At 47.2% G+C, this 60948-nt stretch overlaps 2 protein-coding genes across 5 annotated transcripts; one reads left to right on the forward strand and one right to left on the reverse strand.

The window, feature by feature from the left end:
• The first annotated feature begins 25515 nt into the window (after positions 1-25515).
• On the forward strand, positions 25516-42437 carry DELE1 (DAP3 binding cell death enhancer 1). 4 transcript variants are annotated; one of them, XM_066272806.1, is made up of 13 exons: positions 25517-25678; positions 26641-26755; positions 26836-26959; positions 29781-29928; positions 30749-30910; positions 31160-31248; positions 31351-31447; positions 34335-34477; positions 35258-35416; positions 35509-35601; positions 38390-38549; positions 38999-39235; positions 39890-42437. In XM_066272806.1, exons 1-12 carry the CDS (start codon positions 25648-25650, stop codon positions 39232-39234), a joined length of 1557 nt encoding a protein of 518 aa, XP_066128903.1. In that variant the 5' UTR covers positions 25517-25647; the 3' UTR covers position 39235; positions 39890-42437. The 4 variants fall into 4 exon arrangements, with proteins under 4 accessions (XP_066128905.1, XP_066128903.1, XP_066128904.1 ...); XM_066272805.1 differs by having other exon boundaries at positions 25518-25678; positions 40310-42437; XM_066272808.1 differs by lacking the exons at positions 35258-35416; positions 35509-35601 and having other exon boundaries at positions 25516-25678; positions 40310-42437.
• Positions 29954-58720, reverse strand: PCDH12 (protocadherin 12). The gene is made up of 5 exons (XM_066272804.1): positions 55556-58720; positions 52268-52365; positions 50178-50329; positions 44056-46249; positions 29954-30042 (listed from the first exon to the last, which is right to left on the reverse strand). Exons 1-4 carry the CDS (start codon positions 58433-58435, stop codon positions 45765-45767), a joined length of 3615 nt encoding a protein of 1204 aa, XP_066128901.1. The 5' UTR covers positions 58436-58720; the 3' UTR covers positions 29954-30042; positions 44056-45764.
• Between the last annotated feature and the right edge of the window lie 2228 nt (positions 58721-60948).

Here is a 60948-nt window from a genome sequence, read left to right on the forward strand (position 1 = left end):
TTTCATATTAGCAACAGACTGAAAATGTACTGACGGCTACAAGGCAAACAGAAATAATATGCCTATATTCATCTCCATTCCATAAAGCATGTGGAACCTGTGCCCATTGCAGTGAATGAGCCTCAATAATTCATCCCAGCTGCTGATGTGGCATTGACATAAAGCTAATTTACCACCGGGAGAGCCAAGGGATGTAAAGAGCAATTATGCTTCACCTGCAGCACGGTCACTCTGCTAGCACTCTGGTGCTATACTGAAAAGCTAAATCCCGGAGTGAGAAAAGGGCTAGGGAGTTCACTTGTCCTCTTCCCTCCTTACACTTGAATGTCTGAGGCTGTTAGAATACTGCTCCGTTTTGTTCTTGATGATATTCTTGAATAGAGACTTCCCACCCCCATCTCAGGATTTGAACTTCTCAGCAGTGAAGTCTTAGGTTGGACTAGGTTCTCTTTTGTATCTCTTTCCAAGGACTCAAAAGCACTGCCACTTTCTGTGGGAATTGACAGTTGAATGAATGAGGCTGAGGTTTTTTTCTGGAGAGAGAGGGGACCCATGGTGAATGTTTTAAATGACATCTGTTAATGCACTTGATTTTCTTCTGTGTCAAAAATGAAAATAACTCATTCAACATCCAAAAAATATTTATTGAGTTCCTATCTTCATTTATTCATAAGTGTTTAGTAAGCACATGCTGGTACAAGGTGCATCAAACAGACTGGATCCTTACCTACATGGGTTGGCTGTATAGTGAGCATGAGAGAGAGAGATTCCACAAACAAAGACAAAAATAACTATATAATTGCAAATTGTTACCAATGCTACTTATTTCTATTCATGTATTTGTGCAAACATCAATTCAATGAGAGGGAATAATAGTAAGGAACAGCTTTGGAATTGAAAGGCCTCTCTGAGCCCTGAAGGATGAGTAGCCTGAGAAAGAGAGTAAGAAAACCAGACGAGAGGGAGGCAAAGGCAGACACAAGTTTAATGTTTTGCTTCTTGCTTTGAGCAGATGGTTAAACTTGACTAGAGCCTGATGGGAGTAAAGGAATTGGGGGGTGGGGAGATCTGAGTTCAAATTCTGTTTTTGCCATTTTATGGTTGAGTGGCCTTGAGCAAGTCCCTTCTCTCTTGGGCAAGTTACTTGAAAGTCTCTGTTACTTTATGTCTAAAATGGAGAGATAACATTTCCAACTTTACAGAATTGTCATGAAAAGTTAAGTAAAGGCCCAGGCCAGGTGGCTCGGAAGATAAAGCGTCGGCCTGGCACTCCAGAGGTCACAGGTTAGGCCCTCCATCAGGGCCTCTACCAGAAGCAACCAATGAGTGCACGACTAAAATGGAACAACTAAATAAAACAACGAGTTGATGCTTCTGTCACTCTCCCCCCCCTTCTCTCAAATCAATGGAAAATTTCTTTAAAAAATTAAGTAAAATAATATTCTAAAGTGCTTATCAGTGCTTGGCATATGGTAAGTGTCAATAAATTACTATTATGACCATTTCGATTATCCTCAAGTGCTCCAATTTCTGTATTACTCCCAGGCTTTGGCACAATTCACTCCCTTTGCCTGGATCACACTCTGTTCCCTTTATTCACTTATGCTCATCTTTCAAGTAACAGCTCAAATGTATTTCCCAAGAACTCTCCTGATCTAGATCAGTGGCTCTCAAACTTTAATGCATGTAAGAGTCTGTGTGTATATGTGTGTGTGTGTGTGTGTATTTATTACAAAGCAGATTTCCAGTTTTACAAAGTATACCATGGTAATGTTAGATGATAACATGGGAAAACCAAAAATGAAAGAGATATACAGGAACTTTCTGAACTATCTTTATAACTTTTCTGCAAATCTAAGATTATTCCAAAATAAAAGTTTATTTAAAAAAAACCCAGATTCCTATGCAAATTAAAATCTCAATGTCGCCTGACCAGGCGGTGGCGCAGTGGATAGAGCGTCGGACTGGGATGTGGAGGACCCAGGTTCGAGACCCCGAGGTCGCCAGCTTGAGCACGGGTTCATCTGGTTTGAGCAAGATTCACCAGCTTGAGCCCAAGGTCACTGGCTTGAGCAGGGGTCACTCAGTCTGATGGAGCCCCACAGTCAAGGCATATATGAGGAAGCAATCAATGAACAACTAAGGTACCACAACGAAAAACTAATGATTGATGCTTCTCATCTCTCTCCGTTCCTGTCTGTCTGTCCATGTCTATCCCTCTCTCTGACTCTCTCTCTGTCTCTGAAAAAAAAACCTCAATGTGACATCAGCTCAAACTATTAAAAAAACAAACAAAATAACAAGTGTTGGCAAGAATGTAAAGGGTGCCTTGTGTACAGTTGGTGGGAATGTAAAATGCCACTTTGATAAATAGTATGGCAGTTTCTCAAAAAGTTAAAAATAGAATTATCATATGATTCAACAATTCTACTTCTGAGTATATACACAAAAGAATTGAAAAGAGGCTCTCAAAGAAATACTGTATGCCCATGTTCACAGAAGTACTATTCACAATAGCCAAAAGGTGGAAGCAAGTCAACTTTTTATTGATGGATGAGTGACTAAACAAAATATGATATATACATACAATAGAATACTATTCAGCCATAAAAAGAAAGAAAATTCTGACACATACTATAACATGGATGAGCCTTGAAGACATTATGCTAAGTGAAATAAGCAAGTCACAAAACAACCAATACCTGTATGATTCCACTTATATGATGTGTGTATGTGTGTGTGTGCGCGCGCGCTATTGAGTCAGCTCTAGCCCCTGGTGATCCTATGAATAAGTGATGTCCACAATGCCTGGTCCTCAACAGCCCTGCTCAGCTCTTGTAGACTCATGCCAATAGAGCCAATCCATCTCATATTTGGTCTTCCTCGTTTCCTGCTGCCTTCTATTTTCTCCAGTATTACTGTCTTATCTAAAGAACCTTGCCTTCTCAGGATGTGTCTGAAGTAGGACAGCTTCAGTTTTTGTCATTTTTGCCTCTGGCAATGTTTCAGGCTTAATTTGCTCTAGGACCCACTTGTTCATCCTCCTGTCAGTCCAGGCTATTTGTAGAGCTCTCCTCCAACACCATATTTCAAATGAAGTATATAGAGTAGTCAAATTTATACAGACTGAAAGTAGAATGGTGGCTGCCAGGGGTTATGGGAGGCGAGCTAGTGAGTTATTTTTTAATGGATATAGAGTTTCAGTATTCCAAGATGAAAAATTCTGGATATTAGTTGCACAACAATGTGAATATACTTAAAATTATTGAACTGTACACTTAAAATGGATAGAATAATAACTTTTATGTTATCTGTGTTTTACCACAATTAAAAAATTTTAAAACAGAAGATTTCTGGGCCATACCTTCAGATGGAATTACAGTTGAAATGAAAAAGCTGATCCTACAGTTTATATGGAATTACAAAGGACTTAGAAGACCCAAAACAATCTTGAAGAAGAATAACAAAGTTGATGGCTCACATTTCTTGATTTCAAAACTAACTATAAATCTACTGTAATCAAAACTGTGATATTGGCATAAGAATAAATGTATAGATCAATGGAATAGAATGAGAGTCCAGAAATAAACTCATATATTTATGGTCAGTTATTTTCAACTAGAGTGCCAAAACCATTCATAGCTCTAAGACAACTGGTAAATGAAGAAGAAAAAAGAGGAGGAAGAGGAGGAGGAGGAGGAAGAGGAGGAGGAAAAGGAAGAAGAGGAGGAGGAAAAGGAGGAGGAGGAGGAGGAGGAAAAGGAAGAAGAGGAGGAGGAAAAGGAGGAGGAGGAGGAGGAGGAGAAGAAGAAGAAGAAGAAGAAGAAGAAGAAGAAGAAGAAGAAGAAGAAGAAGAAGGAGAAATAATGCAGAGGAAAAAGAAAAAAAAGAAAAAAAAGCCCTGAAAAATTGAATCCCTACCTCACACTATATACAAAAATTAACTCTGGATAAGATACCTAAATGTAAGAGATAAAACTATAAATCTCTTAGAAGAAAACATAAGGGTAAATCTTCATGACTTTGGATTTGGCAATGGTTTCTTAAATATGGCATCGAAAGCATAAGAAACAAAAGAACAAATGGATAAATTGGACCTTATCAACATTAAAAATTTGTGCACTAAAGGACACCATCAAGAAAGTGAAAAATGGAACTGCCTTTTGACCCGGCTATCCCACTTTTAGGAATATATCCTAAGAATACAAAATCACTGATTCAAAAGAAGATATGCACCACCATGTTCATTGCAGCATTGTTTACAATAGCCAAGATCTGGAATTAGCCCAAGTGTCCATCAGTAGATGAGTGGATTAAAAAGCTGTGGTACAGCCCTGGCCGGTTGGCTCAGCAGTAGAGCGTCGGCCTAGCGTGCGGAGGACCCGGGTTCGATTCCCGGCCAGGGCACACAGGAGAAGCGCCCATTTGCTTCTCCACCCCTCTGCCGCGCTTTCCTCTCTGTCTCTCTCTTCCCCTCCCGCAGCCAAGGCTCCATTGGAGCAAAGATGGCCCGAGCGCTGGGGATGGCTCTGTGGCCTCTGCCCCAGGCGCTAGAGTGGCTCTGGTTGCAACATGGCGACGCCCAGGATGGGCAGAGCACCGCCCCCTGGTGGGCAGAGCGTTGCCCCTGGTGGGCGTGCCGGGTGGATCCCTGTCGGGCGCATGCGGGAGTCTGTCTGTCTCTCCCTGTTTCCAGTTTCAGAAAAATGAAAAGAAAAAAAAAAAAAAAAGCTGTGGTACAGTGCTCACTTCGGCAGCACATATACTAAAAATTGGAAAAAGCCGTGGTACATATACACAATGGAATACTACGTGGCTATAAAATGAAGGAAATCTTACCTTTTGTGATGGCATGAATGAACTTGGAGATTATTATGCTAAGTGAAATAAGCCAGGCAGAAAAAGACAAATATCATATGATCTCACTTATATGTGGAATCTAATGAACAAAAGTGAACTGAGGAATGGAATAGAGGCAGAGGTGGGGTCACAGGGAGCAGAGGGACAGCTGTCAGATGGAAGGGAGATGAGGGGATGGGATCAGAGAAGGTGAAGGCATTAGTAAAATTATATATACATGACACATAGATAAATAACAGGACAGCAAATCCCAAAGGGAAGGGCGGAGGGGCAGGCAATGGGGGACAAGGGGGTGGGGGTGAGGGAATTATATTGAGTGGGGCACTTGAATTCATGTTAACAATAAATTAAAATTAATTTTAAAAAATGAAAAAAGATGATGAGAACAACAACAACAAAAAAGAAAGTGAAAAACACTCTTATTTTTTTTGAGAGAGGCAGAGAGAGAAAGAGAGTGACAGGAACATTGAGCGGTTCCTGTATGGGCCCTGACTGGGGAATCAAACTGGCAACCTCCATGCTCCGGGATGACACCCCAACTAACCAAGCTATTTGGCCAAGGCTTAATTTTTATAGAATTTTATAAAGACAGAAAGAGGAAGGGGGTGGGGGGGAGGAAGCATTCATTTGTTGTTCCACTCAGCCATGCATTTTTGGTTACTTCCCATGCGTGCCCTGACTGGGATTAAAGATTGAACCTGAAACAACTTTGTTGTTTCGGGACAACACTCTTAACCAACTGAGCTAACCAGCCAGGGCATTTCTTTCCTTCTTTCCTCCTTTCTTTTTTCTTTCTTTCCTCCTTTCTTTTTTCTTTCTTTCTTTCTTTCTTTCTTTCTTTCTTTCTTTCTTTCCTTGCAAATTATATATCCAATAAGGTCCTGGTGTCCAGAATATATAAAGAACTCTTACAACTCAATGAAAACAAATGACCCCATTTGAAAATGGGCAAAGGACTTGGATAGACATTTCTCCAAACAAGAGATGCAAATGACCAATAATGTACACTAAAATACATTCAACATCATAAGTCAGTAGGAAAATGCAAGTCAGAACCACTTTACAACTATTAAAATGGCTATAATAAATTTTTTTTAAAAAAAATAACGTGTTGGCAAAAATGTGGTGACATTGGAGCCCTTGTACATTCCTAGTCAACATATTAAATGGTGCAACCACTGTGGAAAACAGTTTGGTAGCTCCTTAAAAATTAAACAATTAGGCCCTGGCCGGTTGGCTCAGTGGTAGAGTGTCAGTCTGGCGTGCAGAAGTCCCCGGTTCGATTCTCGGCCAGGGCACACAGGAGAGGTGCCCATCTGCTTCTCCACCCCTCCCCCTCTCCTTCCTCTCTGTCTCTCTCTTCCTCTACTGCAGCCGAGGCTCCATTGGAGCAAAAGATGGCCCGGGCACTGGAGATGGCTCTTTGGCCTCTGCCCCAGGCGCTAGAGTGGCTCTGGTCGCAACAGAGGGACGCCCCGGATGGGCAGAGCATCGCCCCCTGGTGGGCATGCCGGGTGGATCCCAGTTGGGTGCATGCGGGAGTCTGTTCTGACTGCCTCCCCGTTTCCAGCTTCAGAAAAATACAAAAAAATAAAAAATAAAAAAATAAAAAAATTAAACAATTACTCAGAGGAGGTAAAGGGATTTGTGAAATTATATATACATAACACATAAATACAGATAACCGGACAGCAAATCCCAGAGGGGAGAGGGAAGGAAGTTAGGGAGAGGAGAGCAAAAGGAGGGTAATGGGGGAAAAGAGGGTGGGGGTGAGGGATTATATTGAGTGGGACACTTGAATCCATGTTAACACAATAAATTAAAATTAATAAGAAATGTTTTAAAAAGTTAAACAATTACTTTAGGACCCAGTGATTCCACTCCTAGGTATACAAGGGAATTGAGAACAGCTTCTCAAACACTTATACATAAACATTCACAGTAGCAATATTAACAGTAGCCAAATAGTAGAAACAACCCAAATCTCTGTTTTTGAAATTTATTGATTGATTTTAGAGAGAGGGAGAGGGAGAAGGAGAGACAGAAACATCGATCTGTTCCTGTATGTGCCCTGACGAGGGAATTGAACCTAATCTCTGCGCATCAGGATGACAGTTTAACCAACTGAGCTATCTGGCCAGGTCCCAAATCTCTATTGATGAATGAACAGATTAATAAAATATAGTGTATATATATATATATATATATATACATATAATGGAATATTATCCATTAATAAGAAGAAATGAAGTACTGGTATATGCTACAACATATATGAATAAACCTCAAAAACATTATGCTAAGTATAAGAAGGCAGACCCAAAAAGATCATGTATGATTTCATTCATATGAAATGTCCAGGATAAATAAATCCATAGAGACAGAAAGCAGGTTAGTGGTTGCCAAGAGATGGGGGGAGGAGGGCAGAGGAGTGATTTTTTTATGGGGTTTTTTTGGGGGGCGGGGTGATGAAAATGTTTTGGAACTAAATAGAAGTGATGATTGCACAACATTGTAAATATCCTAAATGTGAAGTGCACACTTTTAAATGGCTAATTATGTTATGTAAATTTTACCTAAAAATTTTTTTAAATAAATGCAGATTTCTGGCCTCACCTTCAGAGCTTTTGACTCAGTACATCTGGCATGAGGCCCAGGAGTCTGAATTTTCTACAAATATCTCAGATACCTCTCTCTGATGCATGCAGGTGGTCCATGGACCATGCTTTGAGAAACATCACTAAACTATTTTAAACCTCCTATTAATCCTCTCCCTTAGACTCCTGAGCCTGTCCTTTTGTAACATAGCTCATAACTGAAAAACTTATTCTGCACTTCTTTTCCCCTAGACTGTAAACTCCTTGAGGGCAGGGCCCATGTCTTCATTTGTCATAGTATCCCAAGCATTCAAAAAAGCACCTGGACATATATGTCCTCAGCACATACGGGGTGAGTGGAATTACACTGAACTGCATTAACAGGAAGGGGTCAGAGTAACAGGTAAAAATCCTAAGGAGCTTAACTTGTGGTTGCGCAGTGGGATAAGGCATCGACCTGGAACACTGAGGTTGCCGGTTCGAAACCCTGGGCTTGCCTGGTCAAGGCACATATGGGAGTTGATGCTTCCTACTCCTCCCCCCTTTCCTTCTCTCTCTCTCTCTCCTCTCTGAAAAAAAAATTGAATAAAGTCTTTTTTAAAAAATTATTTAAAAAAAAAAAAGAAAACTAAAATCCTAAGGAGTCACTAGTCCAAGAACCCACAGTCCAGGTGGTGGGTCCAAGGTTTAATCTCCCTTCTCTCTAGGAATTCCACCACATGGCAAAGTGTATCAGCCCACAGTGTGGAAATCAGTGCACTCTGGTTGGGAAGGAGGCTTCTCCGGGATTCCAAACTGGGCTCCCCTTGGAGAGGAACATCTAGGGAGCTCATGTTTAAGCTGGGCACAGCAGTCTCAGTTCTGAGACCCTCGGACATGGCATCCAGAGGTGCATACCTCTGTTGGCATCTTTCAGCTAGAAGACTCTGGCAGGTTTTCCTGGCCGCCTAGCTGATCCCAGCACCATTTGGCTGGGTGACTGCTCTTAATCTTGGCTGCTCCCATGGTGCCTTAGAGCACAGAGTCAGCAGAATGACTTCCCTCACTGTCACTGAGCTGGGCCTGGGCCATCCTACTGTCACCTGTGCTGACTTCTAAGGCCTCATCCACACTGCAGGAAGCATGATGCAGCCAAGAGGGTGTGGGGGAGACATCCTGAGGACCAGCTGGAGCCTGGTGCCTGGGCCTCTCACATGGGGCCTGCACAGATGTAATTGTTTTTTCTCACTGCTCTTATCCTTGTCATCCAGGCCCTTTAGGGTCCCCCACTTTTCTGTGTCTTCTCTGAGGGGGAGGGTGAAATTTCCAACTCTGCACTAAGCTTATTACAGTCAATTAACCCTAAATCTATATCCTCCCCGCAAACACATTTACACTTACACACAGGACACCACAAAAGTAGGAAGTCAATATGCTTTAAAGGAAAAAATAGGGCTTTTTCTTAATTTTACCATTTTCTTAATTTTATCATGTGGCCTTCTTCAAGGCCCTAAATCTTTCCCTCCACATGAGAAAAGTCACTTCTATTGAGCACATACTATACACCAAGCAATGGAGCTTAGTGCTTTACCTGTATTACAACCCATTCAATTCTCACACAACAGTACCAGGTAAGTGATGTTTTATAAGCTTAGTTGTGAAATATAAGACATATAGTAGAAGTCTAAAACATAGACTTGTCCCTATAACATCTATAGATTATGTACTATTATTACATATATCTGTGATAAACATTCCTTTGCTTTTCTTTATAGTTTTATTACCCATGTATGCATTCCTAAATTATATAGTTTAGTTTTGCCTATATTTTACTATAAACAAATGGAATAATACAGTAGATATTCTTTTGAGGGTTTTTTTAAGCATGATTCCTTGTGGAATTCATTTATATTATTTCATGTATCTGAAAGTAATTGATGTTCATTGATGTACATTCCATTGGCTGAAATACCACCATTTATATTTTCATTCATTATAGATGGGTATTAGGGGTTTTTCCCCTTTTGGGACATCATAAACATTCTTTTGCTTGAGTTCTGGTATATGTATCTATAATTCTCTAGGATATATAATTTGTATTGGAATTGCTGTATCACAGGTTATGAGTATCTTAAGCTTTAATGGACAAGCCCAAAAATTGCTTTTCAAAATGGTCATGGTAAGTGTTGTATCTGTCCCTCTCATTTTACTGATGAGGAATCTGAAGCTTGGGAATGTTCATCAGTAGCCCAGGGTCACCAACTCTAAGTGGGGAGCTAGAGTGTATACCAAGTCAATATAACTTTGAAGCCTAGGCACTTTACCAGCACTCTGTTTTAATTTCAGTATACTCAACTGCTATAAGTAGAAAGCCATTCATAACTCAGTAGCTTAAAAAATGTGAATATTTATATCTCTCTCCTATAACAGTCTAACGAAAGTGTTTCAGATCAGCAGGCTGTTCCATTCTACATAGTCATTAAAAAAATCAAGGTTACTCTAGGGCCTTGTCATAGGGTGCATGGTTCAGGCCAGATTGCTGCCATGTTTTTGGCCCAGCTGGTGAAAAAGTAGAAGCATGTGTTATGTGTTAGTTTCTATGAACCTGGCCTTGAAGTGATCCACATCATTTCCTTACTTGGTCACCTGGCCATCCTAGCTCAATTCTGCTACCATGGAAGAAGCTGAGGATGAATATTTGGTGGAAAATTATACATCTCACTACAATGTACTGCTTTACCCCTTTTAGTGTTTCAAGGCTTGTTTCTAATAATTTCCCCCTTCTTTTCTATCTCATGGCAAGCTCAAGGATAAATCATGTAGTCAATGAATAGGCTTTAGTTCAAAATAGATGCATTCTAGGTTATTGTCAGGCAAAGTGAACAGAAGTGCTCTTTCATACCATCTGATTCTCTTCAATAAACTTATTTTAAGGGCTTATCTCATGTAAGGTACTGAGGGCATACTGAGACATCAGCTTGCTTGCCACACATGGGAGTTCCAGAAAATAGCTCACATAGGTGAAGGGTTAAGGGCATGTGCACTACAGGGTGAGCTTAGAACCAATTAAGAGTCCCAGATATGCAGCCCTATCCTGTTCTGCAAGGAGAGTCCTGCACAGCACAAATTGGGCTGGATGGGATATACTTATGGAAGGAATGTACGCCTATTACATACTTCACAAAGGAGGGTGTGATGGAATAGCCTCCCCCTGTGAAGAATCCCTCTATTGTACTCAGGACTGGATATACAGCTTTGGGCCTTAGCAAAGACAGGTCTAAAGGGACCTGACTGGTGGTGGCACGGTGAATTGAGCATCAACCTACGATGCTGAGGTCCCAGGTTTGAAACCCTGAGGTTGCCGGCTTGAGCGTGGGCTCATCTGGCTTGAGTGCAGGCTCACCAGCTTGAGCATGGGGTCACCGGCTTGAGCAAGGGACATAAAAATGATCCCATGGTGGCTGGCTTGAAGGCAAAGGTTACTGGCTCTGCTGGAGCCCCCAGGTCAAGGTATATATGAGAAGTAATCAATGAACAACTAAAGTGTCACAACTATGAGTTGATGTTTTTCATCTCTTTCCCTCCCTTTGCCTGCCCTCTAAAAAAGATAGAAAGAAAAAAAAAAGATAGGTCTAAATGGGCTTGGTCTGGGGAAATCATGGTTTCTCACATTCAAATGGTCCTATTCCATGTCTATGTGTCTCTTAATCGCTAAAGGCAGCAACAGGTAGCAGGGACTGCCCTGTAAGAGGGTGCGTTCTCTGCACCTGCACCTGTCGGGAAGCCTGCAAGGATGAGGGAGGAGACCAGCTGAGATGACCTCTAGGTCCCTTCCAAATCTGAGCCTCTGTTCCAAGGTTAAATGGATATTGGTCAGGCATTCTGAACCACTAACTTCTAGTCTTTTCTTCTGCCTCATGGAAAAGAAGGCACCCCCTTTCTGCCAGGCAAATGGCATATCCTGGGAACCTTGGAGGAGCAGCTGGGCAAGGGGTGCGGGCGAGGTAGGATGGAGATCAGAAGGACCTAGGCTAGTGCCCTGGCTCTGGCTTAGTTGGGCAAATCGCTGAACTCCTCTCTGCCACAGTTTCCTCATGTGTGAAATGTACCTGTATCTGAGAGAGAGAAAAAAAAAAAAAGAATCCCCATTTTGCAGATGAGAAATCTAAGGCTAGAAGTTAACTTGCTCTGGAATGCACTATGCAAAGTAGCATTAGCATTCGAACTAATGCCATCTGACTCTGGAGTTGATTACTAGTGGGGTGGGGGTATATGGCATGAGTCCAGGGAGGAGGAGATCCTCTAATATGTTTAAGGGGGGCATCCACTGCTAGATGTTTCCTGGTTTCCAAATTGTTAAACCGAGAGTAAGTATGTTTCAGTGTGAAAGGAATGCATAGCCTGAATGGGCAGGAAGAAAAAGGAATCAGAGACTCAATGTAACTAGATTCATGCTGCTTCTTTCTCGGGTTTACAGCCTCAGGCAGGCCCCAAGTAGGGGGTCCTAGGCGCCTGCTCCCCCGGGATGCAGACGCCGAGCCGCCTTCTCTGCAGGGTGCCACCGACTCCCTTCCCCCAACAGCCAGGGTTGGGAGGAGGGAGGAGGGTGTGCAGCGGTTGAACAGTTTATGCTCCTCCAGAGCTTCGGAGCAAGATTTCCCCAAAAAGCCATATTAAATAAATAAAACAAAATTCAGCAGATGGGAACATGAATCAATGAAAACTCCCATATGAGTGCAAAGATTTATGTCAAAAAACAAAACACCAACATCTGGGAGCTGCCGCGTCTCCTCTTGGCTGCTCGTTTGGAATGGATTCTCGGTGTCGCTTTCTGCCTCTTTCTGGCTCTAGGAGAGGACAGAAAGAAATAAAGAATGAAGCCCTTTAAAAAAAAAAAAGTCATTAAAATCAGAAATGAACACTGGTTTTCCCCTCAGGGCTGGAGGGAACGTGATCCAGGCGGCGGGGCTGCAGCGCTGGGCCGGGGGAGAGCGGGGAGAGAGAGCCCCCTGCCGGACGCCGCGGGGCGCCCTCCCGCTCCACCCCGGCAACTCTCTGGGGTCCATTGCCTCCAGATCTCACAGCTGCCGCGGAGACGCGAGCGCGCCCACCGCACTGCGGTGGCTCCGCTGCGGCGCGGCGCCCGCGTCCGGACCTGTCACGTGGTCGGGGGCCGGCGGGGGGCGATTCAGTCAGTGGCAGAACTGCCTGCAGTTGGTTCCGCCGCTGGGGAGCTCCTCTAGCCAGAGCGAACCTGTGCGTGGGTTCACCCAATCCCGGAGAGAAGGATCTGGGACATGCCGTGAAAGAGGAACCTTGGAACTCAGATCAAAGACCGCAATTAGCTTAGGCTGGGGCCACACAAAGTGTAAGACGGCAGGCTTTGGGATCTCGATAACTGGGTTCAAACCCAGCACTGCCACAGCCAACTATTTGACCTTGGGCAAGTTCAGTTCCCTGAGCCAGGGTTTCATTATTTGTATAGTGGAACGGCACCAGTCTCCTAGGGGAGCTGCGAAAAGTAAATGATAAAACACATGTACCATACTTAGCACAGTGCACATGAACATAAAGTTGAATAAATGTTAGCTATTGTCAATAGGATAAAGGCTTAAATTCTCATCATAGCTTACAAGGCTCTGCATAACCCATGCAACTCTGTGGCCTTGGAGAGACCAATGAACCCCTCGGTCCACTAGGCTCCAGCAGCATTAACCTTGTCTTCCACCCAGCAGCCTAGTTTCCGTTCTGCCTCAGGACATTTGTATGAACTGTTTCCCCTGCGTGGAAGCCTCTTGCCATCCTCTGCTTCAACCCAGCCTGCTCTTTCTTTGGGCTCTGTTTACTTGGTCATATCATCCAAGAAATTCTTCCTGATTCTTTCTTCCAACAATTGTAGTCCCTATTCTATGTTCTTTTCATATCAGGCTGTGCTTCTTGTTAGCAGTGCTCCTGGTTGAAATGTGTTGTCGGCTTTGTTATGTGTTTAATGTCTGTCACCCCCTGGCCAGTTCACTCCATGAGGTCAGGATCCCATCTTCTTCATATTCACTGTGGTATCCCCAGGCCCCAGGACAGTGAGTAGCCTAGGCCCTCTATTTATGGTCAGTGATCCAAAGTGGATGGTGGGACCCTGAGACCAGAGGGAATCTTTTTTTTTTCTTTCTTTTTTTTTACAGGGAAAGAGAGAGAGTCAGAGAGAGGGATAGATAGGGACAGATAGACAGGAACGGAGAGAAATGAGAAGCATCAATCATCAGTTTTCCGTTGTGACACCTTAGTTGTTCATTGATTGCTTTCTCATATATGCCTTGACCACAGGCCTTCAGCAGACCGAATAACCCCTTGCTTGAGCCAGCGACCTTGGGTCCAAGCTGGTAAGCTTTTATTTGCTCAAACCTTATGAGCCTGTGCTCAAGCTGGCGACCTCGGGGTCTTGAACCTGGGTCCTCCGCATCCCAGTCTGATGCTCTATCCACTGTGCCACCGCCTGGTCAGGTGGGAATCTTGAGTCTTCTATATTGTTTTACCAGTTCCTCCCAACAGTAAACATGTATTTATTAAGCTCGTCTATGTGCCAGGTCCTGTATTGGACATCAAGGACAGAGAGCCATACAATTCTATCTCTGACTCATAGTCCAAGTGCAGAGACATGTCAACAGAGGACAACATAGAGGAGGTGTAGACAGCCATCAGAGTGTGTGGGGTTTTGGGATAACTGTTCCTGCAAGGACAGGGCCCTTGGCTCTAGATTGTATGGATGCACTGACTAAGCTTTGTGCTTTACCTGCATTATTGTGCTAAAATTCACCACTGTTAGGCCTGTTATCATCCCTATCATACAGAGGAGGCATAAAAAGGTTAAACAACCCATCAAGAGTCACAAAGACAGTAATGGCAGAAGTGACATTCAAACAGGGGCACATTCTGCTTCAGATCCAGAGATCTCAACTACTCGGCCACCCTACCTCCTAGCAAACAGCTGTGAGGTTACCCTCCCTGCCCACAACCCCCATCACACTGGGTGAGACATCCCTACCGGTAGGAATGCTGCCACCCAGAAACATAGTGGGAGGTGGGAGTGCAGGGCTGAAGGGTAGGTGAAAGCTGCTCCCCACATTGTGCTTAATGAGGAATGTTCACAGGGTAGCAGAGAGGACCTGCATCAGCTCAGCTAAAAACAGGAGTGCCCCTGGCTTCTGTGCTGCCAAATCCCCAGTGCTGGAGGGAGGCCCCAGCCTGAGCCCGGCTCAGTGCCCTGAGGGTGCTGTTCTCACTTTTTACACCCACCTCAAAGCTCCACTGATCTTGCTGCATCTCTCACCACCCCCGGGACTTTTTTAAAAGGTTGAATTCACATCCTTCATTTGTTCTCTTAATGGCTGCTCAGCCTGCTCTCCCAGATTCCAGGACTCAACCAGCAAAGGGTTTGTAGGCTCACAGGGGAACTGTTCTGAGTCTTCTCTGCTGAGGCTGGCTGATGTCTGGGGAGGTGGGGAGAAGGAGGCGTTTCTTCAGTTGACCCTCTTCTCCTGAGATCACCCACCCTTCTTTTTCAGGTTATCCCATCCTCTAACTCTCAGAACACTGCATCTCCCAGCAGTACCTGGAGAATTCTGACGGGTGGATCACAGATCAAAGCAGACATCTAATGGGAAAGTATAGCATGTAAGACTAGAACTCAGGTAAGAGAACAAGGATAAGGTTAATAATTGTTGCCATTTATCAAGTCCTTTCTGTATGCCAAGTACTGTGGTAACTAAGGACTTTACATGTGTTTGCTCAGTGAATCTTCCCATCAACCCTGTATTATCCCCTTTTCACAGATGAGGAATCGAGGCTCAAAAATTCATGTAACTTTCCCAAATATACACTACTAGAAAGTGGTAGGAGGTTTAAACCCGGGCCTTCAGGTCTCCAAAGTCCAAGCTTTAACCACTCCAATCTCATTCAGAGGTCAATAATGCAGAAGGCAGTTCGAGATAAGAGCAATCGACAGAGAACTGAAATGTGGGCAACGCTCATACTGAGGTCAGGAGGCAAAGAAGCAATTGTTACAGAACAGAAAGTTTGTCTACCACTAGACAGAGCCAAACACTAGACACTGAGAGTTACAGTGGAGAAATATTGGCTATCTTATTGATGAATGGTGCCATCCACAAGAACGGGAAGCTAATGCTCAAAAGCCCGAACTCCCCGATGGTGTGTCAGTTACAGACTGTATAGGGCAAAATCATAAGACACCATGGGTTAGGAGTTTGGTGTTGTGCTGGGAGCTGATTGGTCAGAGGTGAGGTTAGGGTAATGAATCATTTCTTTAGGTCTTGAGAACAGCTCTGAGGTCTGTTCTGGTTTCATGGGAAAGTAGTCAGGTGGTTGTTCCACCGTAGGAAACATAACTTAGGTCAAGATGTCATCTTTAGCCTGCCAGAGGTCCCAACCACATGATCATTATCCACGCTACCGTCTTCTGCTGCCTCATGGGTTGCTGATTATACAGGGGAAAGGCTAGGTCTCTGAGGCTAGGTCTCATATGCGCGCACACACACACATATGTATATATGGAAAGAGAGAGATGATTTCTAGAGCTAGGATTTAAAACTAAATGTAAAGTTATAAGGACCCTTGATTTCACAATGACAGAAACAGAACAATCAGGGGTAAACATGGGAGAGACCATACAAGGGACATTGGAGAGGAGACAGATTCAAGGGCCTGAAGAAAAGATGGCAATTTTTATAGGACCTGGTGACTAGCTGGGTGTGGGCGTGTCTGGCACCTTTGGGGTGTCTGTGTGGGTCTCAAGAAATCCAGAAAGCTAGAGAGAGGACTCAATTCACTGGCTCCTGAGTCTACAGTCCTGGTCTCTCCCAGGTTCCAGCTGCATCCTGACTTTGGGGTCCATTAGATGTCTCCCTACTCCTCTGTATCCTGAGAAGGCTTTCTAAAGAGCTAGCTCAGATGAGTTTTTAATATTTGCAATGAGAGTCAAAACTACTGTGGGAGAGGGCAGAGAAGGGTGCTGGGTCAACCCTGAGTCCAAGGTTCCTTTCCTGAATAACTTGGAGAAATAGTACAATTGACAGAAATAAAGAGGTGGGATGATGAGGCAGTTTGCATGTGAAACTTACAGAATAGAGCAGAGGTCTCAAACTCGCAGCTGCGGGCCGCATGCGGCCCGCCCACCAATTTTGTGCGGCCCGCAGATTAATCCACGAAGTTTGATTAGTCTGCGGGCCGCACAAAATTGGTGGGCGGGCCACATGGCAACGAGTTTGAGATCCCTGGAATATAGAGGGTCAACTGAGTCAAGTGCTCTGGAGACTAATTGAGCAAAGGCCTACTGGTGGTTAATGAGGTGGTTGTGATCAAACTAGTGACAGCTGTGTCAGAAGAACAGCTATGGAAGCTGGGAGACAAAGCTGAAAGCGACAGTGGGTGAAGGAACAGGAGGCAATGTTTATGTTACTTAAGAAATGTGGTGGCCCTAGCCAGTTGGCTCAGTGGTAGAGCGTCAGCCCAGTGTGTGGATGTCCTGGGTTCAATTCCCAGTCAGGGCACACAGAAGAAACGACTACCTGCTTCTCCACCCCTACCCTTCCCATTCTCTCTTTCGCTCGCCCCCTCCCACAGCTGTGGCTTATTTGGTTCAAGCGCGTTGGCCCAGGGCACTGAGGATGGTTCCGTGGAGTCTACACTTCAGGTGCTAAAAATAGCTCATTTGGGAGCATGGCTCCAGAGGGCAGAGCATTGGCTCCAGATAGGGATTGCCAGGTGGATCCTGGTTGTGGCACATGTGGGAGTCTGTCTCTTTATCTCCCCTCCTCTCACTTGGAAAAGAAGAAAAAAAGAAAGAAAAAGAAATGTGGCAATAGAAAGAATGAAACAGGATGGTAGCTGAAAAAGGCAGGAGGATTAAATAAAAGATTTCCTCCTCCTTGCAAGACAGGAGAGACCTGTGTATATTTCATAGGTAGAAGAATATCTAGAGGAGAGACGTATGCTTTGGATGAGGGTCAAGGTGATTAGACAAGATAAACAGACAAGGTTCTAAAAGATAGAAAGGGAATGGGACTGAGAGCAGAATTTGGCCTTAGAACAAAGGGAAGAGTCAGACTTGTGCAAATGAGCCTCTGTTCTTGTCATGTCCTCTCGCTCATACTCCTGCCTTATATTTATTTGTATATGTGCTGCCGAAGCGAGCACGCCTTATATTTATTTGTATATGTGCTGCCGAAGCGAGCACGCCTTATATTTATTTGTATAGTGTGCAACTGGAAGTCCACAGCTGGACTCATAGCTGCTCTCAAGTTCGATCTTTCTTCACATCACCATTTCTTGACCACGTGCTGGGCAATTGATATGTTAGCTCATGAGAAGGGTACAATTCTCCTTCTCATCTTCCAGATGAGGAAACTGAGCTAAAATATACTATTCACTTGACTAAGGCTACCCAGCTGGTAAATGGGAGAGCTGTGTTAGATGCCAGACAGTGCAGTTCTAGAACCTGTGCTCCTCTCTGCTACTTGCTGCTGAAACTTCATACAGTTGAAAATGGTTGTCTCTAGGAAGTAGGACTAGAGTGTAGATAGCTGTGTGTGGCGGGGGCCTGCTGTATCTTCTTGCAAGCCTTTGGTACTGTTGGACTTTTCACTCAAGTAGGTGCTCTCTTAACCAACCATTGCTTAACGGAGGGGTAAAATCCACTGGGCCCCATGCTTCCTGCTCTCCTTATCTCACTTTACACTTAAGTGTGAACTGTTTGACCACTTGACCAACCACATGTCCAGATCCCACTAGGTAGCAGGCTTTTTATGACATGTTCATTTTAAAATTAAGAAACAAAAAACTTGTATGAAGGAGCTTGCATTTTAAAAAAAAAGTCCCATTAATAAAAAATTAAAAACAACTGATACCAGTGTTGAACCGATGACTCAGCCTGCTCAGTGATGAAAGTGAGGTGCCGGCTAGAAGGGACATGGTGAAAATAAAGCCTTCATCCCTTTAATCCATCGCCCACTCAGCAGCCAGTAACCTTTTTAGGATCCTCCAGCCTGATCACATCCCTGCTTCCTTTCTTTTCTTTTCTTTCCTTTTTTGTGACAGAGACAGAGAGAGGGACAGATAGGGACAGACAGGAAGGGAGAGAGATGAGAAGCATCAATTCTTTCTTGCAGCACCTTAGTTGTTCATTGATTGAATTTCTCATATGTGCCTTGATGGGGCGGGTGCCTACAGCAGAGCGAGTGACTTCTTGCTCAAACCAGTGACCTTGGGCTCAAGCCAGTGACCATGGGGTCATGTCTATCATACGACACTCAAGCCACTGATCCCAAGCTCAAGCCGGTGGCCCTGTGCTAAAGCTGGTGAGCCCATGTTCAAGCTGGTGACCTCAGGGTTTCGAACCTGGGTCCTCTGTGTCCACTATGCCACCACCTCATCAGGTCCTGCTTCTTTTCTTCCTTTTTTTTTTTTTTTTTTTTTTTACAGAGACAGAGTCAGAGAGAGGAACAGACAGACAGGAACGGAGAGAGATGACAGGCATCAATCATTAGTTTTTCATTGCGACACCTTAGTTGTTCATTGATTGCTTTCTCATATGTGCCTTGACCGGAGGGCTACAGCAGACCGAGTAACCCCTTGCCCAAGCCAGGGGCCTTGGGTCCAAGCTGGTGAGCTTTGCTCAAACCAGATGAGCCCGTGCTCAAGCTGGTGACCTCGGGGTCTCCAACCTGGGTCCTCCGCATCCCAGTCCGACACTCTATCCACTGCGCCACCGCCTGGTCAGGCTCTGCTTTCTTTCTTGATGACCCATACCCTTAGGACAGAGTCTAGACATTGGGGAGCTTACAAGACTTTTTGACCAGTACCCATTTACCTCTCCAGACTAAAGGACTGTCACTACCCTATATTACTGCCAATCCTGCGACAGCCACAGTGATCTAAAATTGTGCTCTCTTTGCCTCCCTGGAAATTCACACCAGCTGTTTCCCCTTCATGAATTGTGTTTTCTCTTCCCATTCTTCATCTGGCTAGTTCCCTGTCCTCATCATTTAGATTCATCAGTTTAGATGTCACAGCCTCCAAGAATCTTCCTAAGACTTCCATACCTAGGTTATGATCCTCTCCTAAGTGTTTCCATAGCACCCTGTACTTTTCCCACTCAACACTTGCTATTCTCCAAAGAGCTCTTAACCTCTATTCAAGCCCTGTGTCTTCCCCTCCCACACTGATTGTGGGCTGATCCTGTGAACTGCTTTAACCCACAGAGTACAGAAGTGAAACTGTGCGGGTTCCAGGCCTAAGTCTTAAGAAGCCTGGCAGCTTCCACTTCTGTGCTTTTAGAAGCTCTGAGCTAACTGTTGAGGAAGTTCAGCTCCCCAGCTGGAGAAGCCATGTGGAGCCTGGCAAAGAGGCTTAGCCTTTCCAGTGTCCCAGTTGAGCCTTCATATGACTCCAGCCTCAGCTGGCATCTGATAGCAATCTCATGAGAGATCCCAAGTGAGACCAGCAGAATTGCCCAGCTGAGTCTGGTCAATTCACAGAACTGTGAGAGGTAATGATTGTTTAAAGCCACTAATTTTGGAGAGTTTATTATACCGCAATAACTAAAATACCATTCTGTATTTTAATTTTCTACTGAGTTTGCCCTGTTAGACTATTTTCTCTGGGAGGGCAGGGACCACACTCATTTTTTAAAAATTGTTATATATACTCAGGACATCCTCTAGCACAGAATAAGCTCTCATATATCAGATTAAAGCAAATTAAGAACGTCTACCAAAACAAAGACAAAACAAATGTCTAGAACCCTTACTGTATTCAGTACACAATGGTATCAATAAAAGATGATTAAGCCTGACCAGGCAGTGGCGCAGTGGATAGAGCGTTGGACTGGGATGCGGAGGACCCAGGTTCAAGACCCCAAGATGGCCAGCTTGAGCACGGGCTCATCTGGTTTGAGCAAAAAGCTTACCAGCTTGGACCCAAGGCCCCTGGCTTGAGCAAGGGGTTACTCGGTCTGCTGTAGCTCCCCAATCAAGGCACATATGAGAAAGCAATCAATGAACAACTAAAGTGCCACAACAAAAAACTGATGATTGATGCTTCTCATCTCTCTCCGTTCCTGTCTGTCTGTCTGTCCCTATCTATCCCCCTCTCTGACTCTCTCTCTGTCTCTGTAAAAAAAAAAAAAATGATTAAGTGGACATCTGGGTAGTAGGATCACTTACCTTTGTAGGGGGTTGCGTCAAATTGACTTTGGGCCACAAGTCAACAACACAGAGCAATCTTGGGAGAAGAAAATGGTTGAGGGGTTGGGCCTGAAAGTTCAGGCAGGGGAACAAAGTTGCCATCCTTGATGATGCCCGTCTGGGCTGCACTCAATAGGTGATCTGGTGTGTCAGTGAGGACTCCAACTACCCTTGCCAGCTGCCCTTGCCAGTTACCCTCACACATAAGTCTGTCAGTATTCTCAGGCTTCTACAGACAAGAGCAGTGGTGAGATTCAAATAATTTAACAACCGGTTCTCTGCCCTAATGACCATTTTAGGTATAAAGAAAATGATATACCGAAAGGTAGTTTATTACTTCATGCATTTAATACTAAAATAAGAACAATAAGAGGTACACAAGACTAGATTATAAGAGTTTTAAAATATTAATGAAAAAATATTAAATAGTACCTGACAACAATAAAACTGTTATATATTTCTATATTGCTTCTTGATTGGCTTCCTCACTTGCAATTTTTTTCACCTATGGACAGAATGAACATTACTACGGGCACTTAGAATATGCTGTTGCGCAGATGAACATTAAAAAAGAGTAAAGAATGTAAATTTGTGATTTCCTCATTGGGTGGCTGCTCAGGTGCCCACCATAGAGAGAACCCTGATTACAAGTGCCATTTTAACAACCAGTTCACCAAACTCAGCAAAAAATTAGATATTGGTTCTGCTAAACTGGTGCAAACTAGCTGAATTCCACCACTGGATAAGAGATATCATCAGGCATTTTACCTATGGGAAGATACCTTATCTTCAAAATTTTTCAACTAGCATCAAACATGGAGGGCCCTCAATGTTTGTATGTAGAATGAATACATTTCCACTAGAATCAATAAATTCTATGATTGGGGTCTGGTGCTATATGTCTATAATCATAGCAGGACAAGGTGTCCAGCCAAGCCAACAGGCATTGTTTCAACATCTTCTGTGGATAGTTTATGTCAAGCCCAATGCTGACGCAGAATGGGAAAATGCCATCCCTGCCCTGAGGGAGAAAACTGGAGAGAGTAGACTTACACAAATGAGATAATTAAATAACAGGACAACATATAATTACTGCTAAGTCGTGTGGTAAGAAATTAAGTGCCACAGAAATAGGGAGAAGTGGAGAGCAGAAAGGTCTCCAATAGTTGGAGAGTTGTCACTGAAGCGGTGGATGTAGCAGAATCTTGAGAGATAAAATAAACTACAGACAGGCTGGAAGAAGAGCCTGAAGTCCCAGGAGGAACAGAGCCGAACCAGTATGCTTATCTTATTTTGAGGCAGCAACACAAGGTATGTGAAAAGTGGTTGCCCCAACTCCCAAAGCAAGGATATTTCTGAATAGTTCCCTAATAGCTGCACTTCTGGGGCTGTATTTATTGTCTCTTCTGCTTGCAATACCTTTCTCCTTTCTCCACCTGGTAAACTCTTATTTATATTTAAAGGTCCAGCTCAAATACAACTACTCTTCTGAATCTTTCCATGGTATCCCATAACCTAGTGCTCATGCTTCTTTTGGAACATACTTATTTCTTTTGCCTACTCACCTACCCTGCTACAATTAATAGTAACTTACACTTACTAGACTCTATGTGCCAGGAACTATGCTAAACATTTTAAATGCACTATTTTATTTAAGCCCCACAACAATTGCATGAGATATTCTTTTTTCCTATTTTATAGATGGAGAACTTCAGGCCTACAGTGATTAAGTGAATTGCCCAAGAACACATAGCTATGAGGTAAGAAAGCTGGGATTCAAATCATTTGTAAAGCTCCAGGGGTCACTCTTAAAACACTGGACCATGCATTCCTGGAGGCCACAAGCTCTTTACTTTGTTTATCAGATCCTAGGATGGGGGTTGACATATGGCTCAAAAATCAAATAAATTAATATAGCTGTCTGGTTGTATTAATAGTCTGTGTCTAAAAATAGGTACCCCCCCAGTACTCTTTTACCCCATGTGGAGACTTCCACCTACCCAAGAGTCAGGTACCTGGGGGAAAAGAGGAGGAAACCTAATCATCTTACATTAGAATTTGAGTTCCTTTATTTTATGGATTCAAGCACAGTGAAAGAGGAACCATTCTTTTCCCAGCAAAAGAACACATCAATGACATGGGCTGGGTCTGATTAACAGGTGTGTGTGTACAGGGGAAAGGAGGGGAATAGGATTTCTCCTCTTAGGTATTTTATTTATTTATTTTTATTTTTTATTTTTTGTACTTTTCTGAAGCTGGAAACGGGGAGACAGACAGACACCCGCATGCGCCGACCGGGATCCACCAGGCACGCCCACCAGGCGGCGATGCACTGCCCATCGGGGCGTCGCTCTGTCATGACCAGAGCCATTCTAGCGCCTGAGGCAGAGGCCACAAGCCATCCCCAGCGCCCGGGCCATCTTTGCTCCAGTGGAGCCTCAGCTGTGGGAGGGGAAGAGAGAGACAGAGAGGAAGGAGAGGGGTATGGGTGGAGAAGCAGATGGGCGCTTCTCCTGTGTGCCCTGGCCGGGAATCGAACCCGGGACTTCTGCACGCCAGGCCGACGCTCTACCACTGAGCCAACCGGCCAGGGCCTCTTAGGTATTTTAAAAGCAGAAATTCAAGTTGTTCCTGTCAAACTATTACCGGAATGGGATCAGGCCCCAGAGGGTCTCCCTCTGGCCAGTTGGTAGCGTGTGAGTTCTTGATTTTGTGCAGGCAAGATTTCACAACAGGAGACCTGGTGATTTTAAGAGTACATTTATTAAAACTGACTGGGGACAGTGAGTCTAGGTGATTTTGAGAGTACATTTATTAAAACTAGGGACAGTGAAATAAGGAAGAGCCTAGAATATAAGAAGCAATAGGAGAAGCCCTGGCCGGTTGGCTCAGTGGTAGAGCATCGGCCTGGCGTGCAGAGGTCCCGGGTTCGATTCCCAGCCAGGGCACACAGGAGAAGCGCCCATCTGCTTCTCCACCCCTCCCCCTCTACTTCCTCTCTGTCTCTCTCTTCCCCTCCCGCAGCGGAGGCTCCACTGGAGCAAAGATGGCCCGGGCGCTGGGGATGGCTCCTTGGCCTCTGCCCCAGGCGCTAGAGTGGCTCTGGTCGCGACAGAGCGATGCCCCGGAGGGGCAGAGCATCGCCCCCTGGTGGGCAGAGCGTCGCCTCCTGGTGGGCGTGCTGGGTGGATCCCAGTCGGGCACATGCAGGAGTCTGTCTGACTGTCTCTCCCCGTTTCCAGCTTCAGAGAAATACAAAAAGAAAAAAAAAAAAAGGAAAAAGAAGAAGCAACAGGAGAGAGCCCAGGCAGGGCTGCTTTGGCTTCAGAAACAGTATGGGAGAGAAGTGAGCCAAGGTGGGGCTGCTGTCAGCTCACTGGAAAGTCAGAGAAAAGGAGGCCTCGGAGACAGGTTTAGGGGGTTAACCTGGGATGAGCTGCTGCTGCTCATTGCTCCTGTAGTTGCAAGTCTCGTGGGGAGCAGGGATCATGAGTCATCACAGCTGATCCTGGCATTGCCCACCAGGTTTTGTTCCTTATCTACGCCTAGAGCTGAAATATAACTGAGGCTTAGATGTTATCTTTTAGAGAGGAAAGGTCAGGAGAGGATCTGAACCGCATTACCAGCGATAAGAAAGGTCAAGGGCTCTAAACCACATGACCGGCAATATGCCAAGGAAGGAAAGGGCACTCTGGGAGTGAGGTCCAGCACCAGTTTTGTCCCTTGCTTGGCACCCAGAGCTTTCCACTCTGGTGACCATCTGTATCTGGTTGTAAATTGCTTGACTAGTTCATTCAGCTATCTGCCTCAGTTTTCCCATTCTACTTGCCAATGAATTTTCCCAGTTTCTTACTATTCTGCCTCAAAATCAGTTAGGACCGGTTGAGGTCATTCTATCTGACCCTCTTATGATACAGACTGAGGCCCAGAGAGTGGAAGCGGGCTAGCCAGAGGCCACACTGTGAACAAAAGCCAACTATTTGGCCCTGGCCGGTTGGCTCAGCGGTAAAGCGTCGGCCTGGCGTGCGGGGGACCCGGGTTTGATTCCCGGCCAGGGCACATAGGAGAAGCGCCCATTTGCTTCTCCACCCTCCCTCCTCCTTCCTCTCTGTCTCTCTCTTCCCCTCCCGCAGCCAAGGCTCCATTGGAGCAAAGATGGCCCGGGCGCTGGGGATGGTTCTGTGGCCTCTGCCCCAGGCGCTAGAGTGGCTCTGGTCGGGGCAGAGCATCGCCCCCGGTGGGCAGAGCGTGGCCCCTGGTGGGCGTGCCGGGTGGATCCCGGTCGGGCGCATGCGGGGAGTCTGTCTGACTGTCTCTCCCCGTTTCCAGCTTCAGAAAAATACAAAAAAAAAAAAAAAAAAAGCCAACTATTTGACCTTGGGCAAGTTAAGTTCCCTGAGCCAGGGTTTCATGATTTGTACAGTGGGAACGGCACCAGTCTCCTAGGGGAGTTGTGAAAAGTAATAAGGGTGCAGTCATCACTGCCTACCCAGTAGGACTAAGCCAACTCTCCAGGCAGTTCGGACTACAGGTTTCCTTCCTCAGACCCTAAGGCTCCTTCCTCTCCTTCCCCCAATGGGTCTCGTTACTCCCACGTCCCCCAGCATGGGCGCCCGGGGAAGACTGTTCCCCTTTCGCGTTAACACGCCACAGAGGCCACTCGAGCCCCGCTTCCCAGGCGGCTCAGCTTCGCCACCTGCGATCGCCTCACCCCTGCGCGCCCCCCCATTCTGCGCATACTCTTGCCGCAGTCCACCTCCCGCCCTCCTCAAACACGCCTACAGCCCCACTTCCTCTGCTGAGCATCGTCCTTCCGGCCGGGCTCCTTTCTCATTCGCTGGCTGAACGCTTCCTTGTGGTTCGGGCACCCTGAGGCCTCTACAGCGGCCGCTGCAGCCTGTGCCCCAAGGTTTGGCCTCGCTCTTTCGGCTGTGAGCGTCCATGTTGTTGGCGACGACATGTGGCGCCTCCCGGGACTCCTAAGCCGAAGTGAGAGGCGTCAGAGCCGCAAGTCTCCAGGCAGTTGATACTCGGAATTGGAGGAGGGGGCGGTCGGGAAGACAGAGCCAAAGCAACAGTGGGCGGGGCTAGAGCTGAGGAAAGGCGGAACCTAAAGGAGGGTGCTGCACACCAGCCCACCAGGCCTTTGGAATTTGAGGTGTGGGTGGGGCTACTGGGAAGAGGGTAGAGCTAGAGTTTAGCGCCAAGGAGGTGGGTGGGGCCATTGAAAGGGGAGGAGCCAAATAGCAGGAGATGGTGGTGGAGTCAGAGGCTGATGGAGTAGGTAGAGCCAATGAAAAGAAGCAGGATCGAGAGACAAAGTGCTCCACATATTGAGCTAGATTTTATGTATGAATGCCTGGTTGTTTTAGAACGGTGGTGGTCAGCCCAAGGTTTATTGGCTCTGTGGTGGCGCACTAGAATGTGTACTAGGCAAATGATTCATATGTATATCCTTTAAGAACCTTTGCAGTCAGATGCTAGAGCAGGGGTAGTCAACCTTTTTATACCTACCGCCCACTTTTGTATCTCTGTTAGTAGTAAAATTTTCTAACCGCCCACTGGTTCCACAGTAATGGTGATTTATAAAGTAGGGAAGTAACTTTACTTTATAAAATTTATAAAGCAGAGTTAAAGCATATAATAATAATTACTTACCAAGGACTTTAGGTCGGATTTTTGCTAAGTTTGGCAGAACAAATCTTTATAAAACAACTTACTATAGTTAAATCTATCTTTTTATTTATACTTTGGTTGCTCTACTACTGCACACCATGAAAGCTGGAATGCCCACTAGTGGGCAGTAGGGACCAGGCTGACTACCACTGGGCTAGAGATACCTGGGTTCCTGGGGTGGGCCTCTGTCAAGTATCAGAGGGAAGATTGGTGGACTTGTCATTACCTCAATCCTGTTTATGTCGAGGTCTCTGATTTTTTGTTGCTCTGCACAGCTCTTCCCCGTCTGCTAGGACCTGGCCTCCGAGGTGTGACCCCCAAGAGCACCAGCCCAGATGGGTCTCAGGCTACTTCCTCGACCCTGCTGGTCTCTCTGCCAAGCTTTGACAGGTGAGCCACTGCCATTCTGTCACCTGTCTCCTCTCCTGGCCTTTGGGACAGAACATAATGGCCTCTTTTGCATCATCTAGGTCAGGCCCCCATGGCTCAGGTCCAGGCACAAGCAAGGGCCCACGGTCCCATGGATGGAAGGATGGTTTCCAGTGGATGTCTGGCCGTGTCTCCCCGAACACCTTGTGGGATGCCATATCATGGGTAAGGCTTCCTCAGTCCTGTCCTTGACCTTCAATGTGGATGAGAGTGATCCTGCATGGAAGTAGAGCCTAGAAGCAAGAACTAGGACATCATTGTGACTACACTGAAATTCTGAGTAACCTGTGGCACTGGAGCATATTTAGGGAGATAGAGCCACTCCTGTCCCCTGCACTCCATGTATTTATTTCTCCTTTTATTCAATGAACATTTCTTTAACACCTCTCTGAGCCAGGCATTTTTGGTAGGCACTAGGGAATTAGCAGAGAACAATGTAGATATGATTTTTACCTTCATGGAGTTTATAATAAATAATGGTAAATAGCTAATATTTTATTTATTAATGTAAAGTACTATATATGTATTGTCCTGTTTAATCCTTACAAAAATCCTGCAAAGGAGCCCTGGGCAGATAGCTTGGTTGGTTAAAGTGTCATCCCTAAGCACAGAGGTTGCCAGTTCAATCCCTGGTCAGGGCACATACAGAAACATGTCTGTAGTCCTCTCTCTCTCTCACTCTCTCTTTCTCCAGTAAATAAACTTTTAAAAAAATCTTGTATAGGAAATATCTCCATTTCATAGATGAGGAAACTTATGTTCTTAAACTTTAGGTAACGTGCTCAAAGTCACACAGCTTTTAACTAGAGGAGCCAGATTTGACTCTGGAGCTCATACTCTTGCCTACCATACTCTATAGCTTGGTTGCTGCACCTCATATGGCTTGTAAAAACACCTACTACCGATCCTGGCCCCATAATAGTTGCTCAGGAAATATTTATTGAATCTGATCTCTAAAGTCAGATACTCAATCTAACAGGGCAGAATCTTTGCCTTCCAGGTTGTGTTTATAAGATATTCTGAATAAAGTTGGCACACACATCATTCTTGTGTCTGTCACATCTCATCCCTATCACTTCTGTTCTGTATACTTTGGGCAAGTGACTTTACCTCTCTGAGCCTCAGTTGTCCCATCTGTAAATAGGTGTCACTGGCACAGGTGAGCCAGGAGTGTCTTCATGACAGGGGCACTTTTGTCTGGGGATCTGTAGACTAGAGGCATAACACACCTTGGAGAGGGAATCATTTTCCCATTTTGTCAAATATCCAAACCCGAGGGCGATCCCACAGTGAGTCCTTTTGGAAACTGGACCTGGATCCCAAGAGTCCCGGTGCCATCCCTCAGATCTGACACTACTGTCCATGTGAAAGGGCCTGAGCACAGGCTGTCCCCAGTGCCCTGGGTACATGGGCCTGTTATTGACAGTGCCAACACCTTTTCTCCCTTCTGGCCTCAGCTCATGTATCACCCCAGTAGAGAGGGTTTCCCTGATTCCCTATCTGGTCAGGTCTCCCTCTTACACTCTTATTTGTTTTTCTTTTGGCATTTACCATAATTTTTAGTTATTGTATTGATTTCTCTGTGTACTTGGGTTTTTCTTTCTCCCTCAGTGAATATATATATAAACTGTCTGCCCTGTTTATCATTATACCCAGTGCCTGTTGCAACAATAAGTATTTGGGTGTCCTTTTCTATTGATATATACAGGAAGGGACAGGGAAGACCAAGCAGTCACTGGGCTGGGAGGACGCTTAGGTCTTCTGCAGACCTGTTGAAAAAGAGACGGGGTCAACCATCCTGGACCTGTGAATGTGTGTGTGGTGGGGTGCCTGGTAGGGGTCGGGGAAGGGAGGAGCTGTGCCCAGGTTAGAGAAAGGGTGAATCTGGCAAGGAGCTCTGACCTGTCGCTGCATTTGTGGCAGAGCCCGAACTTACCACATTATCTTTTGGCCTGCTTAGACTTCGTTTTTTTAGTAACTGACCTACGCATTTATTCAGCATATATATCTTAGCACTCTACTAGGTGCCAGGGATACATTGGTGAGGAAAACAGACATGGTTCCTGCCCTCGTGGTACTTTAAGACTAACAGGAGAGTCAGACCTTAGAACAGTGGTCCCCAACCCCCGGGCTGTGGACCGGTACCAGTCTGTGGGCCATTTGGTACCGGTCCGCAGAGAAAGAATAAATAACTTACATTATTTCCGTTTTATTTATATTTAAGTCTGAACGAGGCTTTATTTATTTATTTATTTATTTATTTATTTATTTTTTATTATTTTTTTTTACAGGGCAGAGATAGACAGGGACAGACAGACAGGAACGGAGAGAGATGAGAAGCATCAATCATCAGTTTCTCGTTGCACGTTGCGACTTCTTAGTTGTTCATTGATTGCTTTCTCACATGTGCCTTGACTGTGGGCCTTCAGCAGACCGAGTAACCCCCTGCTGGGGCCAGCGACCTTGGGTCCAAGCTGGTGAGCTCTTTGCTCAAGCCAGATGAGCCCACGCTCAAGCTGGCGACCTCAGGGTCTCGAACCTGGGTCCTTCCGCATCCCAGTCCGACGCTCTATCTACTGCGCCACCACCTGGTCAGGCGATGTTTTATTTTTTAAAAATGACCAGATTCCCTCTGTTACATCCATCTAAGACTCACTCTTGACGCTTGTCTTGGTCACGTGATACATTTATCTGTCCCACCCTAAAGGCCGGTCCGTGAAAATATTTTCTGACATTAAACCGGTCCGTGGCCCAAAAAAGGTTGGGGACCACTGCCTTAGAAGAATAATTGTAGGGATGCTTACTTAAGTCCCAGTAGATCAGGGCTCCAGGGGGCATGCTTGGGTGCCATGAGAGTAGGGAGTGGCGGAGCTGTGCCAGCCAGGAGTCAGAAAAGGCTTCTTAAAGTGATGCTTGAGCTGGAGGCTGAAACTGTACGAGCTGATTGGTGGAAAGTTCTGTCCCTGATGTGCTGTCTTTTTCCCAGGGCACTCTGGCTGTGCTGGCCCTGCAGCTGGCAAAGCAGCTCCACTTCCAGGCATCCCTGCCAGCAGGACCTCGGCGAGCGGAGCGTGGCTCTTGGCGCAGTCCCCTGGACTGTTTCCTCTCATCTTCCCTGTGGCATCCGTGCTCCTGTGAGTTTTCAGTTCTGGGGACAGGAGGGCTGGGCTGAGACTTTCTCTGGGCCAGGAAGCATCTCTGGACACACCTCAGGAAAAGAGCCATTAGCAGTTCCTTGTCTTTCCTATCTGAAGTCAGAGAAAGAGGAATGTGAGGAAGTTCTATCCACCCAGGGTGTGGGCCATACCTACCCTCCAGTGTCCTCCCATCACCTTCCATGGAGGGAGCCCCACAGGGTTCAGGGTACTTTAGATCCTGGGTATGGCTTCCTGCCTACCCCTCTGCCAGTTAGGTCATTCTCTGCTCAGTCATTCATTAATAAATGAGTCCTTATTTAGTAGCTATTATGTGCCATGGTATACTAGTCTTGTGTCTCTGAACAAGTCACTTTAAGCTTCCCTTTGCCTTAGTTTCTTCATTTATAAAATGAGATAATAATAAACCCTACCACGTAGATTTCTTGGGAGGACTAAATGAATTAATATATATCAAAGATGTATATGCCTGACACATAGTTAGTGCTTAGTATTAGTTTAAGTTCTTGTCCTCATTATTATGATGTAATCATTATCAATATTACCATCAAACAAGTGTTAGGTACTGGGGCTACAACAGTAAGTAAAGCAGGTGCCTCCCTGCTACTGGAAGGATTCAAGCAGAAGAGTGGGTTGTGCTTAGGGCAGGAGATCAGCGTAAATGTGGGCCCCTCTAGACCCCTGTGGTAGGAAGCCAGTTCTTCCTTTGGTCCCCAGAACTTCAGGGAGGACTCAGCCAAGTCTGAACAGGCTATACTGATCCCCTTCTGATGTGACTGCTGTTGCGGACTCTTTCCAGCACTGCGAAGGCACATTCTCCCCAGCCCTGATGGCCCAGCTCCCAGACTCACTAGCCTCAGAGAACCCAGGCTGGGCCAGGAAGAACCCTCCACTCAGAGCGAGAGCCGCTCCTCACACAGCTCCTTGAGAGCAGCCGGTCTTCAGGATCCTTCTGAGGAAGGTATGTCCCCACCCCTAGAGTCAGCAGAAAGTGGGGATGAGGGGTGTTGGGCGATGAACATTTCTTGGCTGTATGTGCAAATTAAGGGACTTGTCATTCCTGAGGCTCCGTGCTTCCTGGGTAGTTCAGAATTATTGTGGTTCTGAGCAGTGGCGCTGGATGGAGGGGCTGGGAGACTGGGAAAGTGAGAGAAAAGGAGAAAAGACTTTCTCCTTTGCCCTGGCTGGGTGTCGGCCATTTCCCCTGCAGATCCCAGTGATACTGGCTTGCTGCATGCTGGAGGTAGCTTCAGCTCCAGGGCCAATCCGGCCCAGCCTCGGCCTGCTGGTGAAAAGGAGGTATTTGTCCAGATTCGGCCACTTGTATCTTTATAACATTGCCCTGGACAGTGGCAATTCCAGTGAACCATCCCACGATGAGTCTTTCTGTTTCTTCCCCAGGAACAAGATCTGTCAAAAACGCTTTCCCTCGAGGAGGCTGTGACTTCCATTCAGCAGCTCTTTCAGCTTAGCGTTTCCATCGCTTTCAACTTCCTGGGTAACTGGGTGGTCCCTGCCTCAGGGCAGGCAGATGGGAAAATGGAAAGGGTATGGAAAAGGTCAAATAGAGTCAGGGTAGGGAGTGGTTTAAACTAGACAGAGTTGATTTTCTCCCAGGTAGGTCGGCCAAATCTGGCATGGCGGCATAGTGGTGTCAGGGACCCATTCACATTCAAACTTTTCTGCCATTCTTAAAGCTGGCTCCCGTCTTAAGGTCCTATTTGGTCTTAACTCCTGTCTTCATATCCATATTCCAGTCAGCAGGAAGTGGGAAGGTAGGAAAGCTCAAGGGCCCCTCCTTCCTGTTAAGGACATGACCTAGGAGTTGCACAAATCAGTGTCCAGAATGTAGGCTTATGGACACCATTAGTTGTAGAAATGACTGGGAAATGTGGTCTTTAGGTGAATGACCATATGTCTACCCGAAAATTCTGTTACTGTGTAAGGAGAAAATAAGTCTTGGAGGCCACCTTAACATTCTCTGCCGCACATAGGCAAGAACAAGCTCCTGAGGTTTGTAACAGGCCCTCAAGTGCATGAATAGGAACTTCTGGCCCACATGTGGAAACTCCAGATGCCCCTCCACCATTTGTCCTGGTTTCCACAGTGATTTGGCTTAGATTTCAGACATTCTAATGTGGAGACCCAGGACGATGGGTCAGAGGCTGGGATTCATTCAAAATAAATTTATTGAGCATTCATCTTTTGCTCAGTCCTGTTTTAGGTGTTGGGGATACAGTTTTTCACGAGAGAAAATGTTTTTATTTATTTATTTTCATTTTTTGCATGCCAGAGAGAAAGATGAGACAAAACAAAGTATTTACTCATGAAACTAATATGAGATGAGGAAGAGACAAACAATAAGTTGGCGAACAAAGAGAATTTCAGATGGTGATAAAAAATGAAGATAAGTAAACAGGCAAATGTGTTAGTGATTTGGGCAAGGAACAGCCTCCGATTTGGAAGGCCTCACTGATGGGAAGGTCCTTGTGCTAAGACCTGATTAACAAAGACAAGTCAGTTTTGTTGTCATCTGGAGAAAGAGCTTTTTAATTATACAGGTATCAGGTGCTCAAATCTACAGCACATCTCTGTACACTATACCGTGTTCTCCCCCAAAGTCACGTCTTCGACTGTCACCATTTATCTCCCCATACCCTCCTCCACTTCCCTCCACCCCCACCGGCAGTCACCACATGCTGTCGTCTGTGTCCATGAATGAGAAGGATCTTTTCAAGTAGAGGTGACAGCAAGTGCCAAGGTCCTGAGACGGATTAATTTTGTTTTTTTAGAAGAACGAAAGAATCTGGTCACAGGGAGAGTGAAGTCAGAAAAGTAGGCAGGGGCCAGATCAAGTGAGGTTTTCTAAGCCACGATACAGTGTGGATTTTCTAAATGAGGCAGGAAACCATTAGAGGGTTTTACACTGAAGTAGGAAGAGAGACAGTCACATGATCTGATATACTTTTTCAAAGATCTCTCTGGCTGTTGTGTGGACAGATGTGGACTGTAGGGATGCCAGGGGGGGAACAGGAGACTGGGTTGAGCTGTTACTGATGACTAAGCACAATGTGATAGTGGCTTGGTGAGGGTTAAAGGCAGAGGAGACCGAGAGGAGTAGATGGATCAGGGTCTGTTGACAGGGCCAGCGTGGTGAATGGGGACAGGATGGGATCCTTTGCCCTCTTAAGTCTTCTCAAGGACAAGAGGGCTCTGTTAATCCCTGGAAAGAGAGTTTTCAGGCAGCAAGGAGGCAACTTCTAATTCACTGCTGGCTGAATGCAACCTTGCTTCTACCTCATTAACTTTCTGTGATTTTGATGGGCATATAGTCTCTTCTGAGAATTTCATTGCCCATTCCTTCATTCATATATTCATTTATTCAGCAATTGCTAAGCACTATGACAGAACACAAAAGGAGCATAAACCATAATCATATTTTGCATTTGTATAGAGCTTTCACCCTATGCAAAGTTATTTCTTCTACATTCTTTATCTGCTTCTGCCTCCAGGATTTTACAGCCTAATTGAACAGACAGGGCTTGTACTTTTGAAACAGTTTAGTTCGTAGAAAAAGGCTTGTATTTTAAGCAAGTACCAAAAAATTGCTTAAAGCCTGAGTGTGGTCTGCAGGTTCTAGAGCAGAAACCAGATGTGAAGGCCTGATGGTGGAGGCAGAGAAAGCTATCCAGGCAGGAGAAACAGCTTAAGTTAAGGCTTAGAGTTGATACTTGGCTGTGCCTAGCCCCTTTCTTGTTTTCCTTTTGGTCTGGAGGGTAAAAGAGTATTACTTGGAGCTGGACACACTGCAGTCCCAGTCTTTGCTGTCTTACATTATGTCTCAGGGAGTCTTCATAAAGCAATGGTAACAGTATCAGCTGGGTCAGGTTGTGTTGATTACAAACAGCCTAAACCCACTCTGGCCAGCTTAAACACAATAGGTATCTATTGAGATCCGTTGACCTGCCAAGCCTCAGAAAGGACGGGAATCAGGGAAGGCCCAGGGATCAAGGAGGCAGTAACTGATAGTGTCTTCAAAGTGCTGTCCTCAGGATAAACCTGCGAAAGCTGTCTTCTGTTGCAAGGAGATCAAGAGTCTGATTCCTGAGGGAGGGTCTCACTGGCTGGGAAGAGAGGAGGCATGTTGATTGACAGCACTGGGAGGAGGGCTGTTCCCAAAGAGAAATCAGGATGCTGTTATAGAGGATGGTGATGAGGGCAGAGCCCAGATGTGTGTGGCATATCAGTGAAGTATTTGGAGGATGGAAATATATGCAAATTGTCCAGCACATAAAAGAAAGAAAGAAGCCAGTGGGTCCCTGGCTGAGGATGTGGGGAAGTTCCCAGAGGAAGCTGTGAGTATTTATGCCTCTGCTTTCTTTCAGGGACAGAGAACATGAGAAATGGGGATTACACGACAGCGTTTTCCTACTTTCAGAAAGCAGCAGAGCGTGGCTACAGCAAAGCACAGTACAACGAGGGCTTGTGTCACGAGTATGGCAGAGGCACTGCCAGGGATCTCAGCAAGGTACCGCACCTCCTCTCCTGCCCAGACCCATCCCCTGTGCCCTAAGGCCCAGAGTCACCTCCAGAAATGAGCAGTGGGCAGGGCTTGGGGAAAGTCCCATCTCTCTCCCAGCTGTGAGGGAAACATTTTTTTAAACTTCTAGGAATTTAGACACCAAGCTCAGGCAGGCTAGGGCCCTTGTCTTTCTTCTTTGCAGCTGTATTCTCAGGGCCTAGAATGTTACTTTGGTGAGTGGGTTAATTAATTCTAAAAAGCAGGATAAGTACATGAAAATGTTATTTTTAAAATTGTATTGGATGGCAAAGACAAGACAAGCAACCTGAAGTTTCCTCAATAGAGAATTGGTTAATAACATCTATGTGGGCCTTAAGAAGAATGTGCTAGATCTATCTTTATTGGCAGGGAAAGACATTATAATGTGTTGTTATATGAAAAAAATGGATGACAAAATAGTGTAGTTCTCTATACACAGATATTTATGTGTGTATATAAATATATAATGTATATGTGTACATATGTAAATACATATATTTGAAGAAATTTGCAAGGCTCTTAACAGAATGATCAAAAATTAACAGAATGATCATTAGGAGGAAGGATTTCTTGGGATTGTATGTTTCTATTTTTTGTTTTATCTGTATTTAAAATTTTTCAGCTACCTGCATTTTCTGACTAATCTATAATGATTATGTATTATTTCTTTCAAATAATATTTAAACATCTCACTCAAAAGTCAGCTGATGGAGTTACCAGTTGACAGTGTTTCTCCCTTTGCCCCAGGCAGTCCATTGTTACCAGCTGGCTGCCAGCCAGGGCCACAGTCTGGCTCAGTACCGCTGTGCCAGGTGTCTGCTACAAGATTCTGCCTTCTTGTGGGACCCCGAGCGGCAGAGGGCAGTGTCCATGATGAAGCAGGCTGCAGACTCAGGCTTGAGAGAAGTGCGTGGCATGGGTGCAGTCTCCCTTGGGCACCTGGGACGTGCAGGGCATGGCAGTGACCAGTATATGTGTTTCCTTCCCCCTGACCACAGGCCCAAGCTTTCCTCGGGGTGCTTTTCACCAAGGAGCCATACCTGGACGAGCAGAGAGCTGTGAAATATCTTTGGCTTGCAGCCAAAAATGGGGTATGCGGTCTCCAGTGTCCAGGCATGTCGGGGCTTGACTCTGATAAAGGAGGTGACTTTGGAACTGGTACCAAGTTCTGTTGTGTTCAGGGGACCTTTTGATAGGAGTATTAGGCTGGCTTCCATCCTTAACTCGGTTGATTTACCACGTGACCTTGATTATTTTAGAGAGAGAGAACATTGATTTGTTTTTCCATTTATTTATGCACTCATTGGTTGATTCTTGGGTGTGCCCAGACCAGCGATTTAACCTGCAACCTTGGTGTATCAGGACGATGCTCTAACCAACTGATTTAACCGGCCAGATCCCCATGTGACCTTTGCACAAGTCCAGTGGCATGCTAGAGCTGGCTCACACCAGCCTGTGAAAACTGTTGGTGGTATAAAGTCAACTATGGTAGGAGAATTTGTACCATAGAGTTGCTAAATGCTACAAAGCAGGACATTTTCCCCTGGAGAGTCAGATGTTAAATATTAACCAGCACACTACTGGGCCGGTCACTTGTTGATCCAAACCTGTTCCCTCATCTCTAAAATTGGGATAATAATGCCTGCCTTACTGCTACTTCACAGGGTTGTTGTGAGGATCAACTATGTGAACGCACTTTGTGGGTTGTACACACAAAAGACACATTGTTACATGTGTTGTAATCCAGGGAATTTAGGAGACACTGCAGTGAAGACCCCGAGCAGTTGTGGGGCTGGAAATGTCTGGTTGTCTGGAAACTGGGGGCATTGGCATCCAGGCAGCATGACTCAGAGTTTGTTCCATACACAAAGCATTCATTTTATGGGACATTTATAAGTAATATGAGAGGAGAAAGGGTCAGTTTGGTTGGGGAAATACTGAGCTAAAGGGGTATCTTCAATGCAAGAGATCTCAGAGCTTTTGGTCACTGCGTCACTGAGAAACTTCTGTGCTTTGCTGTATTCCTCAGTGTGTTTGACCGGTGTATTTTTTTAGTGCATCTTGAAGGCCAGGTGCACTGGGTGAAAGCAAGCAGTATGCTGGACCAGGATCTTCCTGCATAGGCTCTGTGCTTATCTTCGTTTTCTGGCCAAAAACGCTGATGGCTTCGTTGTACTCTTGAACATTAGAATACTTGCTCCTTTTCACTCATTGTTGCCCTAAGTGTCTGTAGCAGCCATCAGAAGGGACTGGTGTCACCAACCAGTGCTGTCCTCTATGTCTCTTTCTTTTTTTTTTTTGTATTTTTCTGAAGCTGGAAACAGGGAGAGACAGACAGACTCCCGCATGCGCCCGACAGGGATCCACCCGGCACGCCCACCATGGGGCGATGCTCTGCCCACCAGGGGGCGATGCTCTGCCCATCCTGGGCGTCGCCATGTTGCGACCAGAGCCACTCTAGCGCCTGAGGCAGAGGCCACAGAGCCATCCCCAGTGCCCGGGCCATCTTTGCTCCAATGGAGCCTTGGCTGCGGGAGGGGAAGAGAGAGACAGAGAGGAAGGCGCAGCGGAGGGGTGGAGAAGCAAATGGGCGTTTCTCCTGTGTGCGCTGGCTGGGAATCGAACCTGGGTCCTCCGCACGCTAGGCCGACGCTCTACCGCTGAGCCAACCGGCCAGGGCAAAGTCTCTTTCCTAGAAAGGGCCGCAGAGCCTTGCCTGGGCTGAGTGGGCCTCATGGCCACATGCTAGACAGGCAGGGCAGCCTGGCCTGCTTAGTTGCCTGGCATGCTAGGCAGAGAAATGCACAGAGGGGTGTCAGGTAACCCTGTGTTGGGGCACAGACCTCTACCAGGAAGTCTGTTTTCCTAGATTTGTGCTGAGCAGGTGTAGTTTTGGCCTTGCAAATACCCAGTACTGTATTCTGACCAGCCTGTAGCCATGAGTCCACCACATCTATTGCATAGACTTTGGTCTATATGTTATAGAAACTCCTTCCAGAAATTTAACTGTAGAAGGTAGAAGAGAAATTGGATCAGGGTTGGGAATCAGCGAAGTGTTTTGTTTTAAGTGGGAAGATTGAATATAATGAAAAATTCTAGTAGAGAGGAAGAGGTTAATGATGCAGCAGCTCAAGGTATGACAATAATCTAAGCACTTTTCGTATACTAATGCACTTAATCCTCACGACAACACGATAAGGTAGGTGCATTATTATGCCCACTTTATAGCTGAGGGGACTGAGACACGGAGACGAGACATGGGCTAACATGCTTGAGGTTACACAGCTAGTAGGTGGTGGGGCCAAGGTTGGAAGCCAGGCGGTCTGGCTGTGCAGACTGGGCTTCTAACCTGACCCAACACTGCCTCTCCATGGAGAGAGAGGATCTGAGCCATGGGCAAAGGAGCCAGCCTTTTAATCTTTCCAGGATGAATGCTTTCTCTGTAATGTATGCTGTGCAGCCCTCTTGGCAGAAATTCAGGAAGCGCTGGGGAAGCCTAGCCTCTACCCCTGCTCCTGGCTCTTTCAGGGTAACGTAGGAGCCTGACTCGCCGGTTTCCCAGAGCCGCGCTGAGTGCTTCCTGCAGCCTTCACTTCCGCATGCTTTCAGCACCAGCCTCAGCGAGAGAAGCCGATACCCTGCTCCCGCGGGACTGCCTCTGGGTGGAGGGATCCCCATCTCCATTGTGTCGGATGGGCCCCAGGCCGCTGGCTTTTCATTTGTGAGATCCCGTGGAACAGGAAGGGCCAGTGCTGGGCCTTGACCCTGCCTGGATGGAGCCCCAGCATCCCTGACTGCTCTGCCCGCCTCCTGCCTCAGCATTCTGGGTCTTGAGTCCTGCATGTATGTGTATCTGTGTCTGTCCATTTTCTGCTTTAGGACTCACAGAGCAGGTACCACTTGGGAATCTGCTATGAGAAGGGCCTTGGTGTGCAGAGGAGCCTGGGAGAGGCTGTGAGGTGTTACCAGCAGTCAGCGGCTCTGGGGAATGAGCCCGCCCAGGAGAGGCTGCGGACCCTCTTTTCCATGGAGGCAGCAGGTACAGACGCAAGTCAAAGCCAGTGGCGTCCCCTCCTGAGCTTGGTGCCCTGTGACAGGGAAGGGGTTGGCGATAGCTCTTGGTCTCCTCGTCATTTCCTGCCTCAGTGGTGGGTAAGAGCACAACTTCTCAAGTCAGATAAACCTGTTTTAACCCCACGTTACTCATTTTGGTGATTGTAAGGATTAAATGAGACAACTACAAAAGGCTTAGCATAGCCTGGCACACGGTAGGTATTAAATGAATAGTAGCTGCTCTGGTGATTCTCCAGAAGAGACCATGTCCCAAGGCTGCCTCAGCCCCCAGCCCTGCTCTACCTTGAGTCATTTGGGCAGGCATGGGTCAGCAGTGCCAGGGGGAACCAGCTCCTTTAAGAATTCCTTGCTCCAAAGTAAGAATCCAAGAATACAGCATAAGTAAAAATTACTCTTACCTCTCTCTCCTCGCAGCTCGGGCCAAGGACTTGGCAGTCACAGGATCGAAGTCCTTCTCCAGTCCCTCCCTCTACAGCCTGAACACCCTGCTGGAAGGAGCCTCACACCTCCCACATGCTGCGAGCACAGGGAACCTTGGCCTCCTCTGTAGAAGTGGCCGTCTCGGAGCCAGCCGCGGAGCCCCCAGCAGGGCTGTCCCCCCACACCTGTCCCCCTTGGAGGGGAGTCTCGTCAGACTGGGTTTTGGCTAAGGTGAGATCATGCATGGTCAATAAAAATAAGTGTCAGTATCCCTTTCCAGGGTAGAAATTCCAGTAGGAACCAGATTCTCAAGCAATTTCAAGTACATGGCTAATAAATGACTTTGATCTTTCCCCCCAGTTGGTAGCCTCACAGATGAGCAATGATACAATTACAGGCATTTCTGGTCTGTGCACAAAAAGGATTCATTCAGTGACCTGTGAAAAACTGTACTGAAGGGTTCAGAGACCCTGGTCCTCACCTCAGCCTTTGTCTTTGAGCAAATCAGTTACCTTCTCCCTCCTCATTTCCTCAAGCTCAGACTGCATCATTAGTCTTCCCAGCATCTGATATGTATGTCTTTGGTGTTTCACAAGAGGATTTTGGGTCGTACTCAAATTCCTATTTTTTGTTTTAGTAGTTTTATATTTAATGTATAATATAAAATATGATTAGCATATTATAGATTCATAGATGTTAAGAGTAGAGAATTGCCCTGGCCGGTTGGCTGAGTGGTAGACTGTCAGCCAGACATGTAGATGTCCCGGTTTCATTTCCTGGTCAGAGCACACAGTAGAAGTAACCATCTGTTTCTCCACCCTCCCCCTTCTCTCTCTCTCTCTCTTTCTCCCCCCCCCCCCCTCTTTCTGTCTTCCCCTCTCACAGCCATGGCTCGATTGGTTCGAGCGATTGGCCCAGGGTGCTGAAGTTGGCTCCTGGAGCCTCCACCTCAGGTGCTAAGAGTAACTTGGGGTGAGCATGGCCCCAGCTGGTCAGAGCATCAGCCCCAGATGGGGGTTGCCAGGTGGATCTTGGTTGGGGAACATGTGGGAGTCTATCTCTGTCTTCCCTCCTCTCACTTGGAAAAAGAAGAAAAAAAAAAAGAATAGGAAATCAAGTTAAAGGAAAACATTGTGACAGTACATAAAGGAAAGCAAGGATCCAGAGGTGGTTCCACAAACGGCTGACACTCGGGGAACACTGAATCAGCTCACTGTGTTCATCGCCAGCGGATTCGTGATTGTCTGACTGGAAGGAAGGAGTTTCTTGTCTAAATGCCTGATGTATCTGCTTGACTTGTTTCAGACCTACTCACTTCAACCTCAAAGGTGGAGCCTGTGGGTTCTCAGAGAGATACCACTACTTGAGTCCCAAAGAAGAGGCCAGTATCCACCCAGCTTCCCAAAGATCCTTAAGTACTTGCCTCAGCACAGTAAAGAAGAAAGTGTGTGAAGACCCAGGGTCTGGCCATTTCACTTTGCATGGCTATGGCACCTTCAAGCAGTGAGTAGCCTGACTCACTGTTTCCTCAGCTGTAAACTGAGGGCAGTAGTGTCTGAACCTCCTACCCTCCAGGGCCGACAGGCATTTCACTGTGGAAAGGACTTTGGTGTTCACCTAGGCCTGAGGAGGCAGAGTAAAGCCCGTGTTTACATGGCTGTATGAGTCACCAGGCCAGGGGTGGACCCAGGCCTCCTGACCCCTTGCCTGAGGGCTCTTTTGCTCCATTCACACTATAATTTCGTGTGAAAGTGTTTTTGTCCTGCTGATGTGAGGGAGGGAGTGGAGATTGAGCACCTGGACTCTTGGAGCAGGGGAGTGGATTTTGAGATCTTTGATTGTGAAGGGTGTGCCAGAAATGGATTGGAGTTTAATAAAACAGATGTGGGATTATCTCATCACTGTGCCCTTGAGTGTGTTGGGGAGAGCCAGGGAGACAGGCATGGGGAGTTGAAAGCCGAGGCTCCATTCTCGTCTCTAAACTTTCCATTAACCAATTTAAAGGGTCTTAAAAGCTTCTCCAAGAGAGAGACTTGGAAAAAAATGATTTCTGAGTCAACGCTAATGACTCCAATTACTGAATCTGTGAATAGCTGTGCCCTGGCTTTTGGATGTTAGCCCAAGTTCAATAGCGTAGATGTGGTTGAGAGTGAGGTATGGGAGGGACTGAGGACCAAAACCCCTAGTGATTGTTCAAATGGGAAAGACCACCCAGCTTGGCCAGTTCAAGGGTGGGAGGAGTTGGGGGGGTGTCCACATTGCTCTCTCTGCTGTTCAGCCCTTTCACCAGCCTCTAGTGGTCCTGTCATACTTTCCTGTCACCCCTGTAGCCCTAAGCTTCCTCCAGTTCCAGTGCCTCCCCTGATCCTGCTTCCTTTCCAGGGCAGCCCTGCACACTCTCCTCACCCTCACGTCCCCTCGTGTGGGGGCAGGGATCTTGTCTTTGTACTCCAATATCCTCAGCACTTAGCACAAGGTCCCGTGCGGTAGGGGCTCAGTGCACAGACTGGTTAAAGCTCAGAGTTTTAAGCTGTGCAATGCACTAATCTCTCTGCAGAAAATAAAGGTTTCTGTGGTCAGATAAGTTTGGGAAACGCTGCACTAGACATCCCTTTTTTTATAGATTCACAGTGCATGTCAGTGTCTTCAAGGTTCCAAGAAGTCTTACAGAAATGGACCTGGTTAACCCACTGCTTCCCTGGTGGAGTTGAGCTCTGGCCCCTGCAGATTGCCCATGAACCTTTGTGGGACACCTCTGTATAAAATACCACTTCTGGTCCTCTAGAGGAGCCCCACTCGCCAGCCTCTTCCCCTCCTGTTGTCATTTTGGGTTCTGTGATTACCACTTCCTCCTGACCATGCCTGGGGCCAGGGGGTCAGTCAGACTGTCCAGGGAGGCTGGATGTCCTGTGATGTTGGCCAGATATGGCTCTCCCTCCCCTTCCAGTGATTACAGATTAAGTACTGATTCAATCTGGGGCGCCAAACATGGAGGTGGCATATTTTTAAGCTTTCCTTGTGGAGAGGGAAGGATGGGAGAGTTATAAGAGAGATGTTGTCAGGGGACCGAAACTCCTTCAGTCATTGTGGCCTCCACACAGCCCCAGGGGAGGAGCTTCATCGGCAGACCAGAACCATTGTGCTTTTGCCATTAAAATTCTGTTATTAATGACTCATTGTCAGTGCCCTGAAAGGAAATGTGAGTGGAGGATGGGGTGGCCCCAGTCAGGGCCAGCCTAGGTCAGGATACTGGGTGACCTGAGGTTAAGGGTCTGGTGCCTTCAGCAATGAGACCTTTATATGAGGCTTTTCTGCCTCATTTTTCTTATCCTGAGATGCTGTTTTCAGGGAGTCCTGATTCTACAGTGGGAGCAAGGCTGTTTGGTTCATTGTATCTTCAGTACTAATAAATGTTCAGTAAATATTTACTCAATGAATGAATGATTCTATGCATTGCCCCTTCACCCAACAACAAGCCTACCCTGTGCCTAGTCTGTGCTTTAAATATCTGTTGAAGGATTGAGTCTATATACCCGCCCCACTGCTATTCCCAGGGCTACTTTTGACAAGTAATTGCTCAGCAAATACAAAATGTTTGTTGAATGAGTGTTTCTGATTATGCCTCCGTCTTCATCCTACCTGTTACATTGTATGCAATACTTAGAAGGGGCTGAAAATGCTGGCCTATTTTCTGTGTGCCCAGCTGAGCCTCCCCCCTCCTGTCATCTCCTTTTTGGGATTTGGTTTTCTCAGGGTCCCAGGGGTGGTGGTTGCCATCTCACTTTGTTTCAGCCAGAGGAGAGGTAGGGTCAGTGAGCTGCCAAACCGAGGTTGGGTGACAGACAAGGCGGCTGCCTGTCACTCTCTAAGCTTCCCCCAGGCTCCGAGTGAGCACTGCATTGCACTCCTGGTGCTGGAGAACGGCTGACTGTTGATTTAAAAAAAAAAATGTCCCTCTGCGCTTTCCAAATTAAGACGACATTTAACTGAGTGCTCGCTGGCTCGCCTGCTCCCTCAGTCTCCCAGGGGACGGGCCCGTCTTGGTGGAAACTGTTCTGAGCATGTCCAAAGTCTCAGCTTTGACATCTTGGCTAATGTCAAGAAGTTTCTGTGACCTCCCTGTTCACTCAGTTCTATCACCACATACACTGTCTCACTCTCAGCCTGTTATTGGGAAGGGGCTGGAATTAGCATGCTAGGAGGGGACTGCATGGTGCTGGGGACATTGTGACCCATAGGACCTACATCCCCACCCTGAGCATAGATTGGATGCCTCAGAGTAGCTCTGCCCATGAGTTCTTCCTCCAGGTTTTGTGGAGAAGGCAGAACTGAGGACCAACCGGAGGATTGCAGTGGTCCTTAACCTTATCTAGGTCACTGACCCTCAGAGAGTCTGGTGAAAGCACTGACTCCTTCCCATAGCAAAAGGCACATCCTCCCAATTTTAGGAGCAATTCAGTGGGTTGGTAGATCCTGAAGCCCAACCAAGGGCCCCAGGTCAAGAAGCTTGATATATTAGAACAAACATCATACTAAATCCCAGATCCAGATCCTAGCCCTGCCACAAACCTGCCATGTGGCTCTGGGCCAGTCAGCCTTTTCTCTCCTGCCATTTCCTTGCTATAAAATGCTCAGACTCCTTATAACTAAAATTACCCATGTCTGTGGAGGTTTAGATTGTGACTTCAAGCGGTGCTGCACAACCTTTTATAGGTCACTTGGTCCTTTGAGAATCTGATAAGAACTTTGTATCTTCTGCTTAGAAAAATGCCTATACACAAAGTTTTGCCTAGTATTCAGGAGTGGGGGGCGGGGGTACAAGGACTACAGATTTAGGACTTTTGAACTAGAAGAGGCAGTGATCCAGTTGCCAGCCATGGTTTGTTTCCTCAGGTCAGCGCTCCCCCATCTCCTCTCTCCACCCTCCCAACATTGCACTGCACTGCACTGCAAACCCGCTAGTAAATGGGAGGTCGGCACTGCCTAGTGCTATGGTTTTCAGGCTTGCTTTCATATATGGAACCATTTTTATTTTCCTAATAGAGTCTTACCTAATAGAGTCCACACTGTATAGGTAAAAAGAAGCTCTGAAGTATTCATTCATTCATTCAGTGAGAATTCATCATATGTTGCTTTGTGCCCAGCACATTACTGGTCAGGCTAGAGACCCGATCTGCTTCATCTCCCTGGCTTCTCATTGATGGGAATCCAACAGCTTGAAAATCACAGATCTTGTAAAGAGATCACTCTGACCTTGAGTGAGGTGATCAGAGACCCAGAGACCCTGCTCCTGAAACACTTAGCTTCTTGGAGCTCATTTCTCTCATCTGTAAAATAGAACAACGGAATAAGGATGCCACACTGCATTCTAAGTTTTCATTAGCCATAGTTAGGAGTATGAAGGACCCACTTAAGTAGACAGTAAACATGAGTACTGAGCTCCAGAGGAGGACAAAAGGAGTGTTTTTTTGCCTTCTGTGTCCAGGAGAGCCTCATACTATTGAGAAGGTAGCTGAATGACAGCTTGGAAATTTCCAGGAAATTTTTAAGGCTGAGCTTTGGGAAAATAATTGCTGTTCCTTCACTCTGTCCTGCCCTGGAAGATTTGCTGCTGTCAGTGTTGATTTCATGGACCCGGTTCACATACTCTCCTCTCGCGCCTGAATTCACAGGCCCAAACCTGCTGTGACAGAGGAAGATTTACCTACGAATGGTGGTTTCTGGAAAGATGACTTCTCTGCCTGATGGGCTGCTCACTGGGAAAGGACAGGATTCTGCAGTCCCAGGCCTATGTCAGGTCACATCCAAGTCCCTTTTACTCTGGGCTTGGAAGTGTAAAGATGTGCCGGCCTGAGCAGCTGTGGGGGCTTAAACAAGTCCACTACTGGCAAAAGCTCACCTGGGGGGCTTTTCTGTTCCTTCCTGGGCTGGCAGTCTAGTGTCAGTCAAGGGCATGGGTTTGGGTGTTGGACAAACCTGGCTCCAAGTTCTGGCTCTGCCTCTACTCTGCTTGATCTTGGACAAGACACTCAACCTCTTCAAGACTCGTATCCTTGGCTGTGAAGTGGGAATAATAACACTTCCCTCTCAGGGTTGTCAAGAAATTATTAATTAAATCCTATTGTAAGCCTTGTGCCTGGCTCATGTAAATGCTCTATAAATAGTCACGCTTTTCTTAGCACTAATTTTCCAGCTGAGAAGCAGATTATTTGATAATGTCGCAATAGACGAGTGGGGTCAAGAGTGCACATGTCCATCGTTGCATACCTAACAATGTGCACCAGCGTGCTTCACTCCTGTCCAGGCCCAGCATGACCGTCCTGCCAGGGTGTGGGTGACAACCATCACTCTTACTCATCCCTCCTGAGCGGTGTGAACAGGAGGACAAGCCACTGCTTTTCCTTTATTAGTACGTTAGAGAGCTTTACCTGGCACCCTGGGATCCAGCCCCCCACTGTCTAGTATGCAGCAAGGCCGTCCTTTCCTGCTTCTGACACTCCTTGGCATCTGTTCCGTTGTAAGACCTGCCCTCTGTGCTATATGTGTGTTTTACCAGCAAACACTTAGCCACAAACCATCTCCAGCCTCTAAAAAATTCAGAGGCAGAGCTAGCTCCTAACAAGGGGCTGCTTGGTCAGCCAACTGTTAGTCCTTGGGCCCTGTCCCCTCTGTGGGGTAACATCTGTCACTCTCAAGTTCTTGAGCTATCTCTGCTCAGTGAGTTCAATAGTTTTAGACACCAGCTTATGTCTGATGATCCTCAGGGTCTGGGCTCTATAACATCTCCTGAGGCCCCTGGTTCCTGGATCCACAGGCCCCTGCTGCTGCTGCTGCTGCTGCTGCTGCTGCTGCTGGTCCTGCTCCTGGCTCCCTTCTTTCCACCTGCGCACCCCTGGACGTCCGTGCCCGAGGTCCCGCTGGTGGCCAGGTCTAGACTGAGGGTCCTCCCACAGACGGAGAGCCGCCGCAGCACCTCGGAGGCGGCCTCCATGGGCACGCTGGCGCGCTGCTCCAGCAGCATCTCCAATAGCGAGCTCATCTCCGAGAGGAAGGTGCTGGCCAGCCGCGTGCCAGTCAGGCTCAGCTCTGGCCCTGACCCCTTGCCGAATGTCTGGAAGGTCCTTGGCTCCTCCAAGGCTGCAGTGTCCAGGGAGAACACGTTGTCACGGTAATTAGTGGCAAGGGGCAAAGACAGCCGGGCCATCCAGGCCGGGTCTGGGGCACTCAGCCGGTCCAGGGCCAGGCCTGCAGGGGGGGGAGGGGACATAGTGAGGTCTGGGCTCATGGAAGGGCAGGGCAGGCAAGGGTGGGGCATGGGCAGGGCAAGGACACTGAACAAAGGGGGGAAGGGAAATGGCAGGGGACAGATGGGGTAGCCAGAGGGGGACAGGAAGGAAGAGGCCCTGACAGGGAAGCTCGCTGGGCAGGAAGGCTGCTGACTGAAGCTGCCTGTGAGCTGAGAGGAGGACACAGGAGGAAGGCCAGGAATTAGCAATTGGCCTGTTTCTAGAGGGCGTCTGAGTTGGCGGTGTTCCAGGCCTAGGTGTCTTCCCTGGTCCCTTACAGCCCAGCGCACCACTGGATGGAGGAAAACCCCTTTTCTTAGCCGAGACTGGAGTTTCTGGCTGGTGCTGCCTTCTGTTCATAATGCATAATAGTGACCACTTAGTGAGTACTTCTGTGCCAGACAACTTACATAGTTATCTCACTTAACCACACAAACTTTGAAGTCAAGAAAGAGTATTATCCTATTTTACGGATGAGGAAACTATGAAGTTACCAGAAGTTAAATTACGTATGTGCTAGGGAATCAAGTCTAGGTTTGACCTCAGGGCTGATGACTCTGAAGCCCCTTGTGTCTGTACCACCCTACCTACTCTGAGCTGGCCCTTCCTCCCCCTGGATGCTCCGGGTGTCTACCTGTGGCCTCTGGGCTTCCCAGGCCTGCTAAGGTCTGCACGGTCACCACGGGGCCCTGTGCCCTCAACCTTTACTCCCAAGCTCAGGAAACCCTGTCCTAGAGGCAGGCTGGGAAGTGGCTGGCTCTCAAAGGGCTGTTCAAGGAAAGGGACAGGGGCAGTGAAAAACTGTGTCCTAGCTCCCCACTGCCACCATCCTACTTTCATCCCAAAAACTAGTCCCAGGCCTGGTGGTAGAGGCCAAGCAGAGGAAAAAATGTCTTGTGGTTAAGAAACTGTGTCTTAAAAAAAAAAAAAGCACATCTACTCTAAAATGGATTTAATGCTTGCTTAAGGTGAGCTGCTTTAAAATCTGTACATAGAATAAAAGCCTAGAAGGAGATAAGTCAGTGTTAACCAAAATTACTGTGGGCAGAAGTGATTTATTTTTTTTAGCTACGTTTTTCTACATTAAATATTGGCTTGTGTAATCTGGAAAAGTTATTTCAAAATATAGCTAATTGTTGTTTATAATGGTAGAAGTGAGTCTCGGTCTTGCCTTGTGAGCACAGGACTGTACAGCTTGTGAGGCCAGTTCCCAACTGGTCCAGGACACGCCAGGGACTCAGTGAGCGCTTACTGAATGATTGAATGAATATAAATGTTAACCCTGGACATTTGGGAAATGTAAACCTCAGTTCCCTGAGACTCTAGAGTAATAAGGTTGGAACTCCTTTGGTGTTACAGAATTAGGCCTTTCCTTGTACAAGGGTCAGAGAGCTTCAGAAAGAATGAGGCTTGGAATGAGGAAATCACTGGGGTATGTATGAGAATGGCTGAAAAGCGGTGAATTCACCCTGTGGCTGGCGGGCACTGGGCCGCTAATTTCCCTGCTTTGCGGCTTATGAGCAGTGTTACCTTGGGAAAATTGCTTAACATCTCTGAGCCTCCTTTTCTCTCACAAAGTAGTGAAATAGCAGTACTGATCCCGCTGGGTTGCTGTGAGCATTCAGGGACTCGGGCAACCAATAAAATATTGTCATCATCACGTCCTCAGGTGGGGCTTTTATCCGATGCAGCCAAGACCCCAACATCGGGCACACTCACCAGCAGCTACATCAAAATCCAGCCCAAAGAGCAGCTTAGGCGTTTTTATCCCTGCTGCTCTCTTCATTCCTCCTCCCCACCAAGGTTTTTGCCCTCTGGGCAAAGCAGGACCACTGGGGAATGAGCCCAGAGCTGCCCAATAGAGACAGAATATGAGCTGTGGCGGTCATTTTAAATTTTCAAGGAGCCACATTAAGAAAAGTAAAAATGAAATGAATATTTTTGATTCTTAATGTCATCATTTTATCAGAATCAATATATTTTAAATTATTAATAAGACTATAAATTATCTTTTTTAAAAAACATATTTTGGGCACTTTTATTTTTTTACAGAGACAGAGCGAGAGTCAGAGAGAGGGATAGATAGGGACAGACAGGAATGGAGAGAGATGAGAAGCATCAATCATCAGTTTTTTGTTGCGACATCTTAGTTATTCATTGATTGCTTTCTCATATGTGCCTTGACCGTGGGCCTTCAGCAGACCAAGTAACCCCTTGCTCAAGTCAGCAACCTTGGATCCAAGCTAGTGAGCTTTTTGCTCAAGCCAGATGAGCCCGCACTCAAGCTGGTGACCTCGGAGTCTCGAACCTGGGTCTTCCACATTCCAGTCCTATGCTCTATCCACTGCGCCACTGCCTGGTCAGGCTATAAATTATTTTTTATACTAAGTGTTCAAAACCTGGAGTACATTTTCTGTTTATATCACGTATCAATTCAGGCTAGCCATTTTCACACGCTGCTAGTAGCTGCTATATCGGACCCCACAGTACTCCATTCCAGACAATATAGTCCTAGAAAACTTTCCATATATGTGCTGTTCAAAGCACTAGCCATTAACCACACGTGGCTATTGAGCACTCGAAATGTGGCTGGAATGACTGAGGAACTGAAGTTTTCATTTTATATGTACTTAATTTTAATCAGATTTAATTTTACTTCATTTTAATTTAGAGCAGCAATTTTCAACCTTTTTCAACTAATTACTGAAATTCTGTGGCACAACAAAACATTTTTTGCTGATTTGACAAAAAAAAAAGCTATCATTTTGATTCATTCACACCAGACAAAAATTGTGTTGGCTGTTGTAATTTTTTTTTAATTTGACAATCATGGAAAAGAGGTAGTGCCCCTAACTAGTCTAAATAGTCATTATTGCATGTTTTAAAAATTCTTGCCCATACTGCTGCTGTTACTAACCTTGGCTGCACAGCCTTAGGAAATTATTTAATGCCCCTGCTCCTCAGACTTTCCCTTTATGGGACAGGGATAATGAATAGTCCCTACCTCATAAGAGTTTCTCATGAAGGACTTAGAATGGGGACTAGCTCATAGAAAGCACTCCATAAACGTTAGCTGTTTTGTTTTTTTTTTAACCAAGGAAAAGGAAGTGCCTGCCGGGCCTTTGACACGTTTGCAACCAGATGAAGCACACAGGATGTGTCCAGTTTAGAAACAGACTGTTAACTGCAGAAACAAAACCGCAGCTTAGGGATGGCTGGATCTATGGGTGTCGCCTAAGGAGGCTGACCGAGTTCCACTGCGGAGAGGGCAGTAGTAGGTTCTTGAATTCGAGTTCATGTTTTGTATCTATTGTCAAAATTCAAGTTGCTCTAAAAAAAATCTTTTTGTTTCAGTTAGAAATGTTAGTGCATTAAAGAGTTGATTCCGTTCTCAGGGTAAAAGAATATTTAAACACACCAAAGGTATTCGAAGGAGAGTGGTTTAGGAGGTAAGGGGAGGTCTCTTGTTGACTCCCCTTCAATTGCTAATGAGCTACGTGACTCTGGGCAGGCTAAATTACCTCTCTGAGCCTCAGTTTGCTTATCTCTAAATTAGAGCTCAGAGTATCTGCCCCAAAGATTGTTGGAAATTTAAGTGAGATAATGTGTATAAGATGTTTCCTAGACCTGGTACACACCAAGAGCTCAATAATTGTTCACTATTGTTACGATGACTTGTAAAGTGAATGATCAAAGCAGAATCTGGTTTTTAAACGAACGAAAACCTGAAGCTCCAGGAGGAATAAAATGGTACTGCTTTTTCTCCCCAAACCAGAATGGCTATGTTTCCCTGTGGTGGAATGGAGCAGAACTCAGAAGCCTGGGCATGTGAGCGGACTGTGTGTGGGGTCAGAAGGAGGGTTGGGGTGACCCTGGGGAGTTCCTACCTTTGTGGGGGTCCAGCAAGTTCGACAGCTCTTCTTCTAACAGCTGCTTCACAGAGAGGTCCTCCGCAAGGTCCAAAGGTTCTTCTTCCTGGTCCGGGTCTGCCTGGCCACCAGCCCTGACACCTGGGCTGTCTGTGTCTGGGATTGTACTCCTGCAGAGGAAACCAGCCCAACCCACAAATGAGAAAATTCACACATAGGTTCATTCATTCCAGCTCCTGAACATACTTTTATTCATACCAGCATTCATTTGTCCACATAGGGCCCTGGATACACATAGTCCAGCCTTCAGAGTCCAACGGACCCAAGTTACTTGATCCCAGCCCTCCTGCCTACTCTGAGTCTATAACACCCACCTCGTGGGCATTGTGAGGATAGAATGAGACATTGTACGCGAAGAGCTTAGCACAGTGCCTGGCACATTGCAAGCACTCAGCAAACAGGAGTGACTATGAATGCATTGATGTGATTACTCACTATTGCCTTCCCATTCCTTCACATTGCCTGGCAACAGACTGGGAGTTTAGTAACTTCAGTTGAGCCAGTGTGGTCATCCACCATCCATCCGTCCATCCGTCCATCCATCCTTCCATCGAAGCATGAGCTCCAGTGAGGGCAGGGATTTTTGTCTGTATCATTCCATGCTCTCTCACCAGTGCTCAGAACAGGGTCTGGTGCATAGTAATCACTTAATACTTTGTGGATTGAGTGACTGAGTATTCCCTCCTCCCTACTTGAGGTCAAATTCCAGGCCAGAAAAACAGGTTGATAGAGGAGGCAGCTGAGGTGAAGCATCCAAAAGCTGTTCAGAATCTACCCCCCACCCACCCCTTCCTGCTACTGCCTTCTCCTCCCTGGCTCCTCTTCCCTTAGACCCTTCTTATCACCTGGGACTTCCTGGTAAGAGGGACAGGCCCTCATCATCCCAGCAGGTAGAAAGGCTCCGTGAAGGGCTTTAAGGCCTGGGGGTCTATTCTGCTTTTTTTTCTATGGCCATTTCTGCTGCTATGAAGGGATCAGCAGAGAGGTAGCAACTTTGTAAGTAACAATGACAACAACTCATGTTACTGAGCAATGAATCATGCCTAATACTTTGCAGGGTATGTGCATCTTTCACATCTATAAGGGGCTCTCTTGTTAATCATTCTCATTTTACAAATGAGAAAAGCAAGCCTTGTGAAGATCATGCAGCTTGCCCAAGGTTCCCATGGATTAAGTGATAAAATGAGGATTCAAATTTCGGCTGCTATGACTTTGGAGTACTCACCGCTGCTCTACACTACCTCTCACTATCTTTGCAAAAAGAAGAAGAGGAAGAAACAGCAGCTACAACTTGTCATGACAAGAGCATGAACTAGGCAGGGGTCAGGTGCCCTGAGAGCTGGTCCCAACTTTGCTACTCACTGGCTACATGACCTTGAACAAAGTCACTTTAAGAGGAAAGGACAACATTGCTAGCACACCTACTATCAGCCAGGCACTAGGCCATGGGCTTAGAATATATTTGATCATTAAATCTTTTACCCCATCAGTACAAGGAAGTGTGGTGACCTTCGTTCTAAAGATGAGAAACTAAGGCCTTGGAGGATATATCTGACTTGCTCAAGTTTATATAACTGGATTAAATCCAACTAATTAGAGCCTCAGTTTCTCCATCTGTTACGAGGAGTTAGATTCGATGTCCCCTGGAGGTCTTTTTAATTCTAAGGCAGCCCAAAAGAACATGCCCCCACACCCATATCCTTAGCCAGGGGTCTTTGTATTTTGTTTAAAAAGTCAAGAGAAAGAAAGCTGAAAGTTACAGATTTAAAGTCCATAGCCCAGCACCTTTGCAACAGAGACAGATAATCAGAGCCTCGGGGATGAAGTCATTTCCTCAGTGACTCTGTCCCGTAAATACTATAAATACAGTTGCTCCAGGACCAAGCAGCCTGAGGTAGGGCCTGGGACAGGGGGATGGTTGCCGTCTGTCTGTCCGTAGCGCTCTGCCAGGGGAGCGCATCTGCATCCGCATCCGTGATGTGCTCACCCTCACTGTCACAGAGGCTGCAGGGGTGAGGGGTGAGCCCGTGGGGGCTACGTGAGCTTACCTGCCGCTGCAGGGCTTGGCCGAATACTTATTTCCCCGGTGGTTTGGTTTGGGCTGGAATTGGCCCTGATGCAGCAAGGACAGCAGCTGGGAGATTTGCTACAAGACAGGAAAAATCTGTTGACTCCACACAATTCCGACCCAGCACACTTCCCCGCCGGATGTTTCCCTCAATGCCGGCGCTTTCTTTTTATAGTCTTTCCTCCAGCTTCAGATGTTTGTGTGATCAGGTGGGGGATGGTCAGTGGGGATCGGTGACAGGCAGGGACCTGTGCAGGCAGGTTCCCTGCTTTGCCTTTGTCACCGCAGGACCTGGAGGTCTGAGGGAGGGAATGAAGCCCCTTGGACTCGTCCCCTCTAATCCCACCCAGTGGCCTGCTCCTGTTGGAATCTGTGGGGTTGGAGGTAAAACTGCATTTCCTGACCATAAATTCATTATTACTTTAATCAGGATCATCTTAAAGTGTTATTCCCCCTCTTCAGCCATTTTCAAATACTTCGCCTATATCTATCTATCTATCTATCTATCTATCTATATTTAGCACTCAGCCAATTTTTGTGGGCCAGATGTAAGACATTGTTGTAGAGAAGGCAAAAATGGTGTCATTTAACTATTCATTGATTCATACTTTCATTCATTCAACAGATATTTAGGAAGTATTTGTTTGTGCCAGGCCCTGTGCTCACTATGGGAATAAGAATGAGGAGGACAAGGCCCAATGTCTGCCCTAAGGGATATCACAGGCTGTCAGGAAAGACGGTCAGGCAAACAGGGCACAATGGTTACTACAGGGGGTTGCAGTAGGTTGAGAAAGGATGGGGTTCTGTGGGAACAGAGGAGGACCCCACACCCAACTAGGAACAAAGAGGAAGTGGCAGGGTGAAATGGGGGAAGTTTATCCACTTATCTCTATAAATGTTTATTCAGTTCATACTACATGCTGGGCACCTCTGCAGAGACCCAAGGCTCTGTAGGAGTTTGGCAAGTGGAGAGAGGGTGAAGGTCTGCTCCAGGGGTGGAGGGCATTCCGGGCAGATAGGCCGGAGGAGATGGCTGGAGAATGGGGCAGATGTTGGGCAGGATGCCAGGGTCAGACCCTGCAGGGTCTCATGAGGGAGAAGGCAACAGACCAAGTCTAGTTCAAGGTCACTTCTAGCTTGTGTAATGACAAGCAGGTTTTTAAACCTTCTCATACTTTTCCTCATCTCTAAGGTGGAGCTAGAAATACCTACCCAGCCTTCTTCACGGGCTGTCAGGATTAATTAGATGGTTTAAGTTAAAAATGCTCCACAAATGCAAGGACTTTGGGTTGATCCTCCTAGAAACACTATGTCTGCCTCTTGAGCCCATGCCCACTCCCTGAGGAGGTCCACTCTGCCTCTCTGGGCAGTTCAAGACAGAAAGTACCAATCTCATAGGAGAGTTGGAAGGGAAGGTGGCCAGGACTGAGGTTGCAGTGTGACTTGGGAGGATCAGGGTGCCATGGTCTCTCTCAGGGCAGATCTCACCTCCCAAGGCACCTGCCACCCTTTTTCCCCAAGTGACAGCCTACATTTCAGAAACACTCCTTGAGCGTCATCCCCTGAACTGATCACTGTCATTCACTGTCATTCACAGTTAAAGACCAGACTCTGGAGTCAGCTGGACTCAAGTTCACATCCCAAATCTGCCCCTGCCCCTGTGCCCACCTGTGAGGCCTTGAGGAATTACTTAAGCATTCTGAGCCTCAGTTTCCTCAGCAGTAATAAAGGAAATAATAATGAGATCCAGGTCATATAGTGGTTGTGGTTATAGGATTATAACCACAGTAGAAGTATATAAATCATTTATTAATAGATGTTATGATAAGTACTTAATAACTGTCAAGTTGTGTATAAACTCATTTAACTCTTACAGTAGCCCAAGGGAAGAGATACCATTATACCCATTTTGTAGGTGTGAAGCCTGAGGCTCACAAACAGCAGTTAGTGGTAGGGCTGAAATTTGAAATTGGATCTCACTCCACTGTGATGCTGTGCCTTTGGCAAGACAGCATTAGGCAAGCCTCCTCTTACCCTCAAGCTGATCCTAAACGGGACCTCTTCTTTCCCTCACCCCAGTGGGGTCATCCACGGTGCCTGCTCTCTGCTGTCTCTGTTTACTTTCAACCAGTTTTTGGCACAAAGAGCTCATTCAGTAAGCATTGGATGGATGGATGGATGGATGGATGGATGGATGGATGGCTCTGGGAAACCTCTAGGGCTGCATAGAGCCCAGGGCAATACTCCTAAGAAAGCAGCTGGGCCCTCTCCAGGTGGCTTCTGGGGGAGGTGGTGGGGGAAGGAAGCTGTGTCCTTGCTCCACAGGAAGCCTCAGCTGATGGCCCCAAACAGAAGTGTGCAGCCTGGCACAGGGAAGATTATCTGGAGTGCAGAGGAGCAGATATGAATGTAATATCAGACACCATCTCTGAACATGTTTCCCATTTGTTTCTAATAAATCCGGGATCTCTAGACACTTTGCTATTTATCATCCTCCTCAAAACCCTGGGAGGTAGACCTAGGGTAAATTTGGCATCATAATCCCCACTTTATACATGAGGAAAATGAGGCTCAGATATTAAAGGACTTGCCCAACGTTGCCCAGCTCCTAAGTGGCTCTGCTGAAATTTGAGCCCAGATCTCTCTAACTCCCAAGTATCAAGGTTGTTTTCACTGCCCCATCCCCAAGTCCCAGCCTGCAAACTCTGGGGTCTCAGGCAAGTGATACGCAGCCTGGGGGCAGACACCATTCTAGAGACATTAAGTGCTCTCATTTTATCTTCAAGCAAATTTAGGAGATGGGTGCTATTAACATGGACATTTTCAACTGAGAAGCTGAGTAACTTCCCTGTGGTTCACAGCTAGAAAGAGGTGGAGCCAGGATTTGAACCCAGGCAGCCTGGCTCCAGAGCTTATATTTTTAATCCCTATCTTTGCTGTGTGTCTACTTGTGCCAGGCTCCCGGAGCAAGTGCTTTATAGGAATTAACTGAGCAAATCCTGAGGACAATTCTGTGAGGCAGATGCTCTTACAATCATTCCTATTTTACAGGTAGGAAAACTAAGGCTCAGAGACATAAGTAATTTGCCCAAGATCACACAGCTAAATTCTGTTGATCCTAGAGCTATGTCCTGAACCACTGCACTCAGTGAATCGTAAAATGCCTGATGAGTCTAAGGAATGAATATGAGGATTGGGAGGGTAATGGTGGTGTCTGATGCTGTTGGTCTAGGGCGGACCAGAGCAACAGCTGCCCCTGCCAAGGTACCTGAACAGGAGGAGAATCCACAGTGAGCTCCTCTATGGGGTTCCGCTCCGCGAAGGCAGCCACCGACAGTCGGACCAGGCTCCGCAGGATCTGACGGGGGCCTGACTCTTTCTCCGGGGCCACTTTGCCATTGAGATTCCGCTGCCGTCTCAGGGTTGCAGAAGAGGCTGGTGAGCTCAACGGGACCTCCTCACTGCCCTGACCCCCTGGTAACCTCCCTGTGGGGCTGCCTGCCACCTTCAGGGGCCTTGAGTACGGCTGGCCCAGTGCAGGCTGGGGCTCAGGCAGGTTCAGGCTCTCCCGAGAAGCATTCCTCTGCCTGGGATGGTTAAAAAGGAAGTTGACTGTGTCCTGCAGCACCTCTCGGCTCTCAGCCAGTGCTCCCTGGTTGCCTTGGTTACGCAGGGTCCTGTACAGGGTTGGTGTGAGGTGAAAGGGGGCCTGTAGGCAGGGGTCCCAGCCTGCTTCCATCATCGCTTCCTTACCCACATCCTTGGTGGGCTGCCCAACTTCACCAGGCTCCTCCGCCTGGCCCCTGAGCACAGGCACGAGGTGGATGTCTGCCTTCTGAATTTGTTTCTGGGGCCTCCTGGGCTGGTGGCGGTAGGTGGATTCAGCCTCCCGACAATTATAGGCTCTGTTGTCCTTTCTCTCTGTCCGGCAGATGGACATGCTCAGAGCCAAGATCAACCCGAAGATGGCCAGTAGGACAACCAGGCAAATCACTGTCAGCACTGATGTGCTCAGGGCCCCAGGATCATGGGCCGAGTCCCTCAAGTGGTCTACACTGGTGACGAACAAGACCTTCAAAAGGGCTTGGGTCTGCAAGGAGGGGCTGCCACGGTCTTCTACCACTATCTCCAGCACCCACTCTCTCCCAATGAGGCTACTGGCATTGGTGATGTTGATGAACAGCTGCCCCATGTGGGGGCTGAGGACAAAGAAACGGTCTTCATTCCCTCTCTGGATGCTGTAGAGGACCTCTCCGTTTGCCCCTGAGTCGGCATCTCTTGCTACAATGGTCGCCAAAAGGAATGGCTGGGAGTTGTGGGTGGCCAGTGGTGCTATGTCAGTGCCCACTAGACCCAAGCCACTGGGAGTCTCAATGGGTACCAGAAGGAGGCCTGTGGAGGCATTTACAAGCACTGAGAGGCTGGCTTTTCCATCAGTGAGTAGGGGATAAATCACCTCTGGGGCATTATCGTTGGCATCCAGGAGGCTGACTCGCACAGGGATGATAGATGAGAGCTGAGGTTGTCCCCTGTCCTCTGCAATCACATGGAACTCAAAGCTGGCCATCTGCTCATAGTCTAGTGGCCTCTGAGCAGTGACCTCTCCTGTGTCTGAATCAATGGCTACCAAGTAGGAAACTGGGGAGTCCTGGATGTGGTATGAGATTTGCCCATTAATGCCCACGTCTGCATCATGAGCTTTGATGGTGATGAGGTGAAGAGAGGGTAGGTTGTTTTCCCTAGTGGAGACCTCATAACTGCTCTTCTCAAATACAGGTGCGTTGTCATTGACATCACTGATCTGAATGCTGAGCTGTTTCTCAGCTGATAAGGGCTGGGGTCCTTGGTCTTGGGCCAACAGAGTGAGGGTATATTTGGGCCACTGTTCTCTGTCCAGCATGGCATTTGTTAGCAGCATGTATGTGTTGCCATTGGTCTTTTTAAGCCTGAAGTGGCCCAGCTCTTGGCTCAGCCAACAGTGTACCAGACCATTGTTTCCTGAGTCTAAGTCATTCGCCATGACGAGAGCAATGAAGCTGTCCTTGGGGAGACCTTCTGACACCAGTGATGGCTGGGAGGCCCATGTGATGTGGATGCTTGGGGCATTGTCATTGACATCCAGAACCTTGATGAGAACTTTGCAATGGGCTGGGATGGAATTGGGACCCAGGTCCCTTGCCTGGACATCCACCTCATAGGCAGGATTCTTCTCATAGTCTAGGGGTTGACGCAGAATTACCTGGCCTGTTTTGGCATCAATACTGAAGGTGTCCAGCACTTCTGGAGACACGTGCTTACTGAGGAAGAATTCCACCTCCCCATTGGGACCTTGGTCAGGGTCTGTGGCAGTCAAGTTTATGAGGAGAGTACCAGGGGCAGCATCTTCTTGGATTTCAAGTGCCAGTGAGCTCTCAGCAAACACAGGGCTGTTGTCATTGGAGTCCAGGACATTGACTTTTATCAAGGTGGTACCTGACTTGGGGGGGTTCCCACTGTCATAGGCAGTTAATACCAGGTCAAAAAATGAGTGGATTTCCCGGTCCAGCTCCTTTACCACCACGAGTTCTGCGTGTTTGGTCTCATCCGGCCCCACGATGACATCCAGGGCAAAGTGCTCACTGGGAGATAGGGAGTAGGAGTGCAGGGTGTTGGGGCCAGTGTCCGGGTCCAGAGCTCTGTCCAGGGGGATCCGGGTATGCAGAGAGGCACTCTCAGAGATTTCCAGTTCCTGCTCACCTTTGGGAAACTGTGGTTGGTGATCATTGATGTCTAGCACCTGGATCTCCACGTGGATCAGAGCCAGATCCCCTGTGGCAAGCACATCAAAGGAAACCAGGCAGGGATCCCGCTGCCGGCAGAGCTGCTCTCGGTCCAGCCGCCTCCCGGTGCTGAGCAAACCGTCCTCAGAGTCCACCTGGATGGGGAGCACCTGAGGCAGCTGCAAGACCTGGAAGGCAGCCCCTTCTTGCCCGCGTGTCTCCTCCCAGCCCAGTTCCTGGGACAGCTTTCCTATCACCGTGCCAGACGGTACTTCTTCCGACACTTGGTATTTCACAGTGAGAGTGGCCACCTCCTGACAGTCCCCTGAAAGGAACAAGTAGCTACCTGGCCCTAAAAGCCCCAGCAAAAGTCGCAGAAGTTGCATCATGCTTACCACCAGAACGGGCTAGATTCAGAAGCCGCTCGAGTTCTTCAAAGGTTGGGAAGTCCTCCAGTGTTTCTGGGGCAGCTTGGTTAGCCCCGTTCTCCTGCCCCCTGACCTGCTGGCACAGCCTTGTCCCATAATTAGATGATGATGGAACTAGCAGGATTCCCAGGCAAAGCCATCTTTATCTGAAGACATCCAAGAAGTCCAAGCACCAGGGTACCCGTTGGTCCACTCCAGCCAGTGAGGGCAAGAGCTGGTCCAAAAGGGACTTGACCCAGTAAAGCAGGATGTGGGGATCTGACTTCCAAATGATTGAAACAGAGAAGCAGCTTTTTCCTATGGAAACCCCACCTACAGGAAAAGGGAGGGCTGTGAGTTTCAATGCCAATTAGAGAGAGAGAGAGCGTGCTTCCTGTGAAGTTCAGTGGCCTGCTGCTGAGGAGTATACGGCCGGGGCTCCCGGGACAGACCGGAGGGGAAGGTGCTGTCCAGGCAGCAAGGCGGCCGCTGAGGGAGAGGGAGCCCCTGTTACCAAGTGAGCAGAGAGCCTGGGCCCCTGCCTGCCACCCAGGGCCTAAGGCCCTCCTGACAAAGTCATGCTCCCTGTCTCTTCCCTTCCTCTTCTCTGTCTCCACTGTTTCCCCGTTATTCCTCTTCTATCCCAATCTTTTTCCTACACTCATCTACCTTTAATCTTGACTCTGTCCTGATCACCCATTTTTGTCGCATGGGAAGCAGCTGTGATTAAGGGCGTGATCCTGAGAGCCAAACTGCCCGGGTTCAAATCCTGACTCTGCAGCTTACCAGCAGGGTCATGTGGGACAAATCACTGAGTCTCTCTGGGTTTCCTTCCACCATCTCCTTTTTAGAGTCTGAATGGGGACAAGAATAGTAGCCCTCCAGCAGGAAGTTAGGAGAATGAGATGAAATAGTGCGTGAAGGGCCTGGGCCTGGCCCAAGTCACAGGCGGTGACGTTATTGGTAGTGGTGGGTGTCATGACCTGCCCAGCTCCTCCCACCCGTGGCTGACTCTGGCTCTTGCACTGGCCCTGAGGCGGTCGCTGCCCACAGGGACCCATGAGAGTGTCCATGGCCTTGGCTCCTGAAGCACCAGGACCTCCCTGGCCTGACCATGTGGCCTCCTACCCCCTTCCCAGCCTAGAGGCCCATTGTTCTCTGCATCTGAGCCCGGTCCAGTCCGGGGAATCCCCCAGCCTCCAGCTCCTGTGTCTAGGAGGTTTTATACTTTTCCCTCTCCCACACCTTCCTCTCCCTTTCCCTCCCTTCCTCCAATTCTTCTCCCCCACTGCTGTGTATGGCAAACTCCCTGAACGATAACTCCTTTGCTGCCCTCTGCCCTCCAACACTCCTTCTGGGCATTTTAAGCTGTGCTGTCCCTCCCATCCCCCTCCTTGCAGAGGCAAGGCCCAGGAATGAGGTGAGTGGGCAGTTTGCTTGGGTGGCCTTTGAGGTGGCTTGCTACTTCCCCGTTCCCTCTTTAATCTGCTGTCCCAGGCTTCTCCCAGGCTTATACCCTACCTCGAGGTTGAGTCCAGAGATTTATAAAGCATTTGAAGTAGTGGGAATTAAGGGCTAGCTTCCCCCAGAAGGATGTTTGCAGCTGAGTCCTCAAGACCAGAAGTTCCCTGTAGGGACACAAGCAACTTCAATCAGGGTCTGTTTGCCTGGAGACCTGGGGACACTAGAACAGGGACAATTAAGGGACCTCCCTAGGCTAGGCCCCACTTCCACTGCCTCCCCTCAGCTGTTTCTTTTCCACACTTTCTCCTTTCACCCCACATCCCACTTCTGGAAGTTTCCCAACCATCTTACTGAAGCCCCTGAGCTGGAGCCAGGGGCTACTTCCTACTGCGTGGCTCTGGGGAGGTGGAGAACACTCACTGGCTTGGAGACACTGCACAGTCTCTTAACCTCTCTGGGCCTGTTTCCTTCTCTGTAGAACAGGGGTTGGGAACCTTTCTGGCTGAGAGAGCCATGAACGCCACATATTTTAAAATGTAATTCCGTGAGAGCCATACAACGACCCGTGTACGTTACACATTATCCAATAAAAATTTGGTGTTGTCCTGGAGGACAGCTGTGATTGGCTCCAGCCACCCGCAACCATGAACATGAGCGGTAGGAAATGAATGGATTGTAATACATGAGAACGTTTTATGTTTTTAACGTTATATATTTTTTATTACAGATTTGTCTGTGAGACAGATGCAGCCATCAAAAGAGCCACATCTAGCTTGCAAGCCATAGGTTCCCGACCCCTGCTGTAGAGTGTGGCTGTGACTCTTGAGTTCATGGCAAGGATTCAATGAGCTGCCACATGTAAGGGCTTGGCACGATGCGTGGTGCAGAGAAAGCTCTCAAGACAGAAGACTGACCTGACCAGGTGGTGGCGCAGTGGATAGAGCATCGGACTGGGATGCGGTGGACCCAGGTTCGAGACCCCGAGGTTGCCAGCTTGGGCACAGTCTCATCTGGTTTGAGCAAAAGTTCAC

The sequence above is a fragment of the Saccopteryx bilineata genome, chromosome 4 (assembly GCF_036850765.1).
Source record: "Saccopteryx bilineata isolate mSacBil1 chromosome 4, mSacBil1_pri_phased_curated, whole genome shotgun sequence".
In the NCBI taxonomy this organism is placed as follows: Eukaryota; Metazoa; Chordata; class Mammalia; order Chiroptera; family Emballonuridae; genus Saccopteryx; species Saccopteryx bilineata.

What these genes read in the sequence shown, in the direction of transcription:
- DELE1 (XM_066272806.1), top strand. Translation starts at nt 25,648, where the DNA reads ATGTGGCGCCTCCCGGGACTCCTAAGCCGAA. An exon ending in CTGCCAGGGATCTCAGCAAG is followed by an intron (nt 34,478 to 35,257) that starts GTACCGCACCTC and finishes CCTTTGCCCCAG; the next exon opens with GCAGTCCATTGTTACCAGCT. An exon ending in CTTTTCCATGGAGGCAGCAG is followed by an intron (nt 38,550 to 38,998) that starts GTACAGACGCAA and finishes CTCTCCTCGCAG; the next exon opens with CTCGGGCCAAGGACTTGGCA.
- PCDH12 (XM_066272804.1), bottom strand. Translation starts at nt 58,435, where the DNA reads ATGATGCAACTTCTGCGACTTTTGCTGGGGCTTTTAGGGCCAGGTAGC. An exon ending in TGGATTCTCCTCCTGTTCAG is followed by an intron (nt 52,366 to 55,555) that starts GTACCTTGGCAG and finishes CCTGTCTTGTAG; the next exon opens with CAAATCTCCCAGCTGCTGTC. An exon ending in CTTGCTGGACCCCCACAAAG is followed by an intron (nt 46,250 to 50,177) that starts GTAGGAACTCCC and finishes CCCCCCCTGCAG; the next exon opens with GCCTGGCCCTGGACCGGCTG.